At 36.9% G+C, this 72,089-nt stretch overlaps 2 protein-coding genes across 3 annotated transcripts; one reads left to right on the forward strand and one right to left on the reverse strand.

Moving 5' to 3' along the window:
• Positions 1 to 19,014: 19,014 nt before the first annotated feature.
• On the forward strand, positions 19,015 to 24,111 carry LOC131154517 (ACD11 homolog protein). Of its 2 annotated transcripts, XM_058107335.1 has the most exons (4): positions 19,015 to 19,519; positions 22,189 to 22,361; positions 23,314 to 23,459; positions 23,792 to 24,111. In XM_058107335.1, the coding sequence occupies exons 1-4, from the start codon at positions 19,253 to 19,255 to the stop codon at positions 23,896 to 23,898; spliced, it is 693 nt and encodes a 230-aa protein (XP_057963318.1). In that variant the 5' UTR covers positions 19,015 to 19,252; the 3' UTR covers positions 23,899 to 24,111. The 2 variants fall into 2 exon arrangements, with proteins under 2 accessions (XP_057963318.1, XP_057963317.1); XM_058107334.1 differs by having other exon boundaries at positions 19,042 to 19,519; positions 23,314 to 24,111.
• A 1,095-nt stretch (positions 24,112 to 25,206) lies between these two features.
• On the reverse strand, positions 25,207 to 37,337 carry LOC131154519 (dihydrolipoyllysine-residue acetyltransferase component 4 of pyruvate dehydrogenase complex, chloroplastic). Its single transcript, XM_058107336.1, has 6 exons — positions 36,216 to 37,337; positions 35,522 to 35,713; positions 35,291 to 35,378; positions 35,074 to 35,144; positions 34,885 to 34,968; positions 25,207 to 25,729 (listed from the first exon to the last, which is right to left on the reverse strand). The coding sequence occupies exons 1-6, from the start codon at positions 37,107 to 37,109 to the stop codon at positions 25,625 to 25,627; spliced, it is 1,434 nt and encodes a 477-aa protein (XP_057963319.1). The 5' UTR covers positions 37,110 to 37,337; the 3' UTR covers positions 25,207 to 25,624.
• Between the last annotated feature and the right edge of the window lie 34,752 nt (positions 37,338 to 72,089).

Here is a 72,089-nt window from a genome sequence, read left to right on the forward strand (position 1 = left end):
CAGCTTGCATATATAGTATGATCACAATGTCATCCTCTAACCGTTCAAGTACGTTTACGCTCAATTTTTTTTAGCACAACTGCCGAAAAAAGATTCCCAGCTCAATCAGCATCGAGCGAACATCTTCAGTCAAGTGTTCACGAAGGAACACGGGTAGAACCTGTTGTAGAAGGACGTGACAGTCATGACTTTTCATTCCTAGCATCTTCCCTTTCTTCGTGTTTATGCATCGAGCTATGTTCGATGCATATCCATCGGGGAACTTCACTGATTTCAACCAGTCGAACAATTTATTCTTCTCATTCTACGAGAATGTGTAACAAGCTGATGGCATCAGAATTTTGTCCCCATCACGAAACAGGTGCAGCTCAGGTCGTATTCCCATGTCTTCCATATCTCGGTGACCATTTGCGGTGTCCTTTGTCTTCCCATTTATATCAAGCAATGTACCAATGACATTCTCACAAATGTTCTTTTCAATGTGCATGACATCCAAGTTGTGGTATAGTAGAAACTCTTTCCAATATGGAAACTCGAAGAAGATGCTTCTCTTTGTCCAATTCAACTCCCACTCAGCTCATTTTCTTTTTCTACTGGTTAGTGGTTTCCCAAATTTCACATCTCTGATCAACCTTAGCTGGTTTAATATCTCTTCCCCACTCAGCCACTTTGGCGGTGACCTTCATTCAGGTTTTCCATTGAAGCTTCTGACACCACGAGTCCTCCAAGGATGTCTAGTTCATAGAAAACGGCGATGACAAATAAAGCATAACTTGCGGCCATACTTCAAGGATAAGGACCCAACATCCTTATTACATACTAGGCATGCTAAGTAACCTTTTGTGCTCCAACCTGACAGGTTGCCATATGCGGGGAAATCATTAATTGTCCATAAGACTGCAGCATGCGTCCGAAATGTTATCTCGGTTATGACATTGAATGTCTCCACTCCTTTTTCCCATAATTCCTTCAACCCGTCAATTAACGAACACAGGTAAACATCAATATCATTACCAGGTGCTCTCAGTCCGGGAATCAGCAGAGACATATAAATGAAAGGTTCTTTCATACATCGCCATGGCAGCATATTGTATGGCATCATCATAACTGGCCACATGCTATATGGGTTGGTCATGTTACCGAAAGGATTGAACCCATCTGAAGCAAGGCCAAGTCTGATGTTGCGAGGATCAGTAGCAAACCACGGATGCATTTTATCAAATTCAGCCCAAGCTTCGGAGTCCGCTGGATGGCTAAGGGTGTTTCCATTGTGAAAACGTTTCTCTTGATGTCATCTCATATTTGTAGCAGTCTTTTTGCACATATACAATCGTTGCAGCCGTAGGATTAATGGACAATATCGCAAAACTTTTTTGGAAATCTTTTTACCCTTCTTCTGATTAGTTCTATACCTCGGTTCACCACATTCTGGGCACTCGTTCGCATTTTCATGTTCACCATAAAAGAGTGCACAATCATACCTACACGCATGTATTAGAGTGTAACCGAGACCCAATTCATGCATGTATGTCTTCGCCTCATAAAAAGACTTGGGAAGTGTTTCACCCTCCTACAGTGCTGCCTTAATGACGCTTAAATGCATGTTGAATGCGCTCTGAGATAACCCGTGCATTGTCCTTACATGAAGCAACTTTATCAAAAACTCTAATTTTGAGAACTTTTTACAGTTTGGATATAGGGGCACTCGTGCATCCCTCATGAAATTAGCAAATGATTTACCGAGTCGATTCAACGTACTAGGATCGCAAGGTATGGTACCCGATAAAGTAGTTTCATCACCAGTACGCGACACACTGACATCACCTGTGTCCACTACAATCCCCTTTTGCAATTCACCTAACATTTCGATTAACCCTTCAGAACGTGTATCACCACCTACTATATTTACACCCTTATTTTCAGCGTCATTTAAATTCGCTCTGAACTGCGTAATCTTTACCGTGGAATACCCATCTTGTGTACCTTTTCTCCATTCCAAAGTCTAACAAATGTGAATGGACCAGCTTAATGTGTTTGAATGTTATGTTTTGGCATTTCTTGCAAGGACACCTTATTCTACTGGCTCTTTCTGCACGAGGACGCGCAAACTCTATGAAATCATGTACCCCTTTCACGTATTCTGGCAAAAACCTACCCCGAGCATTCATCCAACTCTTATCCATGTTCATTAACTACCCTATAATATGTTCAAGTAAATGGTGTTCATTATATTCTCATACTATTTATCATGTATGCATCGTGAATCCTATAATCAACCATCATACTCTAAAGGGTATGGATCTTATCCCATTCAGGAATGTTGCATTTACATTGCCATCAATCGCTCAAATTCCTTCGTCGTAGTCGTTATAAATTTCGGCAGCATCTCCCAATGGCTCTCCAGGTACACGATATGGGGGAAGTGAAAATTTGGCTAGTCTTCCATCACTAACAAATCATCACGACACCCCGCTATGCACCCAGAGAACACAAGTAGAGACGCGCTCGAAATATATAATGACAATTGACAAAGCGTAAACGATGACAACAATGTAAATACAACTTCCTGAACTGTCCACATTGGACAATCCAATAGTGGTTGAAATACTCACATTACTAATCGTAAGTGAAACAAATAATTAACATGTTCAAGTGATTATTAGTCAACATAGTATGACTAATAATCAATTGAAATATAACAATTGATTTGTCTCACATGTACGATTAGGAATGAATGTATAGTAACCGTTCTTGGACGGGTCTAAGCTTCAATGAATACTTGAAATGGTAGTAATTAATTTGGCATTTTACTTCATATGACACTTACTTCTTAACCTTTCACTGTACACTTCAGATTGTTGTTCTTACCTTAATGTCTATGCATTTATGAAATTGCAGAAAAGATAAATCAAGTCCTAACAACAGAAGTAATACAGTTCTAGTATCTCCCAAAAGACAGGTAAAAATCAAAAGCCCCATGTATTTTCATTACTTTTTGAGGCAATACAATGTAGATAGACACATCGAAGCACGCATACAGCCATTCAAAAGCATGGTAAAACAGAATGCAATAAAAAGCAAATAACATAGAAAGAAATAAAATAACAGCACAAGGGTGCATGAGCACAGTACATAAGAAAAAGCGAAAGCGCATAAAAATATCCCAAGCATCTAGTCTATCCTAATCAGAGTCTAAATCAGAATCGGAACTGCACGAGCAACAAGATGAGGCTACTGCTCTAGCGGCATCTCAGTCCCATGCCATTTCCTCCAGAAGACAACGCATTTTAAGGGTACGAGGGGAGGGTGGTGGTTCCCTATATGGGCATGGCCTGAGGGCCCGAGGCAGCAATAGGTCAGGAATGTCCACCAGAGGTGGATTATCATAATCATACGGCATGGTCGGCCTAATCATACGAAACAACACCGGATGAGTGGGCATGTCCTCTGTAATCCCTGGGATAACATTCGAGGACTGCTCTTTAATGGGTGCCGCAGCAGAACGTGCCGGGGGCAACTGCACATCCTCAAGAGTCACCCTTATTGCTCTCGTCTCATCCGAAATCCTTTCGTGCTCACTCAGTACAGCTCGACCCTTGGAAGAAGCCTCTCCCCTTGGCGGTTCCTGAACCCTCTGCCGCTTTGAGGCTGCTCGAGGCTCCATTCGCAGAGGCATTAGTCAGTAAAGAGGAAATCCTACGATTTAAGTTCAAAAAAAAAAAAAATTCAGAGGGGCATGCTTAACTAAAAAATTACGAGAAAATATTCACATGACATTCTAGACAGGTGGAGTGGAGCTAGCAAATCTCTGCCTTCGAAACTTATAGATGGCTCATTGGTCTTTTAGCTAGGACTGACTTTTAAGGTTATTTTTGGGTTTGCAAACTAGTTAATTCTTAGAAATGAGATGGAATACAATGAAAAATTTAGAAATAAAGTTAATAGTTACTTGTTTATTCTTTATCATTCCAACTAGATGAGGTATTCCCGTGGTAAAATTTGGAAATAGTTAAACAATTTTTGTCCTTTTTTTCTCCTTTTTTGACTATTTTATGCTTTATTTATTATATAAAATAATCCACACTATTTTCCAACAATCTAAATGCATATTTGTGTAATTGGTAATTTATTCACACAAGTGTTTGACCCTAAATTTATGTTTGTTTTTCCTTTCTTTAAGTGGTGTTTATTTTAGTATGAGAATGAAGTTATAGTTCAAATTTTCAAAGTATAAATTATTTTCTTTTGCATAATCTTTATTTTGTCCTTAGATTATTGGAAGCAACATAGCTTAGTTTGTATAGTTAATAATAATGTATAAAATAAACAAAAAAATAAAGAAAAAAAGAATTCTACTTGCATGTATCATGCCACTGTCTAAAGGTAAATTTGTCTCCTTTTAAAAAACCCAAGTTTAAAGCCCATGTATTATCCATGCTGCTATTCAAAACAAATAAAAATTCATTTATTCAAATTAAATACGATTTAATTCCATATACCCATGTTTATTATATCAGAATAAGCGTTCCAACCTTACACTCCTAACTTCATCTGCCATATACTCTTATTTGGGAGGTTATGACAAACGATATTAATGTCTCAAATTTTAAAAATGAATGGGACTTTATTAGATCATGCAAAATGGAGAGAAATATCTTTGAATTTTGAAAATTCATAATTCAAACAAACAAACCGACCAACAACCACCTACTGACATCCTTATTCACAACCTAATACATGGCAACACTTACGTGGCCCTTCCAAAATGATCAACCAATGAAAATAAAAAAATTCAAATTTTAAATTTCTATTAGGTTAATTGAATGCCCTAGAGGATTGGACAACCACCTATAGTTGGCACCAAAAGTAATTTGCATATGTATTAAAAAAAAAAAAAAAACAAGGAAGAAAGGGAGCAGTCAACCACCTATAAGTGTTTGGTCGACTGCCATTTGGAAAATTTATTTTCTTTTATTTTTGTCTCAAATATTAATATCTTCACTTGGGCTAAGATTTATTTGGTAAAATATGATTATCAATAGCTATACAAGAATAAGTTCAAAAATCATATTCCACAAACATTAATTCATTTTTGCAAAACACTAATTCATTTTCCAAAGACAACCATAAGTCCATATCAATATCTCCATTTAGTCCAAGGACAAGAAACCATCATGAATCCACTACCATAAATAATAATCCATTTGCACAAGATATCCATCTAGTAAATTTCATAATCACCATGTTTAGCACAAATTCCAAACATCCAAAATATCATCATAATGTCATTTAGTCCAAAATCCAAAAACTACCATAAACAAGTACTTCATGCCAAATATAAGACTAAGTCACAAATTACACCAAGAACAATATATTGTGTCAAGATGACACAAAACCATTAGAAATGTTTACAAATATTCTGTCAAAACACATATATATCATGGGTGTTTATTCAAATCCAAGGTAAAGAAAAAAAACATAAATAAAAAGATAAAGGGAAAGAAATACCTGGGCTTCAGGCCGAGAGCAAGGGGAGACTGGGAGAGAGGAGGAGCTCGCGCGTTGGCTGGCGGCGGACAGCAGAGGGAGATCAGGTGGGAGCAGGCGGCGGGGAAGGGGAAGAAGCAGGAGAAGCTAGCGCGGTGGCTGGCGGCGGAGAGCAGAGGAAGATCAAATGGGGGCAAGCGGCGAGGAAGGGGAAGAAACAGGAGGAGCTAGCGCGGTGGCTGGCGACAGAGAGCAGAGGGAGATCAGGTGGGAGCAGGCGGCGGGGAAGGGGGAGATCAGGTGGGAGCAGGAGGCGGGGAAGGGGAAGAAGCAGGAGGAGGGAAAAGATCCCGCGCGCGGACATAAGAGGGTTTTTGGGCATTAGTGACGGTTTCAAAACCGTCACTACTACTCTCCGTTTTTTTTTTTATATAAATAAAAAAACATTAGTGACGATCCAAATCCGTCACTAATAACCGGCCAATAGTGACAAATATGTAAATTCATCACTAATACTATAAAGTAAACATTTCTTATTTTTTTTAAAAAAATTGAAGTATTAGGGACGGTTGTGAAATTCGTCACTAATAACAGGGGAATAGTGACGAATTCAAACATTCGTCACTAATACTGCGAAGTGAAATTTTTTATTTTTTTTAAACAAAGTAGAAGTATTAGTAACGATTACACAATCCGTCACTAATAATGGGCTAACAGTGACGAATTTATAAATTCGTCACTACTACTTTGAATTAAATTTTTAAAAAAAAAAAATAATAGTAGTCATGGTTATTCAACCGTCACTAAAGTTAACCTTTTAGTGACGGATTAAATTCGTCACTAATATCACAAAAATCGTTACTAATGTTTTCCCGAGATAAATTCTGGGCCAAAAATATTTTCGTGCGTTTTTTTTTGGTTTTTTGTGACAAATTATTAGTGACGAATTCAATTTCGTCACTAATACCCTACTATTAGTGACGAAATTGAATCCATCACAAATAGATTCGTTACTAAAAACCAATTTTTTTGTAGTGCTAGTTTCTCTCTTCAAATCCACGCCTGGTATAGACACCCTATTTTTGCCCGAATCAAATATACCAAGGGATTACTATATTATTATTATTATTATTATTATTATTATTATTATTATTATTATTATTATTATTATTGCACAGACCAAAATTTATCATAATTATCATTACTATACTATTATTATTATTATTATTAGTAGTAGTAGTAGTAGTATTTTTATTATAATTATTATTATTACTATTATTATTTATTTTTATTTTATTTTTTTTATTATTATTATTATTACTTTACTATTATTTTTTTTATTATTTTTATCATTTTTATTATTATTACTTTACTATTATTATATCTATTTATTATTATTATTAGTATTATCATTATTTTTAAATATTATTATTATTATTATTATTATTATTATTTTTACCAATATTATTATTATTATTTTCATTACAATATTATTATTATTATTATTATTACTTTACTATTATTATTTTTATCATTTTTATTATTATTACTTTACTATTATTATTTCTATTTATTATCATTATTAGTACTATCATTATTTTTAAATATTATTATTACATTACTATTATTATTATTAATATATTATTATTATTATTATTATTATTATTATTATTATTATTACCTTATTGTTATTATTATTATTATTATTATTATTAGGGTTTTAGTAAAAGCCTATAAATAGGCTACATTCATACACAACGCAGGTCGCGGAGACAAAAAACCAAAAAAAAAAAAAAAAAAACCTGACCTTTATCCTTCTTCTCCAATCTACCCAGCCACCACCCTCCAGCCGTCACGATCCTCACCTCTCTCCTCCATCTCGCAGACGCCCCGCTGCCCAGCCACCATCACAGGAGCTTCTTCCCTCTCCCCTCACACTCACGCACGACACCTGCTGTGCAACACGACCATCCTCGGCTGTCTGCTGCTTCTTCGGCTGCTCCTCCACACAAACCAACAACCATACTCTCGTTCGCAGACACTCAGAGGCGTCACCACGGCTGAGAAGACAGTAGCTTGCCCATCCGGCCACCACCCAGCCTCCCACGGCCACGACACCATTTCGGCGACAATCCCAGCACCAGCAGTGGCAGAAACACCAACGGCGCAGAGAGGGGCCTCCACCCTTGAGCTCGCTCACTGTCAATGCCCAGTGTCATCACCGTCAACGCTCACTACCGTCACCGTCAACACCCACCGCCGTCAACGTCCACTGACGTTGCACAACCTTTCTCTCCGCAACCCCAGCACGCCATCTTCGTCTCCGTCGCCGTCGCTTACACCGTTCGTCTCCATCGCCGTCGCTCACGCCGTTCGTCTCCGTCGCCGTCGCCCCACTCCACTTGCGTCATCACCGTCTCTCCTAGCCCCTCGCAGCAGCCCCACGGCCATACAGCACGCAGCAGCATTTCACCTTTGCTGTTCACGGCCAATATAACTTCCCTCACACATTAAAACACACACCTGCACACACACTAACTCACACACCAAGACACACATAAATACACACTACACACACACTGAAACACACACAGCAGCACACTCCTACACACACTGAAACACACACTCTTTTTGTTTCTTTTCTTGTTTTGAGTTGTTTTAATATTCAAAGTTTAAGACTATATTGTATATGTGTGTATATTAATATATTATTAGTTGTAGTATTTAGTTAATATTCTAGGCTATATATGTGTGTATATTAATGTATTATTTATTGTTGTATTTGGTCAATATTCATATCTAGGCTGTATAGGTGTGTATATTAAGTGAGGATCATTTCATATTTAGGTTGTATACGTAAAGTTTAAGTTTAGGATTACGATTATTTCATGCATACATTTAGGTATTTTGTAGGATTTTGTTTATTTCATTGTTCATAATATTTTTGGGGTTTTATTTATTTTATATTGTTATAGTCTTGATTATTTCATATTACTTATTAATTTTAGGATTGTCGATTGGGTTCCATGTTATTGTTTTACATTATCTTAGGGTTTTTATTTATTTTCATGCTATTATAGAATATATTTCTTATTTAGGGTTTTGAATTATATATTGCTTATTCTAAGATTTTTTTGATCCTCGCATGTTTTAGTAGGTTTCTTTTTGCATGGTGGATTTAGAATTTTGACCATTGTGTACCTAGATTTTGGTTATTATATGCTATATTTAGGGTTTGGCTTAATGCATAATAATTTCTAGGGTTTTCATAGTATTGTATATTGGTTTTTAGGGTTGCCATATAATGTAGGGTAATTTTTAGGATTTCCATGTCATTGAATGTTGTTTGGTAGAATTCGATTTACTTCCATATTTGTTCGTAGGGTTTCCATCTAATGGCATATCTATTTGTTATTATATGTGTATATTTAATAGTAGGTTCCTGATTTGTATAGTTTCCATAATTTCATTCTTTTTCTTTTCATGTGTATATTATATGATTCACGTGGGGCTTAATTATTTCCCTAATTGGTATGATTGTATTTATAGGAGATTAGATGTGTGTATCATTATGATGATAATTATTAGTACTTTTTATTATTACTATTATAATGTGTGTTAGGTATCATTATTATTATTATTATTATTATTATTATTATTATTATGGCAGGAAGCATTATTATAGTATTATTATTATTATTATTATTATTATCATTATTAATATTATTATTACTATTTTTAATATTTTTGTTATTTGGCCTTATATGTACTATGATATTTATTTTTATACAAATATATTCTTAATTTTATCCCTATGATTTTTTATAAAAAAAAAAAAAAGGGTATGAGCTTTCAGACTTTATGTACCTTTAATCCTGAGGAAATATATATTATGTATATTTTTGTGATTAATTTATTTACTCGTATATTTTGTAAATTCATAAAAAATGACTTTAAAGACTTTTTAAATTACCTTGGGATAATTTCATAATTAATTAAGTACCGTTCCTAAGAACGGGCGCGTAAGGGGTGCTTGTGTCTTCCCCTCACGTAACCGAACTCCCGATCCCGACTTTGGTAACGCAGACCAATTCTACCCTTAACTAGGTAGTAATTAAGTGTTCTAATCACACTAAAAGGTTAGTGGTGATTCCAATATTCCTATTTTTTCTTGAAAATATATAATAATTTTTATTTCGCCACTCCAGGGCACCCGTGCTCTGGGACGTTGTGATGCCTGGAATACAAAAGATATAATAATTTACGTAAAAACAAATGCTTCTTATACAAGCAGATATGAACTACAATACATCACAGTATAATCAATGCACCTCAAACAGATAGAAACTATAAGCTCAGTGCAATTTGTGTGCTAACACTCAAAGTAATGTCTATATTCAATCAAACACAAAGAGTGTATCAACAAGATAATCTTTGAACCAATAAATAGATGCAAATCTCAATAACGATTAACTGTTTCAAAGATTTTCACCAAGGTAATCAAAATATCTCTAAAAATATTTTCTCAATATTCAAGCACAAAAGATAATTGAAAAATGAGTTTGTGAAAAAGATTTTGCACACTCAAAAATCACAAGCTCAATGAGTCTTGCAATGATAATGCAAAGACCCACTAGCCACTAGATTTTCCCACACACTGATTTATCAAATAAAATCAAGGGATAAACCTTATGCTCAACTCTTAATCTGAAAAACAAATACAATGAATATAATGAGAGTATCCTAGTAATATAGAACAATGAATAACTGCTTAAATAACTCTCACAAAGATTGGTTTATCAAAGGAATGATTTGTATGAGAGAGTATAAGAAATTTGGCTTCAAAATGTGTAGTATGGGCAAATGGGAATATAAAAAGTTTGAGAGGATTTTTGGTTAATCTTATTTTATAATCACTCTTAATCTTTGCAAATGAATTCCTATATATAGACTTGGCCAATTTTATGACCATTGGGGAATGGGGACTCATAGGAAATTATTAAAAATATTTTAAATGAGTTTAAAGATTTTAACCATGTTTAACCCCAAATTACCAAGGTAAAAATAAAAACAACCAAAGAGTTTCGGGCGCCTAACCCTTGGTTCGGTCGCCCGAAAAGACACATGAAGAAAAGTGTTTTTTAAACATTCGGGTGCCTAAAAAAAGGGTCGATTTGCTAAACCAAGACGATTTTCATTCTATCCGAGGTTCGGTCACCTGGTCCAAAGTTCAATTTACTGAACTCACATGTTTGGTAGCCCAAGGCATTTTTGAACGTGAAGTTCGGGCTGCCGAGTTGGTGGGAAAAGTCAGAATCATGGTTTGGTTGATCGAGGACAGTACGTTCATTTTGGTTTGGTTGCCCGAAACCAAGTCAACTTGCTGATTAGTCAAAGGTTCAGTCGCCCATGGTGTTTTGAACACCAGGGGGTCGGTCGCCCAAAGTCTCACTAATTTTGCCCTTTAAGTCCTGGTTTAATTCAATTTATTCCCCATATAGTATATGTGATATTAGGGACTATCCTAAGTATAAGTGCAAGGACCTAGGGTCTCTCTAATGTCTAAGCTTTTCAATGAAGCCTAAAAACATGGCGTCGGTCAACAAGGTCTCTCGATTTCCATGTGATGTGTAGGGACCTAGGGTCGTTCTAAGGCCTTTGAGCTTGTAGTTCCTACATGCATGATGCACACCAATTATTACCAACTTTTTCTTATATTACTCTTACAGACTCGAATTAAGCATTATATAAATTACAATGAATAACTATTCTAGGTCTTTGTTTTCTTCAAGCCTTCATGTGCCATCAATTGATTTCACCAATATGAATCTGCACACAAACTCAAAAAATATCAAATACCAAAGTATTTGTCATATTAAAACGGGATATGACTCATAAGGTCAGAAGTCTATTATGCAGTAAAGGCCCTGAATCCGCAAACCATCTGCTTTTACATTGTGAGCTCAACTCTGAAATTTGGTTCATAGTCTATTGCTTGGTGAATTTTTCTTGGGTGGCTCCAAGGTCAGTTATGGAGCAATTAGTATCTTGGAAGTCAACAAATCATAAAAGAGATACTAGAAAATTTAAGTTTGCTCTTTCAGTAGCTCTTGCATAGGAAATTTGGAAGGAAATGAGCGGTAGAACATTCTTAGATAAATCTGCTACTTCTCAAGTTGTGGGTCAGAAAGTACTTAGAAATTTATTTTTTGTACTAGGCTAAGCTCAAAATTTTATGGTGTACGTAGAGTGGGAGGTGTTTTTACTGACCATTTCTTCCTTTGATTAAGCTTGTATATATTTTGGCTTTCAAGCATCTGGCTTGTTAGCTTTGCAATAAAATTTCTTGTTTACCTCTTAAAAAAACATAAATTTTCTTGTCATTGCTGATGAATATTTGATTTATCGCTCTTTAACATCTTTATATTCACCAAAATAAAAATAAATAAATAAAGAAAGAAAAAGAAAAGAAAGAAAATTTAAATTTTTCAAAGTTTATTTTATGCTTGTGATGATTGTGGCTATAGTGGGTGAAAACTCAATACATGACTAACCCACCTTACTACAATTGAATGCCAAGTCATAAACATTATGTAGATTTCTTGTAAATTGAAATAATTTATTAATGCTTATGATGATTGTAGTGTAGGTGTAAATTCATCAACCAACAACACTTGATTCTTTGAATTTTTGACACTTCAATAGTGAGATTTAAACGCCACATGCATTTTTGTAAGTTGCAATAGTTTATAAATGCTTCCCAACAGTGTATGTATGGGCATGAATGATCAATAAAAAGCATTCACCTAGTCAAAAACTCAAAAATATCTTGTCCTAAACATTATATATATGCTTTCCTAAAGTTGGTAAGCCCGGCATGCTCTTGGGAGACCAGTTTTAGTAAGGCTATCAAAGCCCCATTATCATAGTAAGTTGAAAAAGATTATTTTATGCTTGTCAAAAAAAAGTCCAGCATTGGTCTGCTTGAGATTCTTTCGTAATTGCAAGGTTCAATAGTTTATTTTATGCTAATGACAAGACGTCTAAAATTGGTGTGCTCTGGATCCTCCTGGGAGGCCAGTTTCAACAAGGTTATCTCTTTCTTAATTAGAAGTAGCAATAGATTAATGCATGGCTGTGAGTTCATCAACCCACAATGCATACACTTGGATTCCTAATTGCAAATGGGCAAGATGATAATTGAAGCCAAGAAAAAATTGAAGATGACAATAATTTCCTCATAATTTCCAATTAGTAATCAATTTGTTGCTCTTAACTTCATCGCATTCACCGAGAGAGAAAAAGAAAAAAATATTATTGAGTATCCATAAACTTTTTTCAAAAAAATTGAGCATCCATAAATTTTACTCTTATCTATATAACAATCCACACTCCCTCCCTCATTTTTTGTGGTAGTAAATCTTGTAGCACAATTATCGCAACGTCTCGGAAAAGGGCCTAGAATGGCGAGAAATAATAATATTGAAATTCGATGGAGTCGCCACTAACCTATTATTTACCTAAGTGCGGTTAGTTCACCTAATTACTACTTGTTGATTGGTCTCTTAATCTAATCTTAGGCCAGAGAACTACTAGTCCCGATTTACCTTTACCAAAATTGGGATCAGGAGTTCAGTTATACGAGAGAAAGGTATCAGCACCCCTTACACATCTGTTCTACAAATGTACATAATTAATTATGAATTATCCCTAAATTGAATAAAATGGTCTTTGATTAACTCATGTAAAGTAAGAAAATAAATAAATAAATAAAATTAAAAGGAAGATGAAAACCACAATGCGATTTAGGAATATCTAATAATGCCTCCAAACAAGGGGGTCTTGTTAGACAAACTCCCCTCATGACTAATATAGTTAAGATCTGAAATACCTCTTTATTCTTTGTTAAATCATTGGGATGCACACACAAAAATCAATAAAAATCATCAAATTTTAAGCAAATGAGTCTTTAAAAGCTTTCTATATTTTTCCAAAAATTTTGTAGAAATTTTCTAATATTTTCCTAAAATTTTCTAGGATTTTTAAGACTTTTCCTCATTTTTTTATTTTTATTTTTCCATTTTTTTATTTTGAGTTAAAATAACTCAAACATTTTTTTCTCATTTTAAAAATATTTTTCTTGATTTTTCTCAATTTTCCTTTGATTTTTTTCTATTTTTTAAAATTTTAAAAAAAGAAATAAATAAACAAAGCTGGTTCAAGAAGTCAGCCCAATTGGACCTGGTGGTCCATGTGTCCGCCCACTATGGTGACACGTGGTTTCCTCTTTTTTTATTTTTTTCTTTTTTTATTGTAGCATGGTGACGTCAATATGACGTCACCCGCCACATGGCAACCTCCAGTTTCATTTTCTTCTTCTTTTTTTGAATTTATTGCAGCAAGGTGATGTCAGCCTAATGTCACCTGCCACATGTCAGATCCCAAGTGGTTCTTATTTTTTGACTCATATTGCTGATGTCAGCTCCCATCTCCTTTCTTTCTCTTCTGTTCTTCTGTTCTTTCTTTCAAACTCTCTCTCTCTCTCTTTCTCTCTCTCTCTCTCTCTCATACACAAATCTCTCTGTTTTCTCCTTTTCTCCCTCTTTTCTCGCCCTCTTTGTTTCTCTCTTTTCTCTTTATTTTTCTTACTCTACGATCTCAAATCTCACAGACTCTCTTTCTCCTCACCCTTTCTCTTTCTTGCTCTACGATCTCAAATCTCATAAACTCTCTCCATCCTCACCCTTTCTTTCCCATTTTAAGCTCTAACCTCTCTCTTCTTTTATTTTGCAGCTTTGAACTGGAGAAGGGAGCACAAACAAGAGCGCTCACTCCTCCGGCTAGTGAAGATAAGTATACCCACCCCCCCCCCCCCCTTTTTTCTTTAAATTCTCTAAATTTTTTTTCCACTTTCTCAGGAGCTAAACTGGCTCCCTAACTTGACCTGAGTTAAGTTGGGCCCCAGGTTAAGGTTAGGGTTAAAGATCCAGTTATGTTAGGGCTAAGTCAACTAATTAGACTGGGCTTTTTGGTCCTGGAATTTGGGTGTGGCCTATTAGCTTGTTAATTAGGGTTTTAGGGCTTTGGCTTTTTTAACTAGAGTTTGGGCTTTGGGCTGTTTTTTAACTAGGACTTGGACTTTGGGCCTTTTTATCTGTAGTTTTGGCTTTGGCCTTTTGAACTAAAGTTTGGGCTTTGGCCTTTTTAACTAGGATTTGGGCTTTGACTAAAAGCGTGATCAAGGGTTCATGGACCCAGGTCCATATTGGACCTTGGGTCTTGGGTCTTTAGGCCTAAGAGTCAAGACAAGTTGGATCTAATTTGATGGGTAGGATCAATAGGTCAATTTCAGAGAACCATTTTTTCATTATTGTAATTATACGATTAAACATGAAAGCAGAGCAACACATAAAAATAAAATAGAACCTAACCTTAGGTCCTCAACTCCTCTGATCTTCTTGTCCAACGTAGTTCCTTTCTGCTCCTCTTTGCTCCTAGTCTATTCCTAGAACCTCTGAATCTAGACCTTTGCCCTAAACCTCTTTCAGACCGTCTGTAGGTTCCCCATTCTCCAACTCTTCAACAATCCGAACTCTCAGCTCACTACGGGTTGTCTGACTCTGTCTGCTCCTCTCTCAATTAGAGCTCTCTGATTTCCCTCACGATTGCCTATACTCTCTCTAAGATTGTGTGGGTGTGAATTTCTATGATGTGTATGTGTGTTTATCCTTCGAAAAGCCTCTGAATGTGTACTGTGTCCCTTAAAAAGCCCATATTTGTAGGCTTGGGGCCTCAACCAGCATTAAAAATAAAATCAATCAATTTTAGGAAGCAGATCAACCCATCCTTATTATCAATTTACTAATTGTCTATCTTTCTATGTGTGTCCTTTCCTTCTTAACGAAAACTTCTATCATTGGTTTGGGAGCATTGAAACTTGATCTCTACTACTGATTTCCTTCCATGTGTGTTTTGAGGATGTTAAAATTTGCTCAATCAATTTTAAGAACATATTCATCAAATTAAGGAACAAATCACTCAATCTTTATTACAAATCAATCAAATTAAGAAACAAATCATTCAATCTTTATTGCAAATCAATAAAATTAAGAAACAAAGCATCTCCTCTTTATTTCCAATTTTCCTAATGGCTTTCTTTGTGCATGTGTGCAGGTGCCTAATGGCTTTCTTTGTGCGTGCCAGCATAGGATCTAAACCTTCCTATTTTTATTTTCTGTGTATTTTTCTTTCTTTCTTTTGTATTTTTCTGTTCTTTTCAATGTAAAATTGATGTATTCAGAATTTCCCATGTATTTCACATTTTTTGTATAATTTTTTTTTCCATTTTATGAAATGTACAATTTGTTATATTTGGCCCCTGAACAAAATAGGATGTCTACACCTGCCCCTCTTTTTAAGTTTGTTGTTTAATATGGCAAGAAGACCAGTTTTTTGTCATCTTTTAGTAAAAAATCTATAAAAACAAAAGACAGAAATTTTGGACCGAGTCTTATATAATAAAAGAAAAAATGTATGGATTTGCAAAGATGTATGGAATTACAAGTCAACTCCACAAACTTACAGAGTAAGGTGTAAAATGTCCTAGTTCGTGGAAAGATTACTGCCATAGGTTTGGAAATTATGTCACGTACCACGAAGAAAGCTCACAAACTTGAAAAATGATTGCTCGGATTTAGGAACTAAAGCCACATGCCTATGAGTCAATCAAAACAACTTGAATGCAACTATTCGAATTTGGGGTCTCATGCCCGTGCCTCCAAAATAGCCAAAATAACTTGAATAGGACCACTTAGATTTGGAAACAATAAATGCCACATGTCTCTGAGATGGTTAGAACAACTTGAATGTGACTGCTCGAATTAACGAGATAGTCATGACAACTTGAAAGTGACTACTCGAATGAACGAGATAGTCAGAACAATTTGAAAGTACTACTCGAATTAACAAGATAGTCAAAATAACTTGAATGTGACTACTTGAATGAACGAGATAATCAAAACAACTTGAATGTGACCACTCGAGTTAACGAGACTGTCAAGATAACTTGAAAGTGACTACTTGAACTAACGAGATAGTCTGGATAACTTGAAAGTGGCTACTCAAATTAACGAGATAGTGAAGATAACTTTAAAGTGACTACTTGAATGAACGAGATAGTAAAAACAACTTCAAGGTGATTATTCGAATTCGGAGACTAATGCTCCAACATACAAATTAGACAAAACAACTTGGAAAGAACTACTTGGATTTAAGATCAAAACTAATGCCTCATACCCGAAGTAAAATACAAATCATTCCAATTTTTTAGCCTTGGTGGCTACATAATCCAAATTGTCAGATTTTGATAATAACAACCCATTAGTAGCTTTGAGTAAACTAATCTTTGCATATCAAGCTATGACGGGTACAAATTCAAGTGTAAAGATCAAGTAAATACTCAAAAGGTTAGACATCATAAAAAAGGGGGAGGTTGTTAGCCCTAATGGCTACATAATCATATTTTATGTATTTTGATGACATCAACCTAGTTGTAGTTTCAAGTTTAACCTATCTTTGCATATCAAGTTAGTACAAATACAAGTGACAAATACATGAAGGTAGTGGATCAAATGCAAAGATAGGATCGAGTGGAAATTCGAGTAGGAAAGATCAAAGCAGACAATCATTCGGAAAAACTCAAGCACATCCAACAAAGTTATAGTGTAATAGGGAGTGTTTGAGGTAGGAACTACTGCAACTCTTGCGATATTGTTTCACGCAAGACCATTAAGAAAAAGTTAAGCAAATGCATTTCATATTAGGTTATAAGGTATATAGGATATCACCAAACTCTTAGAACAAAACTGAATGAGTTTTTAAAGAACAAAAACAAAGAGTTATATATATATATATATATATATATATATATATATATATATATTGTCATGTTTTCATAAGAAACAAGTTTTAAATAGTTTTAGTTTGATAAACTTTCATAGACTTGCTCCTAGTTGGGTTAAAATTTCATCCATGCACCTTAAAATCAAGTTAATGAAGAAATAGAGCAAACCGTTGACAATTTGGCCCACGTGCATCGACGATTTCAGGTAGAGAGTTAATTTAATTTTGGACTAAAGGAAACAGTCCATGGTTTGAGCAAACCGTCGACGATTTGGGGGAATCCGTTGACGATTTGTGTCGGGATTCTACACCCAACGGCTATAAATGGCTAATTTTCAAAGTAAACAATTAATTTATTTGTCCAACGACCATAAAATGGCCAGTAGCTCGATTTGCCTATAAATACAAGTCCAAAGGCTTGTTTAAATATTGATTTTAGTTATCATATACTATTTGCAAGCACACTTCAATTAGTCCATCATCTTTGTGCTCAACTTCTTTCTTACTCTTCAATCTTAGTGTGCTACATTACTTTGAGAGAGTTGTGTGAGGATTTTATTGTATCAAATATCAACTCATTCAAGGAGAGCATTATATTTGTAAATCATTTTCTTCCATTTTGTTGTAAAAGGGTTGTTGGTGAACCTAGGGTTCTTGGTGAACTGAATTGCAAAGCTTCTAGGTGAACCTTACTGAAAGTCTCTTGGTGAGCAAAAGGGAATTGTTCCCATGGTGTAAAGGTTTCTCCGCCGGTGAAAGAGTTGTGTTAGTAGATTGTGGAAACCTTGGGTGTAACTCAAGGCGTGGATGTAGGCAAGGGGCCGAACCACGTTAACATCAGTGTTAAACTTTTCTTATCTTCTCTTTAATTTATATCTTTTGCATGATTTATATTTTATATATTGTGATATAATCATTTGTATTTTGTAAAGATTTTATATTTTGTAGAGAAGCGACGCAAAAGAGTCTATTCACACCCCCCCCCCCTTTTTAAGATTAAAAATAATAATATAATAAATCAATAATCACATTACAAGTATATCATAATATTTAACATTTAATATTGTTCTATTAACTTTTATATGTTATAAAATTATTACATATAATAAAAAAATATTAATAATGAAGATTTAATATTTATATTAAAATATATTATAATAATTTAAATATTAATTATGATATCATAATATTACTATTATTTTCAAAATTTATGTAATATATACTATATTATATTAATCATAGTTATCATATTATAATAAATATTGTGTTTTTAGAAATCATAATTTCATTCTAGAGTAAAAGTTGGGAATCAAAATATAGGTAAAAAGGAGAATCCCATCCTTACATGGAATGCTATTCAGAATAAGATTACCCATAAATAAGCACTAGGAATGAAAATTAACCATCCCAATTTCGATTCTTAAAATTGATTTTGGGCAAGTTCTACTTGCATGTCACGATTTGATAGACCGCCTAATCAACTTAATGCCAAGTCCAAGCCCTGGGCCGGAGCATTGCTTGGGCTTGGGCTTGGGCTTGGGCTTGGCGTGAGCGTGGGCTTGGGAGGAGAAAGGTGAATTGGAAACGGCAGTAGACTAGTATAGTCCACCACCCCAAACCACACGCAGGCGCAATCTCAAAGAGCCCGCCACGAATCCAGTTTCCAACGGGACGGCGCGAAAATAGTCTCTCTTTCTCATTGCTGAACCTTCCTTCACAGAAACCCTCTCTCTCTCTCTCTCTCTCTCTCTGAGGCAGACCGCGTCCGTAGCGTAGCGCAGGAGAATTTTCAAAATGGGTCTATTTGGGTGCACGCTCTTTGTGGTTTATTCGATTTTTTTTCCTCTGAGGATTTTCTACAAACATGAGAGATGCTATTTTGGTGAGTGAGAAGAGGGTAGAAGAAAGGTTCGGAACCACCATGAATGGAGAAGAGGTCTGGGAGGTGAAGGCGAGGGTGACGCCTCTGTCGGCCATGGCAGAGGCGTTCGAGCGACTGGAGAAGCTGGTCAAGCGTAGCTCTCAGGACCTCCGCCTCAGGACCCTGTGCGATGCTTGCTCTCTCGTCTCCGTTCTCTTTAGCTCTCTCGGCATCGCTTTCAAATTCGCCGAGTTGGAGTACGTATCCAAGGTGAGTATTTTCCGTTCTTTTCTTTTCTTTTCTTTTTTTCCTTTTCATTGTTTTGATTGCAATCTTTGTTTATTTTTCTTTTTTGAATGAATGAATGAGATATGGAGAATCATTTGTTTATGACTTCAGAAATTATACAGGAATCACGTAACCTGTTTCCTTTTTACTTTTTGAATTGTTGCTTTTTATTTATTTTAATTGGGTCCAATTTTCTGATTTTATTTTTAATTTTTATTTTTATTTTTTGAGCAAGCAATTGATTGATTCTACATTGAAATTTCACAAAGTGTAGAAGAAGAAGAAGAAGAGAAAATATGCCGTTTGAAAAGGTGGTTTGCAAGAATAACATTCCTAGAATTCGTTTTGTTTCACATTCTCACTCTGGGTTCAAATATTTTCACTCAAAGATGGCCTTAATTTGTTCGCGTGACCATCATTCGATCTCTATTCTCTGCATAGGAAATATATTGAAGATTTAAAGCTTAATTTGAGAGCTTAAGAGATTTCTTCCAAATATTAATCGTAGTTTGCATTTCCAACATTCTTAATTTTTAAGTTATTCACTAAATATATCTTGGATGGCATGATTGTGCACTTTGAGGACTTGCCAATCAAAGACTTGTAGTTAGGCTCATGGAGAAGTTAGAGGGATTTTCTATAACCAAATTGGTGTCACTGAGAAGCAGCAACGAGCTGCATCGTTGTTATCCTCTTGATTTTTTTCCCTCGCGCAATGACTGTTTAAGAGTAACAGATAACGGACTTCCCCAAAACATGGATAAAAAGTATGTTCCGAACTTACAGGAAAAGGAAAAAACACACTGATATTTTAGCCCTCCAATGTGTCCTTGCTAACCCAACTAACCTAGGAAGCTACACTGCTTCAATTTTCAAAGAGAAACTTGCATCGCTAGTATGTAGGAAAATCAATCCTTCAACATGGCGATTCGGGAAGATAAACTGTTTACCTTTTTTCCAATGTTTTGGCAGTACACTTGCGTACCCTTGCATCCGAATTTAACACTCACAATGCAAACTAATATTGCAGAGCAACTTTATAAATATCTACAGGTAGTGAATATCTTGGCACCTGCCCTATGTGACGGGACTGAAGTATGAAATGATGTATTAATTGACAGTAAATACTCTAATTTAGAATTGAACATCAATAATGGATGTTATATCATATTAAACAACCACTAAACCCAAAGCTTAAGTAGTTAGATTTCTGGCTTCCAATGTATATCAAACCTCTTTAAGTCTAAACATTTTCCACTTAGAAGCCCCATTGAAGGCCTCCTTGTTTCATTTGTTCATCTCAGAGACTAATTACCAATTACTTGAAATCCACAGGAAGTCCTTAGTCCAAACACTCTGCATGGATGACCAAACATGTATGCAGTGAGTCTGGTGACAAGGATTTTATTCCTGATTCCCTAAATCTAGTAATTCATCCCCATTTTTCACGAGCAGTAACCAAAGTAATTGTATGTAGACATTACTATATTTAAACAAATCAGGACAAAAGATTGAAGTAAAACACCATTTGGATTGACCATACTTTCCAGCTCTTATACCAGATTGTTCAGCCTGAGGTAAGGTAACCATGTCTGACGCATGGACAGAATATACTTTTACAAGACAATTAGAACATAATGGGAAAAAAAAAAAAAAAAAACGCAACCTCAAGACTTGGGCACATATCTGCACCCATTATTTCCGCCTGCGATCATATTACATAACCTTCTGGTCATTGGATATGTAAGTGGGCTTCAATCCAAAAAGGATGGGTCTATCTCTAATTTTTTGCATCTTCAAAGATTTAATGCACTTTGAAATTTCAAGATATTTAAAGCTTGTGCTTAGTGAGTCCTCTAGGAGTTTTTATTTGAAAAAGAATGTTAAATATCTGAGGTCACGAAAATTTGAGAGAGTGGGACAATTTAAAAAAAAATTTAAACTCGACCAAAATTAAAATTATATTTAAACCCATATGACATCTTCTAAAACTATTATAAAGTATCTGATGGGAGACTATTCTTAGTTATATAGTGCTTAAGATAAGTTTTCATAGTGGTTTGCAGAGAAGACTATGGTTCTCATCTAAATGACATCAATAAACAGGTCTTAAGAGTCAAAACTTAGGTGCAGAGCTATTAGAGATATTGCACTCTAGCCTGTGGGGAAGTGCGGTCCTATGATCATTTCTTGTTTTGTAAAGAGTAAATCGAATGAAGCAATAACATGATGGTGAAATATTGAGCCTAAAGATCCCTATGCGACTTACTGAGCCTTGAAGATTCATTAAATTTCAAATGATGTAATATGATTATATGAATTTCTGTTTTTTTTATCACTATACCTTTTTTTGTTGTCAATGTTTTGTCCTTGAGAAGATGGCATGTCTGTCCTTATTTTGTCCTGGTGCTTTGTCCATTTTGCCTTAAGAAACTTTTGCTGTTTGGCTGAACCTATTATCTTGGGTATCATTTACATTTGGCCCATTAATTTTTGTATTGGTCTTGCTTCTTGAAGTTGAGGTGGACCTTTTTATATGATCCCAAATATGGTATTTGTGATACAAAGTTCACCTTCTCATTGTAATTTCTCCGTATTTGCATTTAATCCTGATAGCATGTTTAGTTTAATGTTATAATTGATGAATTCAGGTGCACAATCTAATGGAAGCATCGAAGACGTACAACACTTTACAGAATATACTTGACCTTGATGTAAAAAATGACACAGTGAGAACACCAGGAAGTCTTTCACGTAATTTACGTCGAGTTAGGCAGGGTCTTGACCTCATCAGAGCTTTATTTGAACAATTTTTATCACCAGAGTATGTTCCATTTCCTTCTCCATGACTGCATTTCATGTAAATCTTCCGGTTACTTATCGGCACTGGTACAGCTCATATCTAGGCTAGGCTTGTAAATCCCTTTGCCCCGGCATTTGGGAGCATTGATTTCAGGGCTAGGAGTTGGATTTCTATGGATTTAGATAAAATATAGCACAAAATAGCATTGACTTTTTCTCCAAATGCACACAAATCCAAATCCAAGCCTCAAATTCATGCTCCCAAAAACTAATGTGTTTTCCTTGGGGTGGATGTGTCAGGCGTTGATATGCATACAAATGGCTGCTGCATTCTTATTTCTTATTTTCTGTTCCATTTTTAGCCTTGTTAGTCTTAATAGATCACAGTACAAGCCTGCCCATATACATCTTCCTACTTTGTTGATTTAATGTTTGACTGAGCATGTTTTTGAAGTGTTAAAAGATGAAATATATAATGATTTATCATGTTAGGACATCAATTAATACCCAGCCAATAATATTGCATTCACAGGCTTGAAAAAGGAAGAAAACTAAGTAGGGTAGTAAAAAATGCTTGTGCCTTTGTTATACAAGCGGCGCTGTCCAATAATATACAACCTAACTACGCCCCCCTAGGGCAATGCAATTATACAACCACATCCATGAATGCTTTTGAGGCACAGGAACCTCTCTCCCTGTCTCTTTGTTTTCAGCATATCCGCGTAATTTAGGATGACAGAGTAATGCAGCAGTCTTAAACAATGTACAAAAAATGGTTCTTTTTCTGTTTTTGATCAAATAACAATGCCTTTTTGAAACATAAAGAATGTGTTCTATTATTTCTTGTTTATGACTTCTTAGCACAGGATATCTGTTCAAGTAGAACACTGCAGGGATTCATCTCTTTGATCAGTATTGATGTTTATGGTGTATATTGGTGGTGAAATCTCACATTTGATGTTTGGTTGCTGTAGTGAATGTTCTTTAAAAGAAGCAGCTTCAACAGCTTATGCACAAGTTTGTGCACCATACCATACATGGGCAATCAGGACAGCGGTTTTTGCAGGAATGTATACCCTACCTACCCGTGAACAGCTTCTGATAAAGCTCAACGAAACCTGTGAGTTTGTATTTTTTGTAATTAGTTACTTCTGGAATAGAAATGCAATTATGTCATTCAATGTTAGGCTGCCCTTTGAATCTCTCTCTCTCTCTCTCTCTCTCTCTAAATGAGTAAAAATTAGTATAAATTCTTCTTCCCTCTCCCTCCCCCTCCCCACTTTTTCCTTCCCTTCCTCAAGGTTTCAGGGCGGTCCTGCATCATAACTGATTTTAATAATTTTTTTTTCTTTAATTCTAAAACTGAATTATCTAATGGACACAATTTTTCGAGGTATTTTATGTTTTCTACCAGAACAATTAAAGTTTTTGTTATCATGTATATTGTTGCAGATCAGTCAGCAGAGAAGGAAATGAAAAGGTATATAGATGCCTCACTTCCAGTTATAGAGTACATTGATAAACTTTACATATCCAGGAGTATCAGCTTGGACTGGTGAGCGATTTACTTCGCAAGGGGGCGACATTTTTATTCCGTTGTTGGAAAAGCAATGTCAAATAGGTGGCAGGATCCATGTATAAAATTTTTTTATGGTATATAGTTTTATGATGAAAAATAGATCTGTACATGGAATGTTTGCAGAAAGGGATAATTACCGTTATCCTGAACACAGCATCAGTGATAGAATGATTTTCCATTTTGATTGTGATCATTTTCGTCTGAGAATAACATTGTTTTTAACATAGATTGGCTTTCCATTTGATTGTTATAATTTCTCGGAGGTCAATAATTATGCTTGAGAGAGAGAGAGAGAGAGAGATCTACGCAAAATATATATATTATACAAGTACCAAAAGTTTCATTAAATTGTGCCTCCTGCCTCCGAATCTCTAGTACTTCAATTCTTGAAGTTTTATTATCAAGTTGGTTCAAGTTGTTATCTAAAGATCTCATCAAAGCTGAAATTGAAACGAGGAGGACCAAAATATCATAATTTAAACTTGAGAGGATGAAGTGAAAATTAGAATTTTAATAATTTATCCACGCACGTGTACGGAGTGCAGTAGGACCAATTCCATGGTCATCACTGGAAAAATATGGTGCTTCCTCATCTCCCCATAGATAGAGAACATGTATTGGTAGACTGGACTGAAGCAGAGGACGGTTTCCAAGAGCAGACTCAGCAAAGAATGCAATTGGGGACAGGCTGAGAAAAGAACATCCCTCACCAATTGATGAGATTGCAATGATATAGAAGGAAGAGGGGGTTATGAACAAAACTGACTAGTCGACTTCCTTATTGGGCTTGAAGATGAGAGAATACTTGGATTGCACAAATATGCCTGTTACCCAACAAGCCCGACATGCTTCCTATTTTGTCATTTGCAGAAAGAACAAGCTTCCACTCGCCAGAGATCCAAAAGTAGCTTAAGGCACGTTTGTTTTGCTGACTTAGTCTGACATAATGCAAATGGGTTAGGACTAGTCAAGTAGTAGGTATAAATTTCAGCCACCAAAACAAACACATTCTTAAGGCATGTGCTGGCGGCACTGTCGGAATCTTCCTACCAATCGGAAGAAAATCAATATACGTAACTTCATTTTAAATTTCCGTCCATTGGGCACAAGGTGGAAAAGCCTTGGGTCAAATTCCTGCCAAACTGCCGCTCTCCTTTATTTTGTCACTGTATTTAGATCTATTTAAATTTTTGTGGGTCAAATTCCGACCAAGCCGCCGCTCTCCTTTATTTTGTCACCGTAATTAGATCTATTTAAATTTTTGAGTCAAATTCCTGCCATGCTCTCCTTTATTTTGTAATTAGATCTATTTAAATTTTTGAAACAATTAATAGAATCCATGTCTCGCCCAATTTAACAGTAGAAATGTACAACCAGTCCGATCCAGGGGCTACGCAATTTCAGATTTTTGAAGAGAAAACTTTAGTAACTCCCAAAAAAATCAACATTACCCACTTCCAGAAAAAACTGTGTCTTTATTCCCTCTTCCAGAAAACTGCTCAATGGTGGCTATGATAGTAGATGGAATGCTTACCAGAACTAAGAGAATGAAGTGTAAGAAATGCATAAATATTGTAATGGACTTCAACTTGCTGCCGCCAGGGCCAGGGCAGGTCCATGGCCATGCACTCTGTTCAACAAGCTCTGGAGCCTGGTTGTCCACCAAAGAACAGAATGTTTCTATGAACAGGAACCCAGTTCATCATTTACAAAGTCAGGCTCTCCGGATTCTCAACTATCTTTGCAAAGGTTTGAAGGAATGCAGCCAAGTCAGCACCATAGATAATTCGGTGATCAGCAGTAACATTCACCTGCAAAAAGTTCACACGCCAATTCAGTCTAGGCTGTATTATATAAGTTTCTTGAGTTTGTAGGCAAGTTGCACTGTCTCCCATCTGACCAAACACCCAAAACCCAGAAGCTTCTACTTTGCTTAAATATGAAATCTTATGCACAAAAAATATGCAAGAGTGCAAAGAAGCAATCTCATAAACATCATCAGGCAATATATGGTACTTTCTTTTGTCCCAAAGGCAGAGAGGTAGAAAACATGATTAGTTTGCAGCCCTTTTGAAGAAAGGGAAAGGAAGAGAATAGATTTCCTTGGAAACATATGACATTGCAATGATCTAGATGGAACAGATGATGAACATGGACCACAATGCTAGCCGGTCAGATTCTTCAATTGAAAATTCACAACGCCCAAATGCCCATAACAAATAGAAGCCGCCACAAACCAGAAAGAACAGCATTCTCAGACTGTGTGTGTGCACAAGAAAATCAAAATAAATAATTTTTTACCCTCACGTGAATATTTTCATCCCTGTGAGAAATCTTTTATTTAAATCTCAATCCACTGGGCTTTATAATTTTGATGAGCTTGGTAATCTTGAAAAGTCAGTCCCCTTTATTTTTCACATAATGAACAAGGTTCTTAAAATCAAACTCCACATTGAGTGATCCTATTTTGCCAAATCAATTCAAATCCTATGTAGAATTGCAAATTCATAAGATCATAGTCAAAACTGCAGTACAGCTGGATAGATCATGATAAGATTGGTCATAGAATCGCAGGATCATACAATAAATTATATTTTTAAATTTTTCCTTAATTACTTGAACCATAGGATTGTTGTTTGTCCTGTAGAACTTATGCAAGAAAAATATAACTTAAGAAGAGATTTTGTTTATTTTAACACTAACGAAATTATGAACTCATAAATTTATTTTCAGTTCATTGTGCAATACGCAGTTCAAATATTAGGTTAAATTTGGATCTCAAAATCAGAATGTCAATAATAAAAACAGAATGGCATTAGCATATTAAAATAGGGCTTTGATCGCTTACAAAACAATGAGTATTGTCATTGTAAAGCAAACAAAACAATGAGTATTGTCATTGTTAAGCAAATGACAGTGCAAAAGTTCGTGTCACTTTATTCCATCAAAGATGGAATACGATAGTAGAAGACATTCTCATGGTGAAATTTGGAAATAATAATTAATTGTCTATTCCATGTTATGGAAAAAATTACACTGCCACTTTCTGTATCATCACAACATTTTTCTTTTTTAAGCTATCAAATCTCTATACTATGACCTTCTAGGAGTAGACATTCCGCGAAACATAACTTTAGAGTTTAAGGTAGAGAATGAAGATGGAAATTAACACACTAATGCATTGGATGACAATAAGTGATTATGAGACCTGCTGAAGACATTGATGATGATTGATTATCTCGATGATGTTGATAAAGCAAATTGTGTTTGGGAGCTTGCTTGATAGTTTGGATTTTGTTATTGCTAAAACATCTTTTTGATTTTAGGCATTTCCATAAGCTGTATGTTGACAGACTTGTGTTAAAAAGTACCCTGTTCCTTTTTATCACAAATGTTTATTCCCTTTTCATACAAGTTGGTTTGATTGAGTAACAAAATACAATATTTGAACCTTGATCTCTTTGTTATATGAGTTTTGCCATTTGAGATACTTTTTCTTAATTTTGACACTTGATTAAAAAATATTGCCTAAATGAATTTTCACTACCTAGTATTTATTTTATATGGTTGATAGAATGTTAATTCTTGATCCAATCCTACAACCAGATCCTGTGAATGATCCTACGAGGGATCCAATTTTAGCAAGCATGATAACGAAATCAGTTCATATTTTAGAATCATATTCTTTTCTTTTCTAGCACTTTTTCCATGGAAAAATTTCAAAGTATCAAATTAGAGCACCACCATTAAAGCAACCTGGTATGGAAATATTGCTTTGCCATCTAAACATCCCCATCCAAGCAACAATAAGGTAAGATAGCAGTGTTCAGCCACCAGAGTAACCCCAATGAATTACTGTCCCTTCTCATCCCCTTGTATTTCTTAAATCTTTGTTTTTAGTCTACAGCATACACACATTTTTTTTTCTTAGGTAACTGAATATTCTAACAAATGAACCCATGCAATTAGGAACTCAGCACAATGACCCACAAAGTCCTATTGGGCACAAAATATACTACTGAAACACTTCCCCTTTTATCTGTTTATCATAACACACAACAAGGGACAGGCACACAAACTCAGGAACATGAGGAAGCTGCAGGGAATTATGGTTATTTTTATTGTGCTTTCCTATATGCACTTCAGACGGCTTTTTGGTGCCCTGTCATTGAGAAAGTTGGGAAAAGATCAGGGGTGGAAAAGGGGGAGCTTTTCCTTAGGGGGTTGTATCATGCTCATTAGTACAGCCCTCTCCAATGTTCCCTTTTACTTTCTCTTTTTAAGGTGCCCAGTAGCGTGGCCAGGATTCAAAAGAGAATGATGTGTGACTTTCTTAGGTCTGGTTATGAGGAAATCAGGAAAGATTGTCTTGTTAGTTGTGAGCTTGGCCATAGACCAAATCCAAGGGCTGGGTCTTGGGAATGTGATTTTCAAAAACCTTGCTTCAATGGGAAAATGGTTCTGGAGGTTCTACTTAATAGATGAACTCTTTACGATGCAAGGTAATTAAAAGTAACTGTGAGGTGCATTGAAATGTGTGGGATTCTAGAGGAAATGGTTAAGTTCCTCATGCTAGCCCCTAGAAGTTCGTGTCTCAAGTTGTTAGTTTTTTATTTCCGCTTACCCTTTCCAAAGTGGGCAATGGTAATAGGGGTTCGGTCCTAGGAGGATCCTGGAGAGGGTTCATTCAAGTTTGTTGAATAATTGGGTAAAATGGAATACCTAAACTCAATGATATGTCTCTCCCTCTATTTATAATATACGTCAAGTACAATAGGAATGACCATAATACCCTTACTAACTTACAAACAATTAATAATAATGCTAAATGACTAAATAACCATTAACACTCCCCGTCAAGCTGGATCATATATATCATATGCTCCTAACTTGTTACAAATGAATTTCACACAAGCACCTCCCAAGGCTTTAGTGAACAAATCAGCAAGCTGAAAATCGAACTTCACATGAGTGGTTGTAATGAGCTTCTGGACAAGTTTCTCTCGAAGAAAATTGTAATCAATTTCAATGTGTTTTGTCTACTCATGGAAGATAGGGTTGGAGGCAATATGAGTAGCAACTCGATTATCACACATTAACTCCGTAGGTTGAGAATATGGAAAACCTAGTTCTTTCAACATGTTCTTCAACCAAACAAGTTCACATGTAGTGTGCATCATAGCCCTGTATTCTGACTCAGCACTCGACCTAGCCACCACAATTTATTTCTTACTTTTCCAAGACACCAAATTACCACCGACAAAGATACAATACCCAATTGTTGATCTTTGGTTGGAAGGTGACCCGGCCCAATCTGCATCTATATATCCCTAAATATGAGTGTGACCCCAATCCTAATATAAAAGACCTCTCCCTCGTGCACCTTTGAGATATCTCAAAATGCAAATTACTGCATCCCAATGACTTGTTCTCTAGGAATTGAGAAACTAACTCACAACACTTGTTGCAAAGGATATATCTAGGCGGGTGACTGTGAAATAATTCAACTTCCCAACAAGTCTCCTATACCGACCTGGGTTAGGCAACAAATCGCCCATATCTGGCACTAACTTGCTATTGGAATCTATGGGTGTATCAACAAATATGGATCCCAACAACCCCGTCTCATCTAAAAGATCAAGAACATTCTTTCTCTGTGACAATACAATTCCTTTACGATCTCGATACTTCTGTACACAAGAAGTACTTCAATAGTCCCAAGTCCTTGGTCGGAAACTTACTTTGTAGGAAAAGCTTTAGGTCTTGGATGCCTCAATCATCATCACCTGTAACCACAATGTCATCCATAACACAATTAGAAAAATCCTGCAAATGAAGTATAACAATGAAAAACAGAGTGATCTATTGCACACGGATGAAGGTCAAACTCAAGTACTACAGCACTAAAACAGCCAAACCATGCCCTTGGAGATTGTTTCAATTCGTACAATGATTTCTTAAGTCGACATACTAAGCCTCACTCCCCCTAAGCAACAAACCTAGATGGTTGCTCTCATACATACCTCCTCATGAAGATCACCATATAGGAAAGCATTCTTCACATCTAACTGATATAGAGGCCAATGACAAGTGGTGGCTAAAGAAATGAACAAATGTGCTAAGGCAAGTTCAGCAACTAGAGAGAATGTGTTTGAATAACCCAAACCATACACCTAAGTATACCCCTTAGCAACAAGGCGGGCCTTCAAACAAGCCATAGAACCATCAGGATTGACTTTCACAATATACACCCAGCAACAACCAACCACAGACTTATCAAGAGGAAGAGGTACCAAATCCCAAGTATCATTATCATGTAGTGCACGCATCTCTTCAACCGTTGCTATCCTCCACCCAAAATGGAATAAGGCTTCAGAAATAGATCTTGGAAGAGCAACATAACACAAAGTACTAACAAAATAGTAACAAGAGGGTGACAAGAAATCGCAACAAACAAAATTAGAGATCAGATGTTAGGTACAAGTGCATTTACCTTTTCGAACAGCTATAGGAGGATCAACATCATGGGAAATAAGATCATCAAACGAGGGAACTAGAGGCACAATAGTAGAAGCTGAAGGAGGCACTTCCCCCTTGATTCGTCATGTGTACACCTGCAAATTGGGATGATCCAAGTGATGAGAATGACACAAACTAGATGAAGATGTAGGAGGATTAGGCATATATACTAGGTTTGGATCTAGAAAGCGAGGTAGAGGAAGAGACTCATTAAGGTCAACAAAACTCAAGGAATCAGAGTAGTATAGTGTAGACTCAAAGAAGTTGACATCAACAGAGACAAAAAATCGATGTAAAGTAGGACTATAACATCGATATCCTTTTTTAGTATAGGAATAGCCCAAAAAGATACATTTGATAGCACGAGGATCCAACTTATCCATTCCTAGAGTTAACTGATGGACAAAGGACACACAACCAAAGATACGAGGAAGATGAGAGAACAAAGGAACCTTAGGGAGATAACTGAATATGGGATTTTGCCGTCAAGGACAGAAGATGGCATTTTATTGATGAGGGAGCAAGCTGTGAGCGCAGCATCACTCGAAAAAACTTTGGAAATATTCATTTGATACAATAGGGTACGAGTGACTTCAATAATATGTCTATTTTTTTGCTCAGCAACCCCATTTTTTTGTGGGGTGTGAGCACAAAAGGACTGATGGATCATAATAGAGATAGTCATATAAGTACTGAATTAGGTAATGAAGTACTCCTTAGCACTATCAATACGAAGTATCCTGACTAGCATATCAAATTAAGTCCTTATTTAGGAACAGAAGGCACAAAAGATATCAAACGACTTGGAACAATCTTTCATTAAATATAACCAAGTCTTCCTAGAGTAGTCATCAACAAATGTAACAAAGTACCGAAACCCCAACTTTGATGTGACACAACTAGGACCCCAAATATCGGAATGGACTCGTATGAAAGGACTAACCACTCGTTTGTCAACCCGAGAAGCAAAGGGAACACAATGCTTGCCCAATTGACAAGACTCACATTCAAGAGTAAATACAGAACTCAATTTAAGAACCAGCTGTTTTAACTTGTCCAAGGACGGATGACCAGGCGACAATGGATTTGAAGTGGTGTAGCTGCAACTGTGCAGACAATGGGTGGAGAAGGCAACTCAAAGTAGTAAAGTCCACGAGCCTCACGTCCTATGCCAATTGTCTTTCTCATCTTTAGATCCTAAATAACCTCAGATCAAGAAAGAATGTGACAGAAAAATTTGGTGACTTTGAAAGCTTACTAACTAACATGAGATTGAAAGGAGATTTAGGAATGTATAAAGCAGAAGAAAGAGAGATGGAAGGAGTAGGATTTACTGTGTTATCCCCTTAACAGCAATAGTGGACCCATCAGCAATGGTAAATTGAGGTAGATTTTTAGGATACTAGAGATCAAAAAAGAAGTTGGTTGCACCTGTTATATGGTCGGTGGCAACAGAATCGATAACCCAAGGACTAGTAGGAATGATACCAGATGACACACAGACTGTAGGATTACCTTTTTAGGCAAAAGATGCAATGTGAGAAGATGCTTGTTGAGAAGACTAATACTATAGAAACCTTGAATACTCCTTTATGTGGTCACAGTACACGGTTCAAATCAAACAAGTGAGTAACGAGTGAACCATAATTTTGGGATTTGCAAACTCAATCCCAACATTCACAAACTGAGACCAATGACCATAAGATTAATTGTTGGAACAATTGGAGCAACCACGAACAAGGTGACCAGCCATGAACAAGTCACAGATGAATCAGTACAAGACTGCCACAGCACCAAGAAACTTAAACACAGCCCCAAAAAAGCAACTCACAGCACTGAACAATTGGAGAAGTGAACCACTGAAACTACCACGGAAAAATTACCAACTAACTTGTGTTATAGCCTCACAAAAAACAGCTTAGGAGCACTGTCACTGCTCCAAGAAAGTCACCAATGACTGTTACTAACACCGAACAACAACTAACCAATTACAACGAGTGCATGGTTAAACAAAGATTGGATCTTTGAGCAAAACACACGTCCAACAACTTGATATTTTGATACATGGAAGGAATTAGATCATCGAATCAAAAAACACAGCAAATCCCACTGTTTCAGACCCAATAAATTCAGTAACCATAGATAAATTGCTTCACGAAGCATCAAACAACCATTCCTTGGGTGCCGCACTTGAGCAATTAAAAAAAGGTAAGATCTTTGGGCAAAAAACATCACGAAAAACTCCAAAAACATGCTAATAGAGAGATTGGATCACTGCTGGATCATTTCAGGTCAAAACCATGCCTGAAAGTGGCTTCAAGCGCTGGCACATGGGGTTGGCCCTGGCAGCCTTTGTCCAGTGCGTGAGGGCACGTGGGACGCTGCCTGGAGGTGGGATTTCAGTGGGGGCAGATCGGCAGTGTCTGTGGGTGATTATGGTGTTGGTTTTGACAAATCTATAGTGGATTTAATGTTCTCGAACTGGCAGTGTCGCCCAGAAAATTCCAGCGACTAGTCTGAATTTCTGCTGCTGCTGGCTGTTTTCTAGGGTTATAGTATTGCTGAAAAATCTTCTATGATGATAGACATGCAGCAGATTTTGGGTTTCAGGCTTCGGTTTGATGGTGGTGGTAACACTTAGGATTTAGGTTTCAGAATCATGCTCTAATACCATGTTGAATAATTGGGTAAAATGGAAGACCTAAACTCAATGATAGGTCTCTTCCTCTATTTATAACATATGTCAAGTACAATAGAAATGACCATAATACCCTTACTAACTTACACTTATTACAAACCAAACTCTAACAATTAATAATAATGCCAAATGACTAAATAACCATTAACAAAGTCGTTGGTTCCTCGCTTGTATAAGCCTTCCTCCCTCCATAATGCCCCTTTCAGCACCTTTCTTTTTTCTAAGAGGGGCTCTCACTCATGGGACTTCCATTTCTTAAGGAATCTCAATGAACGAAAGTTTGTCAAATTGACTACCTTACTTGATACATTGGATCATTTTGTTCCATCTAGGAAGTATGGGTAGGTGATTCATCAGCACTTCTTCCTTCTAAATCATTTTTTCTTCACCTCTTCAAATCTCCCACACCCAACTTGTCTCCTTGGAGCCACATTGTTCGGAAAGCCAGGGTCGCATTCAAGATTCAAACCTTTATCTGGACAGTGACTCTAAATAGGATTAACAAGCAAGATTTGCTCTAGATCAGAAGGCCTTACATGACTCATGCCTGACATGTATGTGATGTGCCGCAAACCCCCTTTTCTCTTGCGTTCTTGAAGCTTAGGTGCCTCCTCGGGCTGTAGGCAAACTTTTGTTCATGAGTTATTGGGGTTTTGGTAAGAGCATGAAGGGAGAAGTAGCACTTTGGCATAGTACTGCTTTTGCTATTTTGTGGACACTTTGGGTTGAAAGAAATGCAATAACATTTAATGATCACATCGCTTCCCAGTCCTGTTGTGGGATAGAGCTGCCTTTCTAGCCTCTATTCTTTAAGGTTTTAGGGAGTTCACCACTGCCCTCTTGTTAGGGATTGGAAAGCAGTGCTCTTTTAATTACTTTTGTAAGTTTTTAGTTGTATTTCGCTCTCTTCTTGGTAGGACCTCTTGTCCTCCCTTCTTTGTACCTTCTATTTTTGTGTTAATAAAATTCTCATTCTTACTTAAAAAAAAAAAAGGTAACTTTACTGTATGCAGAAGCAAAGAAGGTCATTTACTGGAAGTAGAAGCAAAGAAGGTGTTTTACTTCAAGTAGAAGCAAAGAAGAGGATGTACTAAACTCTAAAGCAGCCTATCAATTTTTAAAGAACGAAGGAAAGACATAACAACAATGAAACATGCTTGCATCACAAGCAGTTGGGCAGTCAACAGCATATCCACAAAACAAGCTTAACTAAAATGAGAACGTGAGAAGAAACAACAAAATGAATTTTCAGTAAATTATAAACAATATTGAACCATATCACACAAATTCAACTAGAATGTCCTCGTCATGTCCAACAAAGATTGATGATTTTTACCAGTAAAAATAAATAATCTGCTCAAGCTGAATATAAAGATAAGATAAAGGTCAAAAGGAATGTGGATTCAGAATGCAAGAGAAGATGTGATGGCCTGTGACTCAAAAAGGAAAAGGATAAAGGCAAATGGTGAAAGAAAACATATAAAATTTCTACAGAAATCCAAGCAGCTTGGATATGGTGAAAGAAAGGAAATTTCAATAGGCAATTCCAAGTACTTCAGGCAACTTAAATATACACGTTTATTAGGCCAATAAGCCTCTCAGTTACACTCCATAAAACTATATATCCAAGGTGTGTGTAAGTGCCTGTGACTTGGTAAAAATCCAACACACTCGGACACTCCCCAAGACTCATTTGATTTGTACTGAAAAATTAGCAAAAAGATGCTCATAGCCTGAAATTAGACTCACCAGCATTTTGCTTTTAACACTGAAGAATCCATCTGAATCAGCAACAACGGTGGGCTTTGATGCTCCAACAGCCATAATTGCCCCCTGAGCATTGTTCCAAATTTACAACAAAGCAAAAAATTTTTCCTAAAGAACAAAGGTTCTCATAAGTTAATAGGGAGAAAAGGCCAGCTCCCACTCATCACTCACCTGACCCGGCGGAAGAATGGCATCAAACCTGTCCACCCCAAACATGCCTAAATTGGATAGAGTGAAAGTCCCTGCATGCAATACCAATCCAACTTAATTCTTTTTCCTTTTAAATTCAATTCAATTGCTCCTAAAACCCTCCTAGCAACAAAAGGGTGAGGGAAAAAGATAAGAACAAAATTTTATAAAAAAAAAAAAAGACAAAACAAAACAAAACCTGAGTTATAATCATTGGGCTGAAGTTGCTTTGCTCGGGCTTTCTCCACCAACGCTCTCCATTTTTGTGATAACAGATAAAGATCCAACTGTGGCAATAAAAATAAGTAACTACCCAACCCAAACTAGGTACTAAAATCCCACACAAAACCAATCAATAAAACAGAATGAATTAGAGTTCTCTTCACAAGCATTCTCCTCCATATCACAATATAAATAACAAAGTACAGACCTTATCTGCATCTTGAAGCACAGGGGTTATCAGCCCTCCATTGATTGCCACAGCCACCGCAATATTTATATTGCTGTTATACGTAAAGCTCTTCCCATCTTTACAGGTCGCATTCACAACAGGATGCTCAGCAAGTGCCATTGCTGCAACCTTTGCTAACAAAGCAGTCATTGTTACACCCTTCGGTTTCACCTGAACAAACCAATCAAAACCCATCTTAACTCCCAAACCCAATAACTGAGCAGTGAATGCCAATTAAACCCAAAGTGCACTGATAACAGGGAATGAAAGGATTTGCTAATCATACAATTTGTAATTCGCGCTATTGGTTATATCTGGTGCTTGAAATGCAACCAAAGAGTCAACTAAAATTACAATTCTAAAAGGCACATTTTAGGAGAATCACAAATCAGAACAAAAATTGTTGGAATCAGTAAGAATATGTGAGAATTGGTAATAAAATACTGTTATTGCCCCTAATTTATAAATCTTATTTTTATTTTAAATAAGGGATGAGATATCAAGTAAAAGAATTTAATAAAATTCACTTATAATTATATCCCTCCCAAATTGCATTATTAAACCTATAAATGAACTGAACTGAACTGAATTGAATTCTATTTAAAGATTATTCCAAGCGTGGTAAATAGGCTAAATGAATTTAAGAAAAAAAAAAATTCGGAGCTCAGCGTACCTTCTCGTATAAAGCATCAAGTGCATCAGTTGTCACTGGATACCCAACGCGAAACGTCGGCACGGAGAGGCTCTCCAACATATTCTTCGACACCGCAGCTTGCATTGTGGTAAAAGGAACAGACGTAGAACCAGGAATTTCAACAGACGGAGCAGCTGACTTCGGAGGTGCTGGAGGCGCTTTCACAGGTTCAGAAGCAACTGGTGAACCTACATTGGTGCCAGTACTCTTCGAAGACGAAATGCCCGCCTTTGCCTCAATATCCGCCGGCGTTATCCGCCCAAACGGCCCCGTCCCAGCGACCGATCCAATATCAACCTTGTGCTGTTTAGCCAGCTTCTTCGCAAAGGGCGTCGCAACAACCTTCCTCGGCTCAGCAGCCTTAGGAGGCGGAGGCGAAGGCGAAGGCGAAGCCGCCGGAGCAGGTGGAGAGGCGGAAGAAACAGGCGGATCCGAAGTAGAAGATTTCGAAGCCTTAGCTTTTGCTTCGGCAATTTCGTCTTCGGACTCGGCCAATAAGCCAATCGGAGCGCCCACGGGAGCAGTCTCGCCCTCGCCGACGACGATGGCGGCGAGAATTCCGTCATAGAAGGTCTCCACATCCATATCAGCCTTATCAGACTCGACGACGACGACGCTCTCGCCCTTGGAGAGGACGTCGCCCTCGGATTTGACCCAGGACACGATCTTGCCCTCGGTCATGGTGGAGCTGAGAGCGGGCATGAAGATTTCTCTGATCTTGGCTTGGACGGTGGAGACCTTCTGGCGAGGTCTGGCCCCAAATGCGGTCGACTTTGACCGAGATCGCCATGGGAGAGGAGTGGAGAGGGAGGAGGAGAATGAGATGGTGGTGGTGTTAGAGGGAGAAACCCTGTAGAGAACAGGTGAAGCCATTGGAGAAGGAAGCTACAATTTTGCGATCTGATGTGAGAGAGAATGAGCGAGAGGAGGAAGACTGAGTACGAGCGAGAATTAAAACGGAGAGAAAGAGGGGGGGCGGGCGGAGAAGACGATGCGGGGTTGCTGCTTACGGAGAGAGAGTGGGGGCGGACAAGGCGAGGCGGGGGCTACAGTGTAACGGGGAGAGTTCGAGCTTGTATTGCCGCTCTACGACACCGTTTTGATCCTGGAACAGCATTCAAGTTAGTTTTGTATGAAGCAATCTATGTTTTTTTTTTTTTTTTTTTGTAACAAAACATTTAATTAAAACAAAATTTTGATTAACAAAAAACTGAAACTAAGTCCTCTTGCTACAAACTGAATCAAAATGGATCAAATTAAAAAAGAATTTAGCTAACTTATATTTTTCAAGACTTTAATTTAATTTTAAATTTAATACATAGTGTATTGAATTTAAGAAATCATTCATAAATTAATTTTACTTAATCTTGCATTTAAAAGTATAAAATTTGAATTTTAGATTTAAATTTGTAAGCATTTGGACAAAACCTAACCCATACAAATCCAAATCCGACTCTCAAAATCTATAATCCCAACAATGACCATAGAATACATTTGAAAATTAAATGAACTATGTCCATTAACATTTACAAGTTGGGTGAATGACAGACTTATTAAGCTTATCATCATAAGATACAGATTTTTTTCCCAAACTTCATCTCAATATTTTTCAAGGTTTGAACTAAAAATCCTCATCATAAAAAGGCTTTACACATGAATTTATTTATCAAAAATGATTATTATTTAGATTATTAGATATAGCAAGAAATTGCTTTTTACTCGGTCAAGATTTTCTCTTTTTTAAAAGAAAATAAAATATATTATCCAAAAATACAGGTCTTAGTAGTCTTTAACTTTATAAGAAAAATTAGCATAACCAAATTAAATGTCCATTGTCACTAGTAGTGATTCAAGCACCTTTCCTATAAATATGTGAAAACAAAAAAGTAATTTTTCTAAATATTCTTGAGCTCCATAGTCATATGTATGTATGTGTGTGTGTAAACACATGTAAAGCTATGGTTGAGAGCCTGCGTACTTCTTGTTACCATGAATTTTAAGCTTTAACACGACAAAGACTTGCATTGAGTATTTAGTAAAAATCATCTATGGCTTAAAAGAGCAAGTTGAGCTAACTCTAAACAAAATAATGGAAATTTAGGCTTATGTTGTTGTTGCGTTTTTTTTTTTTTTTTTCTTACCTAAGTAGGCTTAGAATTATAGTCTAAACTCTAGGCTCGTGACCTCCTTGACCTAGCTTATATAGTTAGGCACCAAGGGAGCCTGACATCTTAGTTTTTGAAAGTGTTGAGAATTCTACTTGTAAGTTTGTCTCATATTGAAAAAAGTGAGTGGATAATGGGGATATACATGGTTGAACCCAAGACCCAATGGGCTTAAGCTTTTGGGTCGGGTCAAGTTGGTGCTCACCTACGTGTATCATGCATACATTTGGACTCCTCCTCGTGCTAACAAGTGGTATCGTAAGATGCAGTGATAAGGCCTACTTGAACAACCGTTGAAGAATTAGTCTCATGAGGGAAAAGATGGCTTCCGTTCAAGTGGAAGCAGTGGAAGCAGTTGGAACTCACAAGTGAGGGGCAGATTGTTGAGAATTTCATTTGTGAGTTTGTCACACATTAGAAAAAATGAGTGGATGATGAGTGCTTATATACATGGTTGAACCCAAGACCCAATGAATTTAAACTTTTGGATCAAGTTGGTGCTCACTCATGTGTATCATACATACCTTTGGACTCTTCTGGCGTTAACAAAAAAGTGTTATAACTTATAACTCAACTTACAAGGGTCGTTACAATGACGTCATCACCATGGCATCTCCCAAATATGTGAGGGAAGGGTCCTTCAGCAACAAAGCATCTCCCAAAACCTTAATTAATCCCTACCAGTGCACTACTTATACTTCAAGTGGCGAAAACAGGGTACATTCACATGTTATAGCTCCCTTTATTCTTGTTATCTTCTCCTTCTATATACTCCTATAACCCTATTGATATAAGCATTATAAAAAGACCTAAGCACCCAACATTAGGCTTTAAAAGCTTCATGTCCTTTATAGTTAACCATATTGGCATTGTCTGCCACCAAACATTTTGTCTTTTAGAAGGAATTAATGCACCTCTATGGAGGAGCTTGTGAAGGAGGGAAGCACTATATGTTAAGCAACCTTTCAATCCAACAAGAGTGGACACTACTGGTTAGTTCATGTCATTAATAAAGTATGAAGGCTATGATTAGTGATATATTACAAGAAAGGAGAATTGCAACACTAGGCATTATAAACTGCACTCACCAAATCTAATTGAAGACTTGTCCATAGCTTAAGATATAAACCACCAAAAACTAGAAAGGAAAAGACACAAAATAGACAAGCAACTGAAAAGTTAGAAAGCACTAGCCTTTGTGTGGGATTGCTCTTTTTTATTTTTCAATTCTTAATAAATTCAAAAAAGGATAAATGATACATTCAAGTAAGATGGGCAAGGAAGCAAGTAGGATATCGTCAGTGAACTTACAAGAAGCTTAAATCCATTATTCACTAAGGAAGTCATGCTTGAGCCATTGCCCAACAAATTTAAATACCTTAATTAAAGACATATGACACAACTAAGAATCTAATATATCATCTAAATACTATTAACACCTTAATATTACTTAAATGGGCACTAGAAGCAATTATATGCCAAGCAAACATTACTACCTTAAAAGGGCCAACTACAAAATGATATTTTAACTTGAAAAAAAAAATGTTTGTTGGATCCTTTAGTTCTCCAAGCTATTCACTACCACTTTTTACGTAATAGACATCAAGTGAAGATAAGAATTGAATAAGCCAACGTGAAGAGGATAGTAAAACGTTGAAAGGTTTTGTATGCCACTTCACCAATAGAACCATTGAAGTGAAGAATCTAGAATGTCAAATTGCACTTGTTGCCCTCACCACAACTCTTTGTTCATGGAAAGTTCTTATGATGCTTAGGCAAATGACCACCTACCAATACGTCCAAGCTTATGATCTACATGTATCAATAGTCATTTTTGCACCCAAAAAAATTTCACAACCCACTTAAAAATATGGAAAATTTAGCTAAAATGTGAAAAGAGAATAAATGTAAGGCAATTAATTTTCTATTTAATGATGGTCAACCGGTCCCTTTTCCCTTCTATGTTTTGGCACCACCTGATAAGTGATCGATCAGCTCTCTTAAGGCAGATGATCGGTCCAATAAAAATTCAAATTTTTGAGTTGTTTTATTTTGATTCATTGATGGATCTAGGTATGCTAATTGTCTTAGTTATTGCTTGAAAAGACCCGAAAATTTAAAAGGATTAAAATAATTTAAAAAAATAAAAAAAATAAAAGAACAGATAAATAAATAAAAGGAATGGCGTGGAAAAAAGAAGAAAAAAAATTAAAAATAAAGAAATTAAATTAAATTAAGATAAATTAAATAATTAAATAATTAGTTATTAAATTAAATATTTTTACATTGGATTTAAAAAAAAAAACTAATTAGGATGATATATATAAGTAAGTTATTATATAATATATATATATATATATATATATATAAAGTAAAGTAAAGGAAGAGATAAGAAGAGAAGAAAAAGAAGAAAGAAGGAAAAAGAAGAAGAAGTAGACGCCCCCCCGCCCCCGCCTTCTACAACATTCTGCGAGCTCCAGTCACTCCATCTCTCTCTCTCTCTCTCTCTCTCAATTACTCGGCGAGTTTGCGACGGATTGGGAAACGGAAGGTACTGTTGGAATCCTAGTTCCGCTGCCGACATTTTTACTGGAGTAAATTTGTCGTAAGAACAGTTTAGGCACTGCTCTTGGGGAAAGGTATTTTTTCTCCATTTTCTCAATTTTTCTGTTAATATGTGGTTAAATCGACGAACGGACACCACCACCGGGTCCTAATCGTCGTCGTCGTCATTTTGACGTAGGTAATTTTTCAATTGGGGTTTTCTAAACCCTATTCCAAAGCGAGAGTGAGATTTGAAAAATTTGACAATTTGGCTAAATTTAAGGGTATTAAATAATATTTTATTCAGGAATAATTTATTGGAACTAGGAATTTAATTTTAGGGTCCGGGTGAGCACCACAAGTATTTTTCGGAGTCCTTGTTGGCATAGTTCAAGAAACCAGGTAAGGAAAAAAATATATATTAAATTAGAAGTTTTATGAATTAAATGAAAAATAAATTGTGTTATATGTACGTGTAATTTTTCAGTATGGGTAAAATGCTAGCCATTTTAATTATATTTTTTTCGAGTTTAGGGCTATTTATTAGACATGTATATGTGAAAATGAACTGATGAAAGTGGAAACATATTTTCAAAATATTTATGTAAGAAATAAAAGGTATTTTTAGTATATAAACATGAAATGTTTGTTGGCTTATTTTATAGGCAGTGTATGAGTTTTATTGCTAAATTGTGTGGCATGAGTAAAATAGAATTTTGTATAAAATTATGTTATATATACGAGATGCAAGATATACAGAAAATGAAATGAGCATGAAAATGATATATGAAATATGATGCATGTGAGTGTTAATACAATCATGGAAACAACCATGGCTGAAAAGATGTCAACCACGGCTGAAAGAATGCCGAAGCTAACCAACCACGGCTAAAAAGATACCGACCACGGCTAGAAGGATGCCGACCACGGCTGGAAGGATGCTGAAGCTAACCAATCACGGCTGAAAAGATGCTGACCACAGCTGAAAGGATGCCGAAATTAACCAACCACAGCTAGAAAGATGCCGAGTATTTATGAATTAAAATAAAAATGAGTATGAAATGAGAATGAAATGAAAAGAGAAATGAATGGAATGGAAATGAAATGTGAAATGTGAACAATGTAAAATGGGAAAGAGTCACTTAAAGTGAAATGTAATGCAATGTTAAGCCATGAATATGAACAGATTTGTATGATTGAATAATGATAGAAAAGAATGATGTATTATGATATTAGAAGTATGTATGTACGTAGAACATGTTACGATTGGGCAAGGCGTACCTTTCGCCTGAGGGCTTGCTGAGTAAGGCGAGTGCACTAGTAGCTACAGATGTGGTAGTAGTTGCATAACGTACTAGGGCAGAGGGAACCTACTTGTATGGACGGGTAGACTTCCCCATCCTTAGGGCCTTTGCTGGTAAACTTTTGTAGGAACTGTGTGAGTACGAGATTAATTTAACACTTGAGGGCTTACTGAGTAAGGTGAGTGCCCTAATATGCTTAAATTATGACCTTCGGGTTGCTAAATGTATCAGAGCAGAGGGGTGCTACTTGTATGGACATGTAATCACCTCTATCCTCCGGAAATCTCATGGGTTAAACATTTGCATATGTTTAAATAAGATCAGAGAATGATTTCAAAGATTGTGTTAACGATTTTTAAATGTTAAATATTATGTTGATTATAAACTCATGTTGGCCACACACTGCTTTAATATATTGTTTCTTCCCTTACTGAGATGTGTCTCACCCGAAAATAAATGTATTTCTTTTTCAGGACATCCTCAAGATCGAACTTTGAGAGCTCGAGGTTTTTATAGCATTATTGGGATATAGAAAAAGAAAATGATATATTTCTATGTTAATTTTGGGGAATGTAAATATTTATGTTTTATGCCTTTATGTTTTAAGGCTATTGAGTAAGGAATGAATGTGAAAATACTGAATTGTTTTGGGAGTTATGTAGATTTATGGAAATGCAGATGATAGATGATTTATTATGGATTATAGTTAGAATTAGTAAACTCTGGTATTATGTTATATGGAGATTATGATTATATTTTTCACTGCGTATGTTAGGTTTAACTATGATTTATCAGGAAAATGATCATGTATAACGCACCGGACCCGAGTTTAAGGGTTCGGGGCGTTTCATTGCCACATATCAGAAAAAAGACTAGGGTGGTTGGTAGTTGTTGGTTGGTAGCTAATTTAATTTGAATTTGAATTTTTCAAATTCAAATTTCGAAGTTGTTTCCCTCCAATTTTGAATAATCTGTGTCTAAATTGGGTTTGAGGACCTGTTTAGGTTGCAACATTTGGTGACTATTTTGAAATCAGACAAGTGTAGACCGCCAAGCTATTGGTTAGTCTAACTAGTCTTTTTTTTTTTTTTTTCATCTTTGAAAACATAGTCATCACTTTATCTTTATTTCTATTTTTGAAAATAAAAAATAAAAGAAACTCTTTTGAAGAGATTAGGCCTAAAAGTACAATTATGCATAAAGAAGGTAATATTTTAAATTTCCTTCATTGAAAAACACTCATTCCATTGAATGATTATCATGCTTACCTTGTGTTCCTCTAAAATGGTTCATTTTATAAAATGCACAACATTCACCCTCTTTAAAAAAAAATTTCGTAGAACTTATGTAGAGGTCTAAGTATTATGAAAGCCCTACTACTTTGCTGCCAAATTTTATATATTTATGAATAAAAAAAACAAGCAGTACAAAGAACACACATAAACATACATATGCATGCAAATAATGAAACATTGCAAGGAAAAAATTGAGTTTTTGTTTGGTTTAGATGAATCTACAAAGTGGATTGCCCACGTATCCTCAAAGAGGAATCAAAATATTTGTACTTTGAAAACCATTTTCAAAAATAACTTTAAAAAAAAAAATTGTTTGGACGATCTTTTACAAAATCATCATTGAAAAACACTTGAAATCCTTTGAATACCTTGAAACCCTTATTGAAAAAAGCCTTCAATTCTTGATTAGAAAAAGGATTCTTCGATGGATTATCTATAAAATAGAGATTGAAAACAAGTTTTATATGTTTGAAAATCATATTTTTCCACCTCAAACCGCTTCATGAGTGATCATCTTGAAAATGATTTTACTTTTGTAAAAACTTAAAAATGATATGAATTTTTTGGAGGAGAGCCAAAAATCCGACTTGAAATCCGATTGAAAACTTGGAGAACACCCAAAAGTCACACCATAGGTGTATGACTCCAAAGTTTTGTCAAAATATTTTAGGAAAACCTTTGAATGCTTTGAAAGAACATGAATGATCATGTTTAATTTCATGAAAACTTGATTTTTATTTTTTTGCAGAAGAAATCACAAAACACTTTCAAATCCAACATAAGACTTGACCATTTACATTTAGGCAATTGTAAAAATTCAAAATAAAGTCAAATCTAGGAGAAAAAGTATGAAAAATGTACAAAATGGTACCTCTCAGGATTTGGCGGTCGACCACCTACTATAAAGTTCAAAGGGTCGGTCGACCGCTTGTAGCCTTAATGATTGTTTTTCCAAATCCGCACAGGCTTGTTAACTTCCTGCAAGGGCTGTCGATCACTTGCATTGTAAATTGACTTTTTCATGTCAATTTTGGCACTTCGGACACGTACATCTTGAAGATAAAGGAAAATATTACAAAATGATATGCATGATATAATAGAAATATGAAGGAAATAAAGTATCACACACCAAACCTAAAACATGCTTCCAAAGAATAAATATTCTAAAATTCTTTAAGTTTGATATATTATGTTTCTTTTTTTTGACTAGCACCATGTGTGAAGGCTAGTGGATGGAATCAAAGCTGAATTCACCTGTGGAAAGAAAGATGGACAAGAGAATTATGGCAGACATACTCAATATGACCATACAACCATATTTAATTCCCAAAGAATCACCAATCCAAAAAAACAAATTTCTGTGAACTTTTAAATTAACATAATTCAAATGTTAGTTGTGTACCTCCCTTTGTAAAGAAAAAAAGACAACAACAAAAAAACACAACATTTTTATTGAGGTAGAAGAAGTTTAATAAGATTTATACATAATAGTTACAAACATGTTTTGGTCTTCTCAAAGTTATATTTTTCTAAGAAATATAACATTTATTATATATTTTTTATTATTACATTTTGTGATAAATTCCTGAAAATTTATATATATATATATATTAAATTAAAGTTCAGATGAGCTAATATATGTCTTATATGACTTGAATAATCACTAGTAAAAGTTTTAAATCACTCATAAAAAATAGTTGGGTTGATACATATGTGTTGGGGTGAGCATAATTCAGTTAAAACCGAATTAACCGAATTAACTGAGTAAATTCGGTCGGTTAGGTTTGGATAAAAATTTATTTGGATCAGTTCGATTTTTATTTTCATTGAATTTTGATTTTCGATTTTCGGTTTGTTTTTTGGGTTCAGTTAATTCAGTTAACTAAATAGTATAAATTAATAATAAATAACTATATATATATATATATATATTATATTTTATATATTGTATATAGACTAAATTTTATCTATTTTTTATATATTATATATATTAAAATTGTATATGTAACACCCCAACCCCGAGGGGCTTGGGATATTAACTTTTTACTACTGATTTACAGTGGAAGCAAAATAAACTCAATTTTTATTAAACCAGAGCACTAATTATCCATATTACAATCATTTATTTCAAAAGAAGAAAAATTACACAAACATAAATATCTGAAACCATACTAATATTTCTAATCAATCTTTAATTTTCTATCCCCACTCGTATGCTTGCTAAGCCTGATTTCCAACATGTTCTTCAGAATTATCTGAAATAAAAATATGATTGGAGTGAGACGATGCTCAGTAAGTAAATAAGATTATTATTAGTGTGTGGCTAAAATGAGTTTTTAAGGAATTTCGTAAAACAATATTTAATACTATAACTTCAAGACTGCTTTTAGAATAAATATAAATTTAAAAATTTCTACATAAAACTTTTGTCATCAATTTCAACAGTAAATTTTTGTAATCATATACTATAACTGCTAAATTAAACTCTTAACTTTAAAACTGTAAAAATATTTAATGATAAACATACATATACTTTTCCTTATATGTTTTCCTTGGATCGTCATTTAAGCACCAAAATGATTCTTTTAACGTAAACTTACACTTTTCCTTCAAATCATCAGTAACTTTGTACACGTAATTAAATATGTATAAACATATATATAAAAATCACCCTTAGGCCTGTTTGCCGTAAGTCATGTTTACCCCCATGACTGGGTTGTGTGGTCCGAAGACTGGACTTAGCTGGCTGGCCGACCAAACTAAATCAACGTACGTAAACTTTAAGTGAGATTTTCCTTATTAAGTCCTGATCCGGAATCAGGTGTGCACTAAGGAGAAATCCACTAACATAAATAACCACTTTGTAAACAGTGTGGGTGCACTCTGATCCATATAAACTTTAAGCTGCGGTACCGAGCATCTGTAACTTTGAACTTTCGTTTCCATAAGGGGTTTTAAAATCATCTTATTACAATTTATGCAATTTAAAAATAATATCGTGAAAATCTCATCTTTACTCATATTTTCATAAAAATGCAACGTAGAAATAAACTCATGCCATACAATTTTTGTGTTAAAAATATATATAATTTTATTTTTAAATAGAAAGAAATGCTGAAAATTTATCCAAGGGGATTGGAACATTTCTTAACCCAAAAATAGATGCAAGTATATTAAAGATAGAACTGGTATAATTAAATATGCGTAAAAATAAACTCATAGAAATTTTGTGGAATTAAGTAGCATAATTAAAATTTACGTACAAAATAAACTCGGGTATGAATTTAAAATAAAAAGAAACTAACATAATCAAAATTTACTTACAAATAAACTCGGGTATAAATTTTGAATAAAAATACTAACATAATCAAATTTACTTACCTTCTTCTTTTACCGCGTGCTACGAACACAATAACTATCTTTAAAAAAATGAGATCAGAAAGAGTGGGTGAGTGAGAACTTATTCAAAAATTCTCTCTCCACCACAAATTCTTTCACTCACTACTTCTTCTCTTCCTTGGAAAATTGTTGTGAAAAAATGAAGGTTGAGAGCTCCCTATTTATAGGAAAATTTTGGGGAAGAAATAAAATTTATGAAAGTATGGGGAGATGAGTGAAATTATAATTTTTTAAAAAAAAAATTAAAGAATGGGCAAGGTATGGGTTGAGTGGAGGCTATTTGGGAGTGCTTGCCACCATTCCTACTAAATAAATTTTTAATTAATTACTTACCTAATTAATTAATCCATTACCTAACTAATTATTTTATTATTTTATTATTTTTCTTAATCATTATTATCATTATTATTATCATTGTTATTAATTTTAAACTTGAGTGGAGGCCATTTGGGAGTGCTTGCCACCATTCCCATTAAATAAATTTTTAATTAATTACTTACGTAATTAATTAATCCATTACCTAACTAATTATTTTATTATTTTATTATTTTTCTTAATCATTATTATCATTATTATTATCATTGTTATTAATTTTAAACTACTTTTAGTATTTATTTTATTTTATTTTATTTTTGAACAAGAATTAAATTTAAATTTTAAAAACTCATGTGGGCCCCACATAAGTTTTGTGGGCCCCACGTAGTCTTGTGGGCCCCACACAACTTCGAGACCCAAATGGATCGTACGTAATTCCAATAATCCTCATACAATTTTATGAGCCCTACACAATTTCGAGACTCGTATAAACCTCCATACGGCTTCGGGACTAATGTGGGCCCCACACAGTCTTGTAGGCCCCGCGTAGGATACCTATATTATTATTATCTTATTATGTATTTTTACAAATTATGTCTGTCAAAACACTATTTTATGTATATATACTTATTTACGTGTACAAACAGTGTCTATCCTGTTTATCCTATGAAATTCCATTTTGACTAGGCCGACCTCCAGGGAGTGATTGAGCCGCAATGGTTTCTGAGCACTCGCTAAGATAAGGTCTTTCTTAAGCATCAAACATGGAATCAAGGATCCTACAGAAAAATACTTCTGTATTGATATTAACTTAATGACTATTTTTTATTATTTTATTATTATTGTACTTTAATCACATATATATATATATATATATATATTTTTGGGTCATCACAGTATATATATACTATTTATATTATTTATTATTATTATTATTATTATTATTATTATTATTATATATTAAAAATTTATATTTTATATATATTAAATATTAAATCGGTTAACCGATTTAACTGAAATTTGGTTCGGTCGGTTTTGAGTTTGGTTAAATATGAAATTCTAGTCGGTTCGGTTAATAAGTTATTTTAACCGAATTTTTTTTGTTAATTCGGTTAATTAACTAAATTCACCGAACCGACCGAATGCTCTCCCCTACTTATGTGTTAACATTTTTGTATTTTAAGAGGATTGCTATTGTATTAGTGGGTCAAGATTCATTCTTGTGTAAAGTTCTGAAAATATGTGTGATTTATCCAATTTTTAAAGGATTAAAATTTAGGTAGATATCACCTTAAGTAGTAGTTGTGGTCATTTAATTTTATGTACTAAGGAGATTGAATGTCATTAGTCAAGTAAAAACTTTTTTACATTAACATTGTCATGTTTTATGAATTGCCTTTAATTTTTATAATTATTTTTACGAGCATGTTGTAGTGATCCAAAAAAAAATTTAAATAAAAAAAATAAAAATTTAAATTAAATTTTAATTTTAATTTTAAAAAATTAATTAATTAATTATTATTAATTAAATAATATAATATAACAATAATATAATATTATAATAATATATATAATATATATAATTTATATAAAGTGATCAATCCTGCAATCTCAGGATAGAGATCACGCTGAGATTGAAATCTCAAACCCGACGCCTCTCCCACTCCGTTCAGTTCCTCGTCCCCTCTCTCCCACTCTCCTCAATCTCGTTTCTGTTATTCGGCCAATCAAAAATTCGAAAATATCGTTGGGCTCTACTTGCCGCCACCGACATTTCTACTAGAGCGGATCTGTCGTGGGAGCGGCATTGGCATATCTCCTAGGGTAAGGTCAAATCTCAAACTTACCTCAATTTCTCTTAAACTATAAACCCAATTAATGAACAGAAATGGTCAGGAGATTCATGAGGAGATTCTCTACAATCTAGTCAGAGTGAGTTTTCGAATTGGAGCTCTAGGGTACCAATCCTAAATCGGGGGTAAGTTTGATAATTTAGGCTTTTATTAGGCTATTTAGGATATTCAGAACCTAGAGGAATTTTAGGGAAAGTTACTCTAAGGATTGTGACAAATAATATGGTGAAATTTGAATTTTAGGGCTCGGGGGTTTTGAATGTCGTGGGGCGTAGGCTAGGGTTTTGTCTGGCTTTTCAGGAATCAGGTAAGGAGATTAAATTAAGTCAATTATTTTTTGAAATTTGAATCAATTAAATTGTTATGTTTATATAAATATATTTATTTATTCATTTGGGAATTTGAAGGCTATTTTGGAAACCAACCGTTCAAAATGAATTTTACAAACTTAGGATATATGGTATGGTAATTTTGAATAAAATGAACGGTGGTTAGCTTGTTTGTTTATAAGGATTTGTTAAAATGTGAAAAATCGTATGGTAGATGATTTAATTTATATGGATTATTGTATATCTGGATTTGAGATTTTGAAATATTGAATTGTCTGTAAAATACTGAATTGGTTGAGAAATACTGGAAATGCTTGTGAAAATATTGGAACTCTTTATGAAATGCAGGAGTTTAAACTAACGGCCAATGGTCAGGTGTTATTCGATTGCCCAAGGGCTAAGATTATTATTTTACAGTCGAGGACCGAGTTTTAATAGGCGGTTATATGTTGGATTGTATTTTGTGGTTGGGGGGCCAGGTGTTTAGAATAATAGGAAATATATATGAATTGATATTTTAAATGATGATTTCTGTTATTTAAATTGCATGATATGCTTTAGGAACCCTGGAGACCAGTGTATTGTGAGCACGGTATCGTTGCTAGTTAGACCATGTGCACCCACACAGTCTTAATAGAAGTGTAGGGGGTCCAGTCGACTGCTTGCGTGAGGTTGAAGTAAGGGTGTCGAACCTGCAGCTTTGTTGTGGATGCCTGCAGATGTATTTGCAAAGGATGTTATTTTTGACGTTGTTTGGGCTGATCACCTAGGCTTAGTCCAGCCTTCAGGCCGCACAACCTATGCCATGGAGAAAGTAAATGGCGTGTTTGTCACAGGGAGTGTCTTATATGCATATCTGTTAATTTATGTGAATACGAATAATTAATAAGATAATTTTGAGGGCTTGCTAAGAAAGGCGAGTGCCCTAGTAGCAATAATGGTATTAGAGCAAAGGGAAGTTACTTATATGGGCGGGTAATCTTCCCTATCCTCGACTAATTGTGTGTGTATGAGTGTAAATTAAGAATGTTTTCACAAATGTGTTTATCTATTTAGTGAACTGGTTATTTTTTGTACACTAAATGCATGCTGGCCACACACATTAACTTAGTCTTTCCCTTACTGAGCTGTGCCTCACCTCTACTTTCCAAATTATCTTTTCAGGAAGTCCTAGAGATTGAGTCTAGTGGGCTAGAGAAGCCGGGCTAAAGGTGTAAATTATATAGGTAGTGTGTAGATAGAGATTTTTTTTTTGTTTAGTTTTATGAGATGTAATTATGTGGAAATTGATACATTTGTGTATAAAGATAGTTAGAACTCTGGTAATGTAATTTGACGATTTTATATTTTATTTCCGCTACGTATTTGTGTTTTATATTTGATGAATAAGGTATCAGGTACACCGACGTCACTAAAGTAGCACTCCGGACCCACGTGGCGTGTCAGGGTCGTTATAGGTGGTATCAGAGCCTAGGTTTGTTAGGTTCTGCAGACTTTGAGGATTGATAATTACCAGAGTATAGGTTGAGATAAGATAGGGATAGGATTGGGTAGGTTAAGATAGGTTTTGGTCTGGAAGCTTGGAGACAGAAATCTATTGACGGACTTTTGCGATTTTCTGAATCAATCACAAGTTTCAGAAAACCATGGTAAATCCATCGATGGTTTCTTTTTTAGGTTGAGGGACTTGAACTCAGAAAATTTAGGTTGGAATATTAGGAAGAGTGGGTATATGTGTGAAGTTAATGTTAGGATGGAGATTTTTACCTCTATGTATTGTGATAGAATTGGAATATAAATATTATTTAATTAGAATTTGTATATTATATCAATTCCATCATTCCATATTTGCATTAATTATGTTAAATGCGAAATTTCTAAGTCGGGGTATGTCCTATTTACAGGATGGATTCCAAGGGAAAAGATGTTGTGATTGGAGGAGATACCTCTAGCGAGGATGATGTTGATGCTTCAGCAGTGCTTCGAAATATAGCGTGGTAGGCCAGAAAGGAAAATAGGAGGGACTCTAAAGAGCCAGATTAGCCAGTAATTGATAGGAGTTGCACATTTCAGCAGTTCACCCAGGCGAACCCATAGGCATTTACAGGTGGACCGAACCCGATCGTAGCCGAAAATTGGATTCAGGAAATAGAGGAGCTGCTGGGGGTGTTGGAGTGTACTAAGGAGCAAAAGGTGAAGTATGCCACTTACAAACTAGTGGGGGAAGCAAAGAGATGGTGGCGATCAACGAAAATGGTGGAAGAGCAGCACCCAGGGCCGGCGACTATCACTTGGAGCCGATTCAGGGAGGTATTCTTCGACAGGTATTTCCCCGCTGTCACGCGCGCTACTAAGATTGAGGAATTCCTGCAGCTGACTCAGGGGCCTATGGCTGTGCGACAATGTAACGACTCGAATAATAATGGGATTTAAATAAAGAGGAAGGGAAATGGAGACAGTAACAGAAGGAGGAAGTCGATTTCGTCGACAAATACAGGGGATTCGTCGACGAGGGTTTAAGAGAATTCATTGACGAAGACTGAATTTCATTGACAAAGAAATACTGAGAGAGGCTTGAGCCGACTGAAGTTTTTCGATGAGGACTGAATTTCGTCGACAAAATTATTAAAGGATTCGTCGACGAATAACGTGGCTCGTCGACGAATCTAGTTCTATAAATATAGAAAAATCCGGATTTTACTTTCCAATTAAGAAATCTCTTTCCTCTCTCTCCCTCCTTCGATTCTCTCTCTCTCTTTCGTCCATTTTGGGCTAGATTTACACCAAATCAACAATTTGAAGCCACCACGACGCTCCTGGGATAGTTCTCTGTAAGTTTGCCGGAGCGGATTGTTGATGGGGCTGAGTTGGAAACCATCCCAAATCTAGGATAAGGCTTTCTACTTAATATTTGGATTTTTGGCCGTTGTAGAAAGTGTTATATGCTTAGAAATATTGAACTTTAGTTCTGGGGAATGTTGTTTTCAGGGTATTGAGTTGGGAGCCCTACGGGTGCGAGGCAAATTTTCTTAGGGGTTTCAAGAATCAGGTAAGGGGATAAACTAAGCTAGTTCTTTTTAAGAAAATGTATATGCATATATATAGCATTCGATTTCAGCAAATAAATATATTTATATATGATTTATATATTTAGAAAAATACTGTTGAAAATGATGGTACGTTAAATATGTGAAAACCTGTTCAGTGTGGCATGAGTAGAATTGGTTATGAAATACTCTTTTCTGGGAATGCTATTATGATACAGATTTTTATAATGGCAAACCAGCGTACGGGTCGAGATTTTTATATGTTTTGCCGGTGTACGGGCCGTGCTATATGTATGATTTTCCAGAGTACGGGCTATGCTATGGATATATTTTGCTGGTGTACGGGCCGAGCTATGGATGTGATTTGCCAGCGTACGGACTGTGTTATGATATGATTTTCCAGCGTACAGGCCGAGCTATGGCTGTGATTTGCCAGCGTACAGACTGTGCTATGATTTGCTAGCGTACGGAACGAACTATGATAAAATGTGTAATACCGGCGTACGGGTTGATGATTTTCATGATATACTTATATATGCAAAATGACATGATTGCATTGATAATTAATGATATGAGATATCCATGTATCATAGTTTTAGTATATGTTATATGATATCAGAACCTGGTTGGCTTGGTCTAGGCTAGCACTTGCACGGTATCGATGCTATGTGTCCATGGTCTTCGTGATCATGATATTTGTGTTAACGCTGCTGTATGGAGTGGTGTGAGATTGGATGGTCGATGTGGTTTCTAAGAAGTGTGTGATCGCCCTTGGTGTATGAACTAGGTCTGGCAGACCCATTAGACTTACAGACTGTACTTTTGACTTGGCAGTGGTCGACCAACCATTGTCAGGTCTCGCCTTTAGGCCACACAACCCAGTCATGTGAGGGTAATACATGACAACAACCAGCTAACCTACCAGGAATATTTTTGTGTTATTATTATTATATGAGATAAGATATGTTATGAAAATGCAGTATGTTTTGCCATGTTTTGATGATATATATATATATATATATATGTTTTCCTAGATTTGACAAAATAGTTACTGATTATATTTTGTATGGTATATGTATAACACGGACTACTCATGTTGTCACACCCTAGTATTAGTTTATTTCCCTTACTGAGAGGTGTCTCAACCTAAAATTTTATAAACTTTTCAAGAGCCCCAGATAGGAGAGCAGAAAAAGCCCCGCTGATCTAGAGCTGTTGTTTGCCCTTTTTGAAGGGTAAGTTTTAGTAAGGATAGTTAGATTTTTGTGGGAAATGTCCCTAGATCTTATTTTTGGGATGTATGTATTGGAATATAGTGGATATAAAGTGACTCTAGTATTTATAGTAATGTGATGGATGTTTCGAATTTATAATATTGAGATTGTATGTTTCCTGCTGCTTAGGCTTTCCTTTTGTGTTCTGATTTATCCCTGGTATCCATGAGTCCAGGTGAATTATGATCTACTGAGCCAGAATATGTGATATTGATTTTATTATTATTATTTTTTAAATGTGGAAATTAAGCAGGTCATCACAATTTAGTATTAGAGCCTAAGTTGCTAGATTCTGTAGATTTTGGAAACAATACCAGAGTTTTGGAAATGATTTGAGGTTTTGTTCTACAGTCTAGAGACAGGACTTCTGTGGTAGTTTCTGTGTTTTTCCTGGGGTGACGATTTCAAAAAAACCATAGTAAGCTATTGTCGGGTTGTGTTCCTAAAATGTAGGATTGAGGATTAGAAATGAGTTGGAAATGTTGAGATAAGTGGTGAGGATAGGTGGATAAATTATAAGGATAGAATTTCTAAGTTGTGTTTGTTGTTTCTAGGATGGATCCAGGAGGAAGTAGTGCCCATGCGAGTGGCAGTGATGGAGCACGGCCTTCAGGTGCAGCTAGGACCGACTCTGATGCGGTATTACGTAGCGTGGCTCGGCAGGTTATGGCTGAGATCGCTAGGAGCTCGAGGGAGCAGAGTGGTCCATCTGCAGGTCATGGGTGCACTATCGAGAAGTTTACGAAGATGAATCCTCCAACATTTTCAGGTGGAGTTGATCCTGCAGCCTTCAAGAACTAGATGCAGGAGACCGAGAAGGTCTTGGCCGTGTTGCAGTGTACTGAGGAACAGAGGGTTCTCTTTGCCACCTATAAACTGACAGGAGAGGCCGAGAGGTGGTGGACTACGGTGAGACTATTAGAGCAGTAGAGGGTGACTCCGATAGCCATGACATGAGACCGGTTTAAAGAAGATATTTTTCCAGCTACTGTCAGGGAAGGTAAGGTAGAAGAGTTCCTAAGTCTGAAGCAGGGACAGCTATCTGTCCAGCAGTATGCAACACGTTTCATCGAGCTCTCTCTTTTTGCCCTGTATATTGTTCCTAATGAAGTAAAGAAGGCGAGGTAGTTTGAGAGAGGCTTGATGCGGAGCATATTTAGGCAAGTGGTGGTGCTGCGGATCCAGAACTTTACTGAGTTAGTCGACAGGGCAGCCTTGGCAGAGATTGGTGAGCGTCTTGATGCAGAGGAGCAGGGACAGAGGAAGAGATCTGCATCTATGGGCTACCAGCAGGGTCATAGACCAGGTTAGTGGAGGAGAGGAAATCATGGTAGAGGACAGAGGTAGGAGATGGGAGGATGCGAGGTGCAGGCAGGGCAGGGTCCTCCAGTCTGTCACACTTGTGGTAGGAGGCACTGGGGAGAGTGTCGAGCTAGTGGTGTGGTGTGCTATCGCTGCGGTAGATCGGGGCAAACGGTGCGAGACTGCCCTACCCTACCATATGTAGTTCCAGCTCCCAAACCATACCGGGGAGGTTATCAGGCACCACGTGGGGGCCAGCAGAGGAATGTGGCACCAGCCTGGGTGTTTACTCTGACGCCGGGTGAGGCTGAGACGACTGGTGACATGGTGACAGGTATGGTTATTATATTTTCCTTTAAAGTTATTGCATTGTTTGATTCAGGAGCTACACACTCGTTCGTGTCTTCGGGGTGTGTTAAATTATGTGGAGGCTGAAACACAACCATTAGATGTTGAATTATTGGTATCTACACCGACTGGGTCAGTAGTGAGGTGTAGTAGGGTGCTCCGAGGTTGTCTAGTTGATATTCAAGAGAAAACTTTGTCTGCTGATCTAATAGTGCTAGACATGCACGGGTTTGATGTTATATTTGGCATGGATTGGCTAGCAGCTAATTTTGCCAGCATAGATTGCCGGGCACGAGAAGTGATATTCAGATCTCAGGGGGAAGCAGAATTCAACTTCGTAGGGTTGTGAGTGCAATCCTCGCCTCAGCTAGTTTCAACTATTCAGGCCAGAAGATTCCTGCTGAGTGGTTGTCAGGGGTTTGTGGCTGTTGTGAAGGAGATGTCAGAGAATGAATTAAAACTTGCTAGCACGCCTATAGTAAAGAAGTTTACAAATGTTTTCCCGGACGAGTTACCAGGCTTGCCACCTGATCATGAGGTAGATTTCCCTATTGATCTACCTTTCGGTATAACACCGATTTCTAAAGTACCTTATCGGATGGCACCGGTAGAATTGGTAGAATTGAAGAATCAATTGCAGTATTTGCTTGATAAGGGCTTCATATAACCTAGTGTATCTCTGTGGGGAGCTCCAGTCTTATTTGTGAAGAAGAAAGACGAGACTATGAGGATGTGTATAAACTATAAGGAAATTAATAAAGTGACAATCAAGAACAAGTATCCTCTACCCCACATCGATGATTTGTTTGATCAGCTCTAGGGTACACGAGTGTATTCGAAGATTAACCTCACGTCCGGCTACCATCAGGTAAAGGTGAAAGCAAAAGACATCTCAAAGACGGCTTTCAAAACCAAGTACGGGCATTACGACTTTCTCATTATGCCGTTTGTTTTGACGAATGCTCCTGCAGTATTTATGGACTTGATGAATAGAGTCTTCCACCAATACCTAGACCAATTTGTTGTTTTTATTGATGATGTGCTGATCTACTCGAGGAGCTATGAGGAGCATGAGACGCACTTGAGGTAGGTTTTGCAGACACTTTGGGAAAAAAAGTTGTACGCCAAGTTCAGTAAATGTGAATTTTGGCATGAGACGGTCGTGTTCTTGGGGCATGTTGTATCTGGAGATGGTATTTCTGTGGATCCTAGCAAGATTGATGCAGTAATGAATTGGGCTAGAACAACAAATGTCCAGGAGATCAGGAAATTCTTGGGGCTAGCTGGATATTACCATCGTTTCGTTGAGGGGTTCTCAGCTTTGTCAGGACCTTTGACAAGACTGGCGAGGAAGAATGTTAGATTTGAGTGGGACGACAGTTGTGAGCAGAGTTTTCAGAAATTGAAGCAGAGGCTAGTCACAGCTCCAGTACTGGTTATCCCATCAAGGGGTGAAGGGTATGTCATTTACAGTGATGCGTCCTTGAAAGGACTTGGCTGTGTATTGATGCAGCATGGCAGGGTAGTGGTGTATGCATCCAGGCAGTTGAAAGAATATGAAAATAACTACCCTGGACATGATCTTGAATTGGATGCAGTGGTACACGTATTGAAAATTTGGAGGCATTACCTGTACAGCGAGTAGTGTGAGATTTTCTCCGACCACAAGATCTTAAAGTATTTCTTCACGCAGAAGGAACTGAATATAAGGTAGAGAAGATGGTTGGAGCTGATTAAGGATTTTGATTGCACCATCAGTTATTACCCAGGGAAAGCAAACATGGTAGCTGATGCATTGAGTAGGAAATCCAGAGAACCAGTGTTGGCAGCTATGGAGATCCAGTATCCGATCATGATGGATTTGGAGAGATTCGGCATTGAATTAGTTGAGGGTGGTTGTGGTTCTCAGGCTCACATTGCCAGTTTAGTGGTGCAGCCTATTCTGCAGGAGAGAATTAAAGCCGCCCAGAAGGAAGACCCAGAATTAGCAAAGGTGATAGACAAAGTACAGAGTGGTCAGGGGGAGGAATTCAGTATTGCAGATGACGAAACTTTGCGGTTCCGTTCCAGATTATACGTTCCTGCCGATACAGAGATCAGGAAGACTATTTTAGAGGAAGCCCACAGATATTTGTATACAGTTCATCCTGGTAGTACGAAGATGTACAGAGATCTGCGAGAGTTGTACTGGTGGAGTAGAATGAAGAGAGAGATCGCTGAGTATGTAGCCCAATGTTTAACATGCCAACAGATAAAGGCTGAGCAACAGAGGCCAGCAGGGCAGTTGCAGCCGTTATTTATCTCAAAGTGGAAGTGGGATCATATATCTATGGACTTCGTATCGGGTGTGCCAATGGCATTACATGGTCAGAATACCATCTGGGTGATTGTTGACCGTTTGACTAAAACCACCCACTTTTTACCTATCAAGATTAGCTATCCCCTCAACCGTTTAGCGGAGATCTACATTCAGGAGATAGTTCGTTTTCATAGGGTGCTTGTATCATTGTGTCAGATTGAAACCCGCGTTTTAGGTCACATTTTTGGAAGAGTCTGCAGGAAGCATTAGGGTCTCAGCTATCGTTTAGCACGACATTCCATACTCAGTCAGACGGACAAACTGAGAGGACGATACAGACATTAGAGGATATGCTTCGTGCATGTGTATTAGACTTTGGGGGTAGTTGGACTTAGTACATGCCACTAGTAGAATTCGTGTATAATAATAGTTATCATACCAGCATTGGCATGACACCATTTGAGGCTCTATACGGTAGGAGATGTCGTTCTCCTTTATTTTGGGATGAAGTGGGGAGCGGCGAGTAGTGGGGCCAGAGCTTGTGCAGCAAGCGCGTGATAAGGTTTGGCTTATGAGAGACAGGATCAGTGCAGCTCAAAGCTGATAAAAAATTTATGCTGATAATCACCGCAGGAATCTGGAATTTGATGTGGGTAATCATGTGTTTTTGAAGATAGCTCCGTTAAAAGGGGTTATGCGATTTGGGAAGAAAGGTAAACTTAGTCCTAGGTTTATTGGTCCATTTGAGATTCTAGATAAAGTGGGACCGATGGCCTACAGGCTAGTTCTACCACCTGTATTATCCAGGATCCATGATGTATTCCATATTGCTATGTTGAGGAAATACGTACTAGATCCTTCTCATATCATCAGTTATGATGAATTAGAACTTAATGATTCACTGGTGTAAGAAGAGATACCAATACAGATTCTGGATAGGAAAGTACAGGAGCAACGTAACAAGAAGGTTCCTCAGGTAAAAGTTTTGTGGAGGAATCCTGCAATTGAAGAAGCTTCATGGGAATCCGAGGAACAGATAAAACATAAGTATCTGCATCTATTCCAAGAAGTTTGATTGGGTAAAATGTAAGTAGTTAGGTAGTATTTCTTTTGCAGGTACATGTAATGGTTTAATTAGTGTAGCATTTTAGTTTTGGGAGAAGTTTTCTTTTGTATATGTAATCTCCCAGGACTCGAAATGTAACCACGGTATTCCTCCGCCATAAGTGAGGGTAAGTAATAAAATAAGTAGACCATTTTCTTGTTAAGGGATGACGAGTGATGTGAACAATAAATTTCGAGGACAAAATTTTATAAGGAGGGGAGAATGTAACGACCCGAATAATAATATGATTTAAATAATAAAGAAGAAGGGAAATGGAGACAGTAACAGAAGGAGGAAGTCGATTTAGCTTTCGTCGAGGACATTGCACTTTGGAAGGAATAACCGAGGGGAATCATCAGGGCTTCATCGACGAATACAGGGGATTCGTTGACAAGGGTTTAAGAGAATTCGTCGACAAAGACTGAATTTCATCGATGAAGAAATACCGAGAGAGGCTTGAGCTGACTGAATTTCGTCGATGAAATTATTAATGGATTCGTTGACGAATGATGTGGCTCGTCGATGACTCTAATTCTATAAATATAGAAAAATCCGGATTTTACTTTCCAATTAAGAAATCTCTCTCCTCTCTCTCTCCCCTTCGGTTCTCTCTCTCTCTTTCGTCCATTTTGGGCTAGATTTACACCGGATCGACAATCTGAAGCTACCATGACGCTCCTGGGATAGTTCTCTATAAGTCTGCCAGAGCGAATCGTCGGTGGGGCTGAGTTGGAAACCATCCCAAATTTAGGGTAAGACTTTCTACTTAATATTTGGATTTTTGACAGTTGTAGAAAGTTTTATACGCTCAGAAATATTGAACTTTAGTTTTGGGGAATGTTATTTTCAGGGTGTTGAGTTGGGAGCCTTGCGGGGGGCGGGCAGATTTTCTTAGGGGCTTTTTAGGAATCAGGTAAGGGGATAAACTAAGTTAGTTCTTTTTGAGAAAATGTATATGTATATATATAGCATTCGATTTCAGCAAATAAATATATCTATATATGATTTATATATTTGGGAAAATACTGTTGAAAATGATGGTACGTTGAATATGTGAAAGCCTGTGGCATGAGTAGAATTGGTTATGAAATACTATTTTATGGGAATGTGATTATGATACAAATTTTTATAATGGGAAACTAGCGTACGAGCCAAGATTTTTATATGTTTTGCAGGCGTACGGGCCGTGCTATCTGTATGATTTGCCAACGTACGGGCTGTATTATGGATATATTTTGTCGATGTACGGGCCGAACTATGAATGTGATTTGCTAGCGTACGGGCTGTGCTATAATATGATTTGTCGGCGTACGGGCCAAGCTATGGATGTGATTGTCTAGCATACGGGTTGTGCTATGATTTGTCGGTGTACCGGCCGAGCTATGATAAAATGTGTAATACCGGCGTACGAGCCGATGATTTTCATGATATACGTATATATGCAAAACGACATTATTGCTTTGATAATTAATGATATGAGATATCCATGTATCACAGTTTCAGTATATGTTATATGATATCAGAACCTGGTTGGCTTGGTCTAGACTAGCACTTGCACGGTATCGATGCTATGTGTCCATGGTCTTCGTGATCATGATATTTGTGTTAACGCCGCTGTACGGAGTGGTGTGAGATTGGATGGCGATGTGGTTTCTAAGAAGTGTGTGATCGCCCCTGGTGTACGGACTAGGTCTGGCAGACCCATTAGACTTACAGACTGTACTTTTGACTTGGCAGTGGTCGACCAACGATTGTCAAGTCCCGCCTTCGAGCCACACAACCCAGTCATGTGGGGGTAATACATGACAACAACCAGCTAACCTACCAGGAATGTTATTGTGTTATTATTATTGTATGAGATGAGATATATTATGAAAATGCAGTATGTTCTGCCATATTTTGATGATATATATATATATATATATATATGTTTTCCTAGATTTGACAAAACAGTTACTGATTATGTTTTGTATGGTATATGTATAACACGGAATACTCATGTTGCCACACACTGGTATTAGTTTATTTCCCTTACTAAGAGGTGTCTCAACCCAAAATTTTATAAACTTTTCAGGAGCCCCAGATAGGAGAGCGGGGAAAACCCCGCTGATCTAGAGTTATTGTTTGCCCTTTTTGAAGGGTAAGTTTTAGTAGGGACGGTTGGATTTTTGTGGGAAATGTCCCTAGATCTTGTTTTTGGGATGTATGTACTTTAATACAGTGGATATAGAGTGACTCTGGTATTTATAGTAATGTGATGGATGTTTCGAATTTATAATATTGAGATTGTATGTTTCCTGCTACTTAGGCTTCTGTTTTGTGTTCTGATGTATCCTTGGTATCCACGGGTCCAGGTGGATTATGATCTACTGAGCCGGAATATGTGATATTGATTTTATTATTATTTTTTAAAATGTGGAAATTAAGCAGGTCGTCACAAACAATATGCGACCAAGTTTGTGGAGTTGTCCCATTTTTCTCCACACATGGTTCCGAACGAGCTGCTGAAGGCATGAAATTTGAGAGGGGACTGAGACAGAGTATACGCGCACAGGTGGTGGCGTTGTTGACTCAGAGCTTTTATGAGTTGGTAGATCGGGTCATGGCAGTTGAGGCCAGGATTCAGGAGGGGGAGAGAGTGGTGAACCAGAAGAAGAGGCCTTTGCCTCAGGGGTTTCAAACCAGCACTAGCCAGGTCTCATGGAAGCGGCCTGACAGTTTCTCGGGTTAGCGACAAGAGATAGGGTACCGAGGCCATCAGGGGGGTCCCGATCGTCCCATCTGTTCCAGATGCCACCAGAGGCATTGGGGCGAGTGCATGGGAGGATCAGTTGTCTGCTACCGATATGAAGAGGTGGGACATCGAATGCGATTGCTATGCTGTATTGAACTACACGTCGCCGCAGCCACAGTATCGAGGAGGTAACCAGGCACCTCGAGGTGGCCACCAGCAGGGTGCGGCTCAGGCGCGAGTATACTCCCTTACACTAGGTGATGCGGAGAACGCCGACGATGTGGTGACTGGTACTATTTCCATATTGTCAAATAGTGCCATTGTATTATTTGATTCAGGTGCAACCCACTCGTTTGTGTCTCAGGGATTTGTTAAACTATGTGGGTTAGGGTTCAACTGTTAGAGACAAAGTTAGTAGTGGGCACACCGATAGGGTCAGTGTTAGTGTGTAGTAAGGTGATCAGGGGTTATCCAATAGAGATTCAGGGGAGAGTGTTGCTTGCTAATTTGATAGTCCTTGATATGCATGGTTTTGATATTATTTTGGGCATGAACTAGCTAGCATCTAGCTACGCGAGCATTGACTGTCGCAGGAAGGAGGTGGTATTCAGACCTCCTAGGGAGCAGGAGTTTATATTTGTTGGGTCATGTGTGTGTTTGGCACCACGAATCCTTTCATCTATCCAGGCAAAAAGGTTACTTTTGGGGGGATGCCAGGGTTACCTTGCAATGGTGAAGGAAGTGCCGAAGGAGGAACTCAAGTTGGAAGATATCCCAGTGATAAAGGAGTTCTTTGATGTTTTTCTAGAGGATTTACCAGGGTTGCCTCCTGATTGGGAGGTGGAATTTGCAATTGATGTAACCCCGGGTACAACTCTAATCTCCAAAGCCCCATACAGAATGGCTCCAGCTGAATTAAAGGAATTAAAGGAGCAACTATAGGAGCTTCTAGACAAGGGGTTTAACAAACTAAGTGTATCACCCTGGGGTGCACCGGTGTTGTTTGTGAAGAAGAAGGACGAGTCAATGAGGATATGCATCGACTACCGAGATATTAATAAGGTAATAGTGAAGAACAAGTATCCATTACCCCGAATTGACGACCTGTTGGATCAGCTTCATGGTATGCAGATTTTATCTAAAATCGATTTGCGATCTGGATATCATCAGGTGAAGGTTAGATCAGATGATGTATCGAAGACTGCTTTTCGGACTCGGTACGGCCATTACGAGTTCTTGGTTATGCCGTTCGGGTTGACGAATGCTCCAACGATATTTATGGATTTGATGAACAGGGTATTCCACGAGTATTTAGACCAGTTTTTTATTGTGTTCATAGATGATATTTTGGTTTACTCGAGGAGCCTTGAGGAGCACGAAGCTCATCTGAGACTAGTACTTCAAGTGCTCAGGGAAAAGAAGTCATTTGCTAAACTTAAGAAATGTGAATTCTAGCTAGAGCAGGTTGCATTTCAAGGTCATGTGGTATCCAAGGAAGGGATTTCAGTGGATCTGAGCAAAGCGGAGGTTGTAGTTGACTGGGCAAGGCCGAAGAACGTGCAGGAAGTCAGAAGTTTTCTAGGTCTTGCCGGATACTACCGGCGAATTGTCAAGGGGTTCTCCAGATTATCAGGGTCTTTGACATGACTCATGAGGAAGAATGTGAAGTTTGACTGGACCGATGAATGTGAGCAGAGCTTCCAGGAACTGAAGCAGAGTCTAGTCACTGCCCCAGTGTTGACCCTTCCATCAGGTGAGGGTGGATTTTTAATTTACAGTGACACATCACAAAAGGGACTTGGTCTTGTTTTAATGCAACAGGGGAAAGTCATTGCATATGCGTCTCATTAGTTGAAAGAGTATGAAAAGAAATATCCTACGCACGACTTGGAGCTAGCAGCAGTTGTGTTTGCATTGAAGATCTGACGACATCACCTTTATGGTGTAAGGTGTGAGATATTTTTTGACCACAAGAGTCTCAAGTACTTCTTCACCTAGAAGGAGTTGAATATGAGGAAGCGCAAATGAAGGATTAAGATTGCACCATTAGCTATCACCCAGAAAAGGCGAACGTGGTAACCGATGCATTAAGCCAAAAATCTGGGGGTACGTCAGCCTCAGCAGTTATGGCTTCTAATCATATCATGATGGATTTAAAGAGGTTGGGTGCAGAATTGGTAGAAGGGAATCATCAGGCATTTATTTCTAATCTGGTGGTTCAACCGACTTTACGAGAAAGAATCAGAACAGCTCAGTTGAAAGATGTAGAGTTGGTGAAGATTGTAAAGAAGATACAGGATGAGTAGCACACAAACTTTAATGTTGCTAAGGATGGAGTTCTCAGATTTCACACTCGATTGTGTGTGCCAGATGATGTAGAGATAAAGAGTACGATTCTGGGGGAAGCTCACCGCTCTCTCTATACTGTTCACCCTGGTAGCACAAAGATGTATAGAGACTTATGAGAATCGTTCTGGTGGAGTAACATAAAGAGGGAAATAGCTAAATTTGTGGATCAGTGCTTGACATGTCAGCAGGTGAAAGCAGAACACCATAGGTCAGTGGGACCACTTCAACCACTGGACATCCCTACGTGGAAGTGGGAGCATATCTCGATGGACTTTATATCAGGATTGCCTTCAGTGTTGCATAAGCAGAGTGCCATATGGGTAGGGTTGACAGATTGATGAAGACTGCCCATTTCATTCCGGTTAGAACCAATTATTCCATGGATAAGCTGACAGAACTCTATGTTTAGGAGATAGTCAGAATACATGGTGTGCTCGTGTCCATCGTTTCAGATCGGGATCCACAGCTCACTTCCCGTTTCTAGAACAGTTTGCAGGAAGCGTTGGGTTCTCAACTCACTTTTAGTACTGTATTTCACCCTTAGACGGATGGATAGTCCGAACGAACGATTCAGATTCTTGAGGATATGCTACGGGTATGTGTGTTAGATTTTGGGGGCAGTTGGATCCGATATCTACCATTGGTTGAGTTTGCATACAATAACAGTCACTAGGCCAGCATTAGAATGACACCATATGAGGCTTTGTATGGTCTCTTGTGTCGAACTCCGTTGTACTGGGATCAAGTAGTTGAGCGGCAAATTTTGGGACCAAAACTTGTTCCGCAAGCCTCTGCAAAGGTCTAACTTATCAAGGAAAGGATCAAGGTAGCCCAGAGTTGGAAGAAGAGTTATGTTGATACTTGCCGACGAGAGCTAGAATTCGAAGTAGGTGATATGATATTCTTGAGGATTGCTTCGATGAAGGGGGTGATGAAGTATGGAAAGAAGGGCAAGCTGAGCCCTAGATACATTGGGCTTTTCGAGATTCTGGAGAGGATTGGTTCGGCGGCGTATAGGATAGCACTACCACCAGCGCTGTCTAGGATACACGAAGTGTTCCATGTGTCCATGTTGAGGAGGTACGTTCCAGACCCCTTGCATGTGATCAGTTATGAATCGTTGGAGATCGAGGATACTCTGGCATATGAGGAGGTACAAGTTCAAATTTTGGATTGGAAAATATAGGAACTGCGTACTAAGGATATATAGTTAGTGAAAGTGTTATGGCGAAATCATGCAGTTGAGGAGGCTTCTCGGGAGTTAGAAATGGAAATACGCCAGAAGTACCCGCAGCTGTTCAGCGAGGGCTAGTGCCAGACAGGTAAGGGTATAGTTGTATGTAGAGGGATTAGAGTGGGTTGTGTGGTTAGTTGGGTATAATTTTAATTATGAATAGTCTTTGGAAAAATTTGTTATGGTTATTGTAATTTACCAAAGGCAGTATTGTAACCACAGTATTCCTCCGCCATAAGTGAGGGTAGTTAATAAAAGTCGGACGGGGCTGCTATGTGGGTGGCTACTTGCTCTTTTGTAGATAGGGATAGTGAGTTAAAAATGTAATTAGTAATAGTTAACAAATTTTGAGGAAGAAATTTTTGTAAGGAGGGGAGAATGTAGTGATCCAAAAAATAATTAATTAAAAAAATATTTAAATTAAAATATTTAAAAAATTAAAATTAAAAAAATTAATTAATTAATTATTATTAATTAAATAATATAATATAAAAATAATATAATATTATTATAATATATATAATATATATAAAGTGATCAATCCTGCAATCTCAGGATAGAGATCACGCTGCGATTGAAATCTCAGACTAGACGCCTCTCTTACTTCGTTCAGTTCCTCGTCTCCTCTCTCCCACTCTCCTCCATCTTGTCTCTGTTATTCGGCCGATCAAAAGTTCAAAAATACCGTTGGGCTTTACTCGCCGCCACCGACATTTCTACTAGAGCGGATCTGTCGTGGGAGCGGCGTGGGCATATCTCCTGGGGTAAGGTCAAATCTCAAACTTACCTTAATTTATCTTAAACTATAAGCCCAATTAACGAACAGAAATGGCCAGGAGATTTGTGGGGAGATTCTCTACAATCTAGCCAGAGCGAGTTTTCGAATTGGAGCTCCGGGGTTCCTATCCTAAATTGGGGGTAAGTTTGATAATTTAGGCTTTTATTAAGCTATTTAGGATATTTAGAACTTAGGGAAATTTTAGGGAAAGTTACTCTAGAGATTGTGACAAATAATATTGTCATGCCCCCGAACCCAGAAATGGAACCTAGGGGTGAAAATGTAAACCAACCAGTTCCTGTATCATATAAAACATCCAAGATACAGAGCAAGGATGAGGGTCCGACCCTGTGGGGTTCCCAAACACCCTATACACATCCAAACACAATAGAATACAGGCTCGATCATATAACGTACAACTGGGTGCCCAACATATCCCAAAATGGCAACCCACAAAACAGAAGTCCTAGCACTTACCTAAGCGCTACCCGCAGTACACCGGCCACTACCCTCCCTACACCAGGATGCTAGTTTCGGTTACTCGAAGGACTTGTAAAAATGTACGTACAGTAGAGGTGAGACACCTCTCAGTAAGGAAGAACACAGGTTATATCGGTGTGTGACATTTGAGTGTTATCAGGACGCAACATACACGCAATTAAATGCAGTTCTAGTACTAATTTCACAACAGTACATACACACGCACACACACATGATCAGAAATCCCGGTGTCGTCACACCCATCGGCCCGAAGCTGGCCCGCGACATGCGGCGTTGGCCTGTAGCCAACCCATGAACACGGCACCATCGGCACATGGCTAGTCCCCGACTCCCATGGCATCATACCAGCGCTAAACTAGTGGATCCACACCCTTTGACCTGATCTGCCGGAATAGGCTCACGCTCTCGGATATAAAGTCGGACACTCTACCAATTTATGGCTAGCGATTTCATACGCCCTCGGATATAGAGTCGGACACTCTCAGTACCTGGAACAATTCGGAACCGCGTTTCTACTAGCATTTCAACCAATCACACACACACATGCATGCTCATATAACCAAAAAAACCACACCCATTTGGTAATCTAAAATCATGGTTTTCCAAACACATACAGTTTAAAAAAGTCAAGGAACGACCATCCTTATAACACAGTATAAATCAACATATACGTTTGATTTTCAACAAAACCAGTGATACAGCCCGTCGCCCCCTTTTTCCTAAAATTGTAATTATGAAAAACCCATAGTTTTCCCCTTTAGATCCCCCCAAATGAGTAGCCAAAACACACATAGGACCGTGAACCACAGTTCTACCGAGTCTGATTTAAAAAATAACCGATATAAACACAATTCCCCTTACCTTTCCCCAAATAGCAAATCTTGAACTTTAAGGCCCCTAAACAGAAAACCGAGTTCCAAAACCTACAACCAATAGTACAAAATATATTCGCAACACTATTCTCTACAAAACTACCGGATCAAAACTGAAAATCGAGCCTTACCTCGATTTTACGTCAAAACCTGAAAATGGCCGAACCAAAAATCCAATTCGTAGAACTTGTAGAGAATCCTTCCACGATCCTCATGGTAACTTCGGATTCACGATTCTAATGACGAACATCGAAGAAATTTAGAGAGATGGAGGGTAGGGAGAGTTCTAGAGAGAGAGTGACAACCCGAATAAAAATGAAATTTGAATAATAAAGAGGAAGAGAAATGGAAAATAGTAATAGAAGGAGGAGGTCGACTTCGTCGACGAATAAAGGGGATACTTCGATGAGGGTTTAAGAGAATTTTTCGACGAAGATCGAATTTTGTCGACGAAGAAATACCGAGAGAGGTTTTGAGCCGACTGAATTTCGTCAACGAGGACTGAATTTCGTCAATGAAATTGTTAAAGGATTCGTCGACGAATGATGTGGCTTATCAACGAATCTAGTTCTATAAATATAGAAAAATCCAGATTTTACTTCACAGTTAAGCCATCTTTCATTTTCTCTCTCTCCCCTTTAGTCCTCTCTCTCTCTCTCTCTCTCTCTCTCTCTCTTTGATTTTGGGTCAGATTTACGCCGGATCGACAATCCGAAGTCACCACGACGCTCCTAGGGAAGTTCTCTCCAAATTTGCCGGAGCAGATCGTTGGTGAAAGTAAGTTGGAAATCATCCCTAATTTGAGGTAAGGCTTTTTAAGTCAAATTTGACCTTACGGTAGTTATAGGAAATGATGTACATGTAGAAATACTAAAGTTTAGTACTGTGAGTTTTCATTTTCAGGGTCTTGATCAAAAATCTTACGGGTGTTAGGCTAAGATATTTTAGGGGGCTTTCTCAGTAGCTAGGTAAGGGAATAAACTAAAGCAGTTACTTTTCACGCAAATTATTATTATTTATAAGTAACTTGATTTCCTGAAAGTATTTACGATATTTGAATATTATGGAATAAATGTATGTTTGAGAAAAATACTATTAATGTGATGAAACGTATATATATGTATGAGATGCCAGAAATTATGATTTTTAGAATATAAGGTATGGTTTTATGTAGAAAATGTGTGGCATGAATATTATTTTCCATGGAAGAACATCATGATATGACGATGATACGAATGAAATATGTTTTGTGAAATTATGAAAGAGTACAGTATATTATGATGATTTTGAAATGCATGGTAATTGATTTAATTTTAGAACGATATGTATGATATGTTCGACATGAGACCGTAATTATGATATGTTCGGCACGAGGCCGTAATTATGATATGTTCGGCACGAGGCCGTAATTATGATATGTTCGGCACGAGGCCGTAGTTATGAAATGTTCGGCACAGGGCCGTAATTATGAAAGATGCTATATATAATCATGTACTATATATTATCAGAACCCGGATGTTAGTTTAGTTCAATTTAGGAGCTTGGTACCGTAACTTATAGATAAGATGTTTATGATCAGATTAGTGCTAACCACCCCACGAGGGAGTGAGAGATGGATAGTCGATGTGGCTTTCAGTAGAGTGTGGATGTCCACTTGGCAGTCCGAACCAGGGTGTGGCGGGCCCATCATACTTACAGATATATTTGACTTGGCAGTGGTCGACCAACCATTGTTGGGTCCCGCTTTCAGGCTGCACAATGCTTCATGGGGGGTAATACATGACATTAGCTAGCTATTCATCCTGGGTATGTTTTCAATATTATCAGTTATAACAGATGTTTTATGTATGATATGATTTATTATAAAATATGAAAGTATACGATTATTCGGTACGATATGATGAATGTTTACAGAAATATGAAATGTATTGTATATGTATAATTGCCTTAAATGTTCATGTTACCACACAACTGTATTTAGTTTATTTTCCCTTACTGAGAAGTGTCTGACCCTCGAACTAAATGTATTTTTCAAGAGACCCTGAGTGACCGGCAGGTCGTGGCCGCCGTTGAGTCAGTGATATTACCCCGTTAGGAGGGTAAGATTTTGTACCAGGATTAGGATTATTTTGTGTTTGATCATAGAGTTATTTTGATGATTTTGGAGGATGTATGTAAATACAGTTTTATGATGTTGTAGTGAACTTTGGAATTATGCTTTATGGATGGATGATTTAGATTTTATGGTTACTGCTGCTTAGGTTTCCGCTGTGATTGACAGGTGTCTCCGTTACTCACGGGTTCGGGTTGACCATTTTATTTATTATGTTACATTTCATATTAAGAAATTGAGGTCGTTACAGAGAGAGAGAGAGAGAGAGAGAGAGAGAGAGAGAGAGAGAGAGAGAGAAGATTTTTAGATTTCTTAGATTGGAAGTAAATAGAACTTCTATTTATAGCCCTTTGACACGGGCGTCCTCGTTGACAAAATGGTGTCCTCATCGACGAGGTAATATAGACAGCTCGTCGACGAGACGAAGGATTCGTCGATGAATCCTGATATCACCTGTTTCCCGAAATCTCTCAGCTTCTCCTCGTCGACGAGCCTCTGAACTTCGTCGACGAACTCTAGCTTCGTTGACGAATCTTGCTAAATTCTTAATTTTCTCCTCTCTTATTTATTTAAACCCATATATCACGGTTCGAGTTCTTACAAATATGGTGAAATTTGAATTTTAGGGCTCAGGGGTTTTGCATGCCGTGGGGCGTAGGCAGGGGTTTTGTTGGGCTTTTTAGGAATTAGGTAAGGGGATTAAATTAAGTTAGTAATTTTGTGAAATTTGAATTAATTAAATTGTTATGTTTATATAAATATATTTATTTATTTATTTATTCATTTAGGAATTTAAAGGCTATTTTGGAAACCAACCATTCAAAATGGATTTTACAAACTTAGGATATATGGTATAGTATTTTTGAAAAAAAATGAACGGTGGAAAGCTTGTTTGTTTATATGAATTTGTTAAAATGTGGAAAATCGTATGGCAGATGATTTAATATGTATGGATTATTGTATATCTGGATTTGAGATTTTGAAATACTGAATTGTCTGTGAAATACTGAATTGGTTGAGAAATACTGGAAATGCTTGTGAAAATATTGGAACTGTTTATGAAATGCAGAAATTTGAACTAACAACCAATGGCCGGGTGTTATTTGATTGACCAAGGACCAGGATTATTATTTTACGGTCGAGGACCGAGATTTAATTGGCGGCTATATGCCGGATTGTATTTTGTGGCCGGCGGCCAGGTGTTTGGAGTAACAGGAAATATATATGAATTGATATTTTAAATGATGATTTCTATTATCTAAATTGCATGATATGCTTTAGGAACCCTGGAGACTAGTGTATTGTGAGCACGGTACCGTTGCTAGTTAGACCATGTGCACCCACACTGTCTGGATAGAAGTGTAGGGGGTCCAGTCGACTGCTTGTGTGAAGTTGAAGTAAGGGCGTCGGACCTGCAGCTTTGCTGTGGATGCCTGCAGATGTATTTGCAGAGGATGTTGTTTTTTGACTTTGTTTGGGCTGATCAGCCAGACTTAGTCCAGTCTTCGAGCGGCACAACTCGTGCCATGGGGAAAGTAAATGGCGTGTTTGTCACAAGGAGTGTCTTATATGCATATCTGTTAATTTATGTGAATACAAATAATTAATAAGATAATTTTGAGGGCTTGCTGAGAAAGGTGAGTGCCCTAATAGCAATAATGGTATTAGAGTAGAGGGAAGCTACTTGTATGAGCGGGTAATCTTCCCTATCCTCGACTAATTGTGTGTGTATGAGTGTAAATTAAGAATGTTTTCACAAATGTGTTTATCTATTTAGTGAACTGGTTATTTTCTGTACACTAAATGCATGTTGGCCACACACATTAACTTAGTCTTTCTCGTACTGAGTTGTGCCTCACCCCGACTTTACAAATTATCTTTTTAGGAAATCCTAGAGATCGAGTCTAGCGGGTTAGAGGAGTCAGGCTAGAGGTGTAAATTTATGTAGGTAGTGTGTAGATAGAGATTTTATTTTTGTTTAGTTTTATGGGATGTAATTATGTGGAAATGGATATATTTGTGTATAAAGATAGTTAGAACTCTGGTAATGTAATTTGAGGATTTTATATTTTATTTCCTCTACATATGTGTGTTTTATATTTGATGAATAAGGTATCAGGTACACTGACGTCACTAAAGTAGCACTCCGGGCCCACGCGATGGGTCGGGGTTGTTACACATGTGTTGGTTTTTTTTACACCCACTATATTTTTATATTTGTGCTTATTGTATTTTTAGAGTGTTGTCATCATATTGGGATCTCTGAATCATGCCTTTAAAAATTTAATCATTTTTACCCTTTTAATTATGTTTCTTAAATTTGTGAGGTTCATTTAATTTTTAATATATTCAAATATAGTCAATTTAAATAGAAGTTCAAATCATTTATTAGTGTGTATTACATTAGTAGATGTGATTTCCCGGGAAAGTAATTGCTCAAATTTAATTTTCCATGATTCCGAGATGCTCAAAATGCAGCAAACCAAGTGTCTAACATATGAGGTAACTATAATTTTATTGATATTTTGTTCCTAAGTAATGTAAACTTTGATGTTAAATTTATTTACTAATCACATTTTAGGTGGGCAATGCACACAAAGCTTGGTTTAGGATAGTTTGGTGTTTGATTGCTTGGGCGGGACTCATGAATGGTGAACAATTCATCGAGATTTTGACTTCGTCAAAACTTGTTT

This window comes from Malania oleifera, chromosome 4, assembly GCF_029873635.1.
Source record: "Malania oleifera isolate guangnan ecotype guangnan chromosome 4, ASM2987363v1, whole genome shotgun sequence".
Classification (NCBI taxonomy): domain Eukaryota; kingdom Viridiplantae; phylum Streptophyta; class Magnoliopsida; order Santalales; family Ximeniaceae; genus Malania; species Malania oleifera.

Coding starts and splice junctions, on each gene's coding strand:
- LOC131154517 (XM_058107334.1), top strand. CDS start 19,253: ATGAGAGATGCTATTTTGGTGAGTGAGAAGAGGGTAGAAGAAAGGTTC. Junction 19,520..22,188: donor AGTTGGAGTACGTATCCAAG/GTGAGTATTTTC, acceptor TGATGAATTCAG/GTGCACAATCTAATGGAAGC. Junction 22,362..23,313: donor GAACAATTTTTATCACCAGA/GTATGTTCCATT, acceptor TGGTTGCTGTAG/TGAATGTTCTTTAAAAGAAG.
- LOC131154519 (XM_058107336.1), bottom strand. CDS start 37,109: ATGGCTTCACCTGTTCTCTACAGGGTTTCTCCCTCTAACACCACCACC. Junction 35,379..35,521: donor TGCTTCAAGATGCAGATAAG/GTCTGTACTTTG, acceptor TTATTGCCACAG/TTGGATCTTTATCTGTTATC. Junction 25,730..34,884: donor GTGTTAAAAGCAAAATGCTG/GTGAGTCTAATT, acceptor AACTTTTTGCAG/GTGAATGTTACTGCTGATCA.